Genomic DNA, 72,089 nt, shown 5'->3' with positions numbered 1-72,089 from the left:
AGAAACAAAGCTTTGTTAGAGTAAGTTCGCAGACTAGTAAATATTTCTCACAACAGAAACAGATGCGAAATGGAATTATACGGCCTCTATGTACTACCCTTGAAAATAAAGTGAAACTGTAAAAAGAAAAGCAATTGTAACCAAAGTTTACAAATTGCATGGATCTCTGTTCACAGCCTCTGCAAAGAAGAGATGGTAGTCAAAGCTCTTATTTCAACATACTGAAGCAACAACTGTGAACCAGTTGAAGAACTTACTATCGAGTTCAGGGAAGACATGTTGTCACCCCTAACCTATTTATTTGCACTAGAAAGACCAGTTTTCAGCTTTATTTTTGAGCCAAGAATAATTTTTGCGCCATTTGAACAAATAATACCTATAAGACCAACTATTATCCAGAAAGAAAAAACACATGGGATGCAAACCTTTAGAGTTTCTGTATATAATGATAGTGTTAGGAAAGGAACTATTTTTCTCCCTAAATGGTGTGGAAAAGTCACCTACTTTGGCCTACTCATTAGCCTAGAGGAAATCCATCCTAGCAAAAATATTGGGAGCTGAACTGAGTCTGTAACTGAGATAAATAATTGTTGTTCCTAACAGAATGATACATGTGTAATAATAATAGTGAGCATTTACACAGTGCTTCTACTTATATTTTCCAAATAGCTTTATAAACATTAGCTGTTAAATTTACAAAATAACTATTCAAAGGAAGTGATTATTAGGTAATTGCCTAAAGAACACAACCCAGAGATATTTAACCCTGTCTCATGCTTTGACTTCCACATACTTCTAACATAAATCTCTGCTGGAAAATCATTTGGATAATTACTGTGAATTATAGTTTGGGAAGTCCTGACTTTTTTTTTTTAGTTCAGTCGCAAAAGTGAGAGAAACCATTTAACAGATAGCCTGTCTTGCCCTATTTGAAATTATTCTACTATAAACTAAGGACTTCACATTCAAAAAGCATGAAAGGACAAGCACAGGGTAACCATGTGAAAGATGGCCATTTCTCATTTCTCAGCTTGGCTGCTATCCTAACTAGTCTGCATATTTCTGAGCACAGGCAGTTAGACCCAGTGCTCACCCTTACTAACAGTAAGCTGAGCTCCTTCAGTTCTATGCTTCTGTCTGCCTTCAGACTGCTAAATACTTTCATATGATTTTATTTGGGGAAGTAAAGGTGAACAAAAGCAAATAACTGGCTTGATTAACCTTTAATAAGAGCTTGGTTTGGGGGGGGTTCCTTCCTTGAAATTAATTGTGCTACATTCTGTTGCTTTTACAGAGGCTTGCTTTAATGCACAATAACTACGCATTGAGCTCTGTCCTTTGTGCTTGCACACTCAATAGCTGTCCTTGCTCATGCCCTTACTTTTCTCAGCTCTCTTCCTTCCCTCTAGTTAGCACCAATCCTTCAGGTTCCTGAGCAATGAGACACCACAGACAATCCATTAGAAGAATAATAAAGCACCCTCTCAGATTGCACTGTTTATTAACAGACTTCCATACCTAGAGAGAGGCCAGTAAGTTCAGAGAGGAAGCACTGGGGTGTGTTTCCCAGAGGCTAACTTCAGCCAAGAGCCAGCCTCCTGACGGTCCTTCCACAATTCATGCCAAGAGACAGGATTCCTGTGAAATTATCAGAGCATCTAATCTAAGGCTTCTGTTCTGAACTGCCCTCTGAAGGAACCTCTTAAAGTTAAACACTGTGAGCATATTTCTCTGTATTTCCCTCTCAAAAAATAGTTCACTGTATCTCAGGACAAATAAGCTGCTCTGAGAGAACTGCAATTTAGAGAGCAACTGGACTGCTACAACCACTCCAGATGCCATGCTGCATTTGACAGCACATTAGATTAAAAGAAGAATAGGTCAGGGCCCTGGGGAAGCAGGCTCCTTGTTGCTGAATCATACTTGAGACTATCTAGGCAGGTATCAAAGTTTTTGCCTCTTAAAAACCTTAGCCAGATTCTCCTCGGAAACATGAGAATTAGAGGAAAATGCATGTGGCATTCAACCTGGAGAGCCTACTAGCAAATCATGTCAGACAGGCAGGTGCCTAGTTATAGGCACCTCATGCCATCTGAGATGTCCCAGGTTATCTGAGATAGCCATATGGGGCTGGCAAACATGATCAAAAACCATGAGAGCGCTGTGCAAGCAAATGAATCCCACTCCAAATGCTGGAAGCGGAACCCAGAATTTCTTGTTCACCAGCCATCATAAAAAGACTCATTTGAAGGGATACCTCTGATGGCAACACCTTTGCATCTGAGCTAGGATTCCAGGTGGACAAATTCAAGCAATAGGCACATTGTCCTGCCTTTTTGCAAGGTATCTCAGAGCTCATCGCATCACTGTGGCTGACTGCAGTTATCCAGCTTCCTTTCTCCTCTGTGATCTGCAATAATCCAACACACTTTTAAGTTATTAAGTAGTCTTCTTCTTAGATTCCAAGTTTAAGACCTCACTAGATTTTGCTACCATCTCTAGTTTCCCCAATCCATCTCTGTTTTCCTCTGGAGTTACAGGCTGTCCATGCGGGACGTCCACACCATAAACCTAAGATTTTTTATGTTACTTTTTTACTTTATGTAATCCTGTCTGCCCCTTTCTATTCAAACAACTGCTTTATTAATTTCTACTTGTTCTCAGCCTCACCTAACAGCAAATCACTGACCTAAATTTCCTTTAAAATATTCAGAAGATAGCCACTTGTTAGAACCTATTAGAACAACCTATTTTTAAAAAAGATGTCTTCTCTAACAACAAAGAGAAAGACTTCCTTCTTAGACTGATGGTGTGTACACTCAGCATACCCAGAAAAACAAAGTATCAAAACTAAAACATTGCATCACCAAAAATGCAGGATTTTCTTCCAAGCTGTAGGATTCTATACCTCAATTTATATCTTTCTGTAATTATCTGAATGACTGTCTTCAAGTAACTGCCAATAATTTTACTTTATTTCAGGCTCATATGTGAACAACCTGCTCTTCAGCAGTTACACAGTCTTGTTAGCTTCCACTGGACTAATTAGACTGACCAAGGGCTCACAGTGCTACATCAGCTTCCCTGCTAAATCAGACCTCAGACCCAAATGCCTTAAATAAATACCATTACTGACCTGAAAATACTTTTATGCTCCTGAATGAAAGCTTAACTAAAAGCTTAACTAAACTTAGCTTAACTAACTTTAGCTTAACTAAAAAGTAACCACTAGCCCTTGATAAATGTTTCTAAAGACATTATTTCTCGGCTTGGATGTTTTCCATCGACTCCCACAACATCTATTGCAAATTGTCAGCATTCTTGAATTGGAGTATATATTTTGTTACACTGTATAATGTCTTATTCTTATACCATTTAGTTTATTGTTTTCTAAAAAAGAAACTATATTGACCTTTAAGAATTTAGCATGAGACATAAATGTATACAAACTCTTGCCTTCCTGAAGCAAATGCTAGCTTTTCCCCTCGCCACTTATGCTGTCTTCCGTTTTGTCTTATGTCAGTGTAATTCTTGAACATTTTATCCCAAGAGAGTAACATTCAGTTATGCAATCAAGGTGGTTTTGACACAGACTCTGTTTTTCAAATACCAGACAGCTTAGAAGATCAAATTAAAAAACAAGCTTGATTATGCTAAAGAGGGAATAAGCATATGTTCTATCTTTTTCTTTGATGCTATATTTGCCAGATAAAAGATACATTTATCCATTTCTAATCCATAGTTCTAACTGTTTGGGGATTTTTTTAAGTTTTTGTTTGCTTTTCATCCACCATACCTCATATCTCTTATAGAAAAATGTCTATGCATTTTACACATGATGATAACCTCTCTCTGAAAATTTTAAACCTACCCACATTATTCAATAGTTCTTTTTTAAATTATGTGGTTTCTAAATTTCTGAAAGGCACTCTTAAAATCTCTACTAAAGGCTACAGATATGTTCCATGAAAAATTTGGATTACTATCCCACTCAGAAAAATTACATGGGATTTAGAAAAAAACAGCACATTTTTATAAGACTCCAAAAACCAGTAGGGAATAGTATTTGTCTATAGGTTTTGACAATCTGTTGCTGCTTCAATTTACATTTAAAGATAAAAAAGCCCTATAGGAATTCTTATCATTTTCTATTAATACTCCTGGAAAATATAAACAGATAAAGTCATATTACTGTCTCAGATACAATCTATCAACTCATTGAACAATGAAAAAATGCCCCTTCAGGTATCTGGTTGATTGACACAAAGATAATTCTAAAAGAAATTCATTAACTGAAGCCCCAGTCACCTTCTAACACTTAGTGAGTCCTGCGTCTCCTTTACTCTAACCTATGTTTCCCCCCCAGGGTGGCTGTTTCAAAGACTTCTTCTCCAAGAGCCAGCCTGTCCCACCCTCTCTCTCTCTGGCCTTCCACATCTCTAACACAAAAAAATCATTTCAAAGATCCAGAAGTTAGGATTCTGATCTTAAAAGGCAACACAGTCCACTGAAAATCCTCAGCTTAGAGAAGGAAGGCTAAAAAAATGAGTGCCTTATTTGCCTTCTGGTTTCTCATTGCATGTAAGTCATTTTTGAAATGTCCTTCTGCAAACAAGGCTAACAGATTTTTTTTATTATTTTTAACAAAGGGAGACTTAAAATCCTGTAATGACAACATTGCATGTGTATAAAGATCTTTTACTACCCAGTGAGTCAGTATCGGTAATAATAATGAAGTTTCCCTCACGGAAAAAAACAGCTTTCACTATATACCCCTGTGGACACAGGCCCACAGTGTTAGGTGGGCCTATAAACTGGCTATTTTCACTCAGAGGAAAGATCACAGTATCAATGCGGACGCTCTCTGAAAGCATTCGATCAATGCTCAGTAGCAGCCGACATTCATATAGGATGTTATGAATTGTTAGGAAGAATATAAAAAACAAACATCATTACGCCACTGTATGCATCTATAATGCAACCACATCCATTCCAAAAAAAAAAGATCCAGTTAAGTAGATTTACAGAGGAAGGCAGCAATACAGAAATGAGAGATATGCAGTAGTTCACATACGAGAAGGTTTAAAAATACTACAATCCCTCTGTTTGCAAATGAGATGACTAAGAAACACATCTATTAAATTGTAACTGATTTGGAGAAAGTGAATAGAGACTGGTTATTGTCAGACTCTTAAAAATAAAAATATGAGTGAAAGTCCAAATAAATTATCAGGCCACAGATTTAAAACAGACAAGATGAAGTACTTTTTGGCACAGGGTATTATTTTCTTGTGGACCTCACAGCCAGAGGATGTAGATGCCAAAGTATAAATAAAATCACATTTGTTAGGTCTCAGCATGGCTATTAAACATAGTAGCCTAAATCTGATCTCTTCAGTAAGCCTCCAGAACACCAACTAGAAAAAAGTGGGATGGCATAGGAAGGAAAAAAACCTGATTTATATTAGTCCTGTTCTTTATATTTCTGTCATAGAAAACCACAGCTGATCACAGTCATGTAGAGGTTAGAGTTTTATCCATCTGTGTACTGGAAAACTGTGATACACCCAGAACTCTATCTTTACGGAGTCAGCACTGAGCTATATATTAATATATGTGGGACACCAGTAAGCTTGACATATAACTTGTCAGTAAAGTTTTCTGTGACTGGGCCTACTTCTGTAAATAAATTCTTTCTCTCTTCCCATTCTCAGTGTTACCAAATGTAGGGAATCAAACAATTCCATAGCTTTAATTTACCAACATCAGAGCTAACCTATTTTCTTTTAATTAAATCTTTTGACATTTCTTCTCTCAAAATGGCATTTCCAAGTGGAAAGTGTCAGTGTCAAAAACTGAAAAAAAGTTTCATTTTTTTTTCACTTCTGAACATGTTATCTGAATCTGAATGACTTTTTATTCAAATTAAGATTTTTTTCTTGAAATTCTAGTCAGTGTTTTGCAAATGAAGATGTTTTTTGATTTTCTACAACTAAAACCAGTTTCTTTAATGAAGCTTCTCTATGCCTTCTCTGTGCCTTTTCTTGATAAATGTTTCCAATTGTAAAACAAAGCTTTCAGAACAAGACTGTATACTTCCTAGGCAGTAACTCTTTCATGAGAAAGATGTCCTAGTTCTTGCTATTCACATTACCAACTGAAGCATATTTTCATTTTTCCCTGTTGACTGCTTCATCATTATAGAGATACTCAGAGATGTTTTTGATTCACAGTTAAGTTTGATTAGTTAATCAGATTTTTTTGAAGATACCTACAGGTATGGAAAATTAGCATGTCAAACACGCACTCATGTTTGATGAATAATGAAGTACAAAGGATCCTGAAAAATAAAGCAAAATATATTTAGAATGACTAATCTTTTGTGTTCTGGTATTAACAGTTCAGGAACATATGATCACTAAACCCATTAATTTGTACAGAATAGCTGCTTCTATACATCATGAGAGGCACTTTTAAAACCATGTCTGTGGCATGCAGCATTCAGGACGACATTCTAGCTGTACATGTGTTGTTTCTCCTGCATGTTCTCTCATGCCTTTGGAGGGAAGATGACACATTATCTTCTACCACAAATAATGTATATATTTTACAGAGCTAGGTATGGTGTTAAAAAATATAATGCCTATAAAAATATCAGGAACAAGATTCAACCACCCCAAAGAAGTACATAATTAAGCTATTTTTAATTTGTACAACTTATTAAAAAGCTGTCCTTTACTTCAGAAGTCTGAGTCTACTCTGAAGATTTTCTGAACTAATAAGAGCTTTCTACTCTGAAAATATAGATGTTCCTAATAGTTACAATATATAAAATTTACCTTAAACTAAGTAAGGCATTATTAATAGCATATTTGCTGGCTAAGTAAGCTGGGTTTTCATGGTATATTATAAGACAAAAATGTATCTGAGGTGTAGGAAATCTGTTCATGTTTTATTGTAAGATGTATTCTCTCATACTAAAATCAATTATTATTTCCCAAAAGAGAAATCATCTTTGGCATAGTTTCTTTAATTCTTCTTTAGTATTTAATAAAATTGCTACACCAATGTTTTCTCTTTTTCTGTTCTCCATTACTACATATAGAATTTTCAGAAATCCTTCAAAATTCTTCTTTTTCTTTGTAGTTTTCCTTTTGCAAATATTCCTTTCCTCTGACTGGGAATTAGCTATCCATAATGTATCAACTATATTTATTCTAAAATTGGATTGATTTAAACAATAAGGAGGATTTAACTAAAAAAAATAATCTTACCAAGCATATCTACAGTGTGGGATCCAAGAGCCCTTCCTAGCACCTGCGTTCAGGACATGACCCAAGCATGCGTCCCACATCTTCCTGTGCTCTTGGTTTCCATATGAAGGAGAGATTGGATTGTGGGTTAGAAAGAAGCTGCAGAGTTCAGATATACCCACAGCAATTCAAATTAACACAATTTTATCACAGTGTATTTATCTGGAAATAATTAGCCTACATCCAAGGGCCATACTGAATCAGCACAATTTCCACTTAAGTTCCTGTGCCAAATGTAATTTTTTCATTGGCTCCAGTTCTGCCTCATTCATTGCTATACTGGATCCTTCTGAATTGTTCTTCAGAAGTATCTAGTTTTGGGTTTTTTTTAACTACACACAAGCACTTAAGTAGAATGTAGAAAGTCTAAATTCCTGACTGCACCACAAGACTTCTGTAAAGAGAAATACTCTCCTCTCCATAAATAGAGAACCGCAACTAACTCAATAACCAGACTCAACTCCCTTCAGTTCCTGATGAGTGTCTTGGTTGTGAGGTCATTTTTCCACTAAGTAGAATAGCAACTGAGAACAAAAGAAATCTCAGTTATCTTGTCCATAGCTTCATCAAATATTTTGTTAATTGGAGTGCAGTATTAAAATTATGGAGAGAATTTGCTCCAGGATCTCTTTAAGGAGATATCGTAGCATACCAACAGAGACCACCTAACGTTAAGGCACTGAAAGAGAGATATTGCCTCAGCTGCTTTAGATCCTTCTGCCCAGACTCTGAGATAATCATGCACAGGTCGGCACATATAGGATGAAGAGGTACTTAGACAGGATTCAGTTTTACCTTATTCTCACCTCTCGCTAATTACAGATCAAGAATAAGCCTAATAACAATTTATTTTTCTGGAGGGAAGACCACGGGGCCAACAGACTGAGAAAATTTGTCTGTGTGGCTCTAACAGCTCAAAGCAAGATTCACAGTAAGGAGGTATCATGGACAGCTGTGACCTCTGGAAGGCATCCTCTCTTTTCTAGAGACCAAAGCTGAACTCTTAGGAGGAGTTAGGAACCTTAGGAAGGGCTACAGGGAAAGCTCCATTAAGCTTTCTTCCATCTTATCCACATCTCCTCCAGCATCCTTTTCCCCACTGGAAGAAGTAGATCTGAAAGTCTAAATAAGGAGGGCAGCAATAAAAATAAAACAAAAAACAATAAGCTCTGAGATCATGCAAAAAAAAATTTTTTTTTAAATCCAGCGAAACAACTTAAAATGAAGAGGCAATTAATGGCAATTAAAACAGAGTGTTACCAGGTCTCAGATAGCTTTCTATAACATAATAGAAGAAAATACTGCACAATTTATCAAGAAGTTTGGCAGCACTGGTGCTTTCAAAGTTGTTTTGCACCATTGCCAATAACTTAGAGAGTAAAGCCTTAACATAACTGGACTTGTAAGTGCTCAAAAAGCTGCACATCAGAGGAGTAAGCTGTTTTTACACACAATAATCAAGGTATGGAAAACATGTTATTCAAACTAGTTACACGAGCCACGAGCTCTTAGGGAACATTAACTGCGTTATTTTTTTGGAAATAGCAGGTGGCATAATTATAGGCAGCTTTTGTGGATTACGATGTACTATCAGCACATAACATTATAACTAAAGGTCCTTAAAACCTTTTTGAAAGTAGGGCTTCAAACCCCAATATAAGTAAGTTTAAAGAAATCTAAATATTTAGCTCTCGACAGCAAATGCACTAATTCAGGCACCTATGATCCTCCTTAGCAGAAGGGGTAGAAAAAGATGCCATAGCTGGGGTCTCACTTGCCAACTTGTAACATCAGCAAACCAACAAGTTCTGTCTCAAAAAAATAAAAATAAAAAGCAATACTGAAGGCAAGAGAAAAATACATGTGAACACAAGCAACTACATTTTTAACAAATGTATAGCTGCTGGTGTGCTGAGGAAATTGGATTCATTTCTCATTAAAGAAGCCACAAAAGCAGAAGCTTTTGGAGTAGAATCAGCAGGAGACTCCTATCACTATTGCTCAGTGAGGTAGCACGAGTTCTGCTGAAGGAGTGATTCCATACAGAATTTGTCCCTATTACACTACGGCTTCAAAATGAATTACACAGCCCAAAATTTGCAGCTTCAGGAATTGGGTTAGGCTAGGTACTATGATATAGCCTAAATACTCTGCTTTCCAGTGAGGTCATATCAGAGTAGCTTTTTCCCCCTCCTTCCTTGAAGTAGAGTATTAATAGCTCAATAAATATATATGAGCTGAATACATACACTAGTACGTATCTGTTACACCATCCTCAATCACCATACTTGCGCTCTACCCGTATTTGTGTGGAAGACCTTAGAAGTCAACCTGCACTTGCCTTCCTTGGTTCCCATGCCAGACGGTATGTGCTGGCCACAGCCACTGCTTTTAGAGCCCCTTTGTATGGCTGAGTAGGAACAAGGAGGAGAACAGTGACTGAGACTCTCTGACCTACTCTCACACAAGTCAGTATGAGTTTTCCTGCCAAAGATCAGCTGCAGTAAATTGATCTGTGCTGAGTTCCATTCTGCCATGGATATGGTGAACCCGATGTCAAACCTAGCTAATTTAAAACTACCTTGGTAATCTCAATGTTATACTGCAATCTTTTTTTTTTTTTTTTTTTGCATCAGACTTCAGGCAGGCCACTATCAGGTGCTAAGCACAGGGTCCCTGCAATACAAAAAAAAAGCAAGGGCAACAGATCAGCATTACAAGAAAGGTGCTGAAAAGCACCCATTCTGAGTATGATGTTCTTATTCTTATTCTGAAATTACTTAACCAATATGTCCTCTTATTATCTCCTCCTCCCTTGGGCAGCTGTCATAGGCAACAGCTCTGACTTTCAGGTTAATTAATCCAAAAAAGCTAATGCTGGTATAACTATAAGACACAGACCTATATAACAATATATGATTATACCATAAAAAAGTGGCGGAGTATGTATAGCAAAAAGCATTATTTCAGTTCTCTAGGATGGGAGAAGATTCCTGGATTAGCTGATTCATTGCATCAGCGGAGAGTCTTGGAAAAAAAAAAAGCTGTGGGATGCAGAACACTTTGACAAGAAAGAGCTTTGCCTAGAGGTGACAACATGCATGGATTAGCATATCAATATGAATTTGTCATTCATATAAACCTGGCATACCTGGTTGCACTTCAGTTTAAGGAAAGAACAGTTTGCTCTTCTCAAATAAGAGGTGAAAGAAGGGAAAAACACAGCTGATCACTGCAGACTGATGGCAGTTGGGCTAAGGGGGACACAACTACATAAATAAAATCTAGAAACAAAGAAATATACTACTTTCTGTCCATAGTCTCAGACTGCTATATTCTGACCTCAAGGCTTCTGGCTGCCAGTAAACAAGTGGCAGGAACTAGAGAGCATACAAAAAAGCCAACCTCCAGTGTACAGATAGGAAACATTTCAACATTTATTTTGGTCCTGAATCAGGACAAAAACTTCAACATAGAACTTGGCATGAAATTTTTTCCTAAGTGGAAATTCTCAGAAGTTTAGATTTTAAAAAAATACCTAATAAAATGCTTTGGTAGGTGTGACAAAAGAAATTATTCCAACAGTGCAAAGGTCAACTGCTTTCATTTCATTAGATTGAAGCTTTGAGACATGAAAAACATCTAGACACTGTGGCAACGGAGGTTATCTAAAATCCTACCAGTGAAAGGCAGGGAGTTAAACAAAGCTGTTCTGTGTCACCAGATACAGCTGCAGTATTTTTAGGTCTCACAACAGAAGCCCAACAAAATGTATCATTATATAAGCATTAATATAATCACAGACAAACAGTACATTTTTCAATCCTTCCTCCCTACCCTCAACACAACTTGCTTCAACTTCCAATCGTCTTCAGTGCTATCTTTCCAGTCTCCTGTCTCCCTGATTCCTCCTGATTTCTCCTCATCCCTTTTCTCCTTCCTTTGGATTTCTTTCCTCTCCAGATTTCTGTCTTTTTGTTCTGAATGGAGGCTGGTTTGAACAGCTAACAGTTGTCACTGTCCACTGTCCCAGCTGCAAATACCAATAACCCTTTGCCTTGCCTTTTTGGACATCATGTATACTACCTCCGTAAGAAACGAGGCAAAAAACACTGCTTAACTGCAAGGGAACGCTAACTCATCTCTCTGAGATAGCAGTGATTAGGGCATTGCTAGAATTCACCTGAAGTACGCATGCCAGGCCAGGATTTCCTTATCACTATTATCCATAAAGAAAATGTGTGCTCTATAGTGAGAGAGATGAAGGGCCATTTCTCCACCAGATTAATTAAAAATAAATCCATTAGATAATACCCTGAACACATGAAGTCAGATACAAGGAATTAGTTTCTTCAGCCTATGAATGCCACCTCTACACATATTCCTACCACCACAAATCCTACTTGACAAAACTAAATTATCTGAACAATTTAGTGAGACAACAAACATTTTATCAACACACCCCATCTGGATCAGTTTTAAAAGAGCAAAAGATTTAGAAGACAGCTTTAATCCCAAGTGCTTGCTACATGTATGAGAAGAAATTACAGACTCACTTTTCAGACAATAGCCTGAAGGGGATATAGGAGATTTAATCAAAAGATCCATTATTTTTTTCCTGCCTGCCTCAGGTAAACTAAGGAAGGCTCACATTTTAATTTAAAAAAATCCCAGATCTCTGAATCCTCCTTCTATTGTCCTTTCTGTGGCTACTCTCTTATAAAGCCCATTGTATGGGGAAGAATAGTTGCCTCTGTTTTTTTACTGTAAGATTTAGTTTGTAAGTTCCCAATACTGTAGAACTCATTTCCATTTGTCACTAATTGGAGTGATGATTCAACTACTAGGTACAAAAATTGATTTCAGGAGTTTCACATTTAAATCTGTTCATGTGTTTTCCCACCATTTTTAATGATCCACAGTTGTTTTTGTGAAAATATCTAGGCTGTGAGCCATTTCCTTTGATGTTTCCACAAAACGGGAAAGGGGTTTCACCTTTGTTAAGGAAAAATCCAGTAAGCTAAAAGGCACTTTTAATATAAGACCACTATCTGGAGCCAACCCTAATTGAATAGTATTCTTTAAAGAGAACAGTATTATTGACAGATTAAGACAGTTAGGGAAATTACCAGAAGATCAACTATCATCATTCTGGATGCAAACCAAATTATGAATGTAGGTAAGTACAGTGTTCATTCACCTACCTTGGCTCTTTGACCAGGAAAGGAGAAGGGCTATCTACTAACTTGTTTATCGTTTCCACATGAAAGTGATTTTGTGGTTCCAACAACAGGGATCAGAAATGTTTTATTAGCTACAAATTATGAAGCTGTTCATAGCCCCTTCATCATTAAACTTGCCACTGCATTTCAGCTATACTTTTGACTCTCCTCTCTCCTACCATCAGGAAAAACAAACTATCAGACAATTTGTCAGATTGGTCATAAGACCAATTTGTATAAATATTTTAAGGCAACTTACACCACTCTGTTCTGTTTCAAGAGCAGCACAAAGTTAACAATCAGAGGGACTCTAGCTTATAATCCGAGAGAGTCCCTCCTTGAATTCTTGCTGGTACTCTAAAGCAGGTGAAAGCATCTCAAGTAAGAGACTCTGGGTCTTGACCTGATACATTAAGAAACTGAAAGGAGCTTCTTTGTTGAGTTCATCTATGAGCTATGAACGTAACTATACAAGTTCCTTGAAGATTTAAAGATGAGATATCTTTTCTGAAGGGAGAGTAGATCAGAGTCCACCTATGAAACCTGTGAGCCCAGTCACTGAAATATACAATACAAACAATAAAGCAATTACATATTTCAAAAATGTAGCTGAATTATTAAGCAACAGAAAGACTGTTAGTATAAGACATCGGTCAAAACATTAGTTTCAGACTGTTTTTGACAGAAATAGAAATCCTAAGCAAGCAACTCTTTTTTGTGGGAAGTGTACATTGAAATTTTCAACTTTTTGCTAAAAAAGTTTCCATTTTCATTTTTTTAGAAAATGAAAATAAAGAAAACTAAAGAAAAGTTCTATAAAGGAAAGGTTTCCACAGGAAAATAAAATTCTTAATATCACTATAAAAAAAAATTGTCTGATCAAATCATGCTCACCCCCATGAAAATAATACAATAAAACATTTGTAATTCATGACTACAAGCCCAGTCACTGAGTATCAGTCAGGAAGCTGGACAGGGGAATGCAGAAATTAACCAGTGATTAAACAGCACCGTATATACCATTTTCTTTCATAAATAAATATGCTTGTCCCTTTAGGACAAGTATACAAGGAAAACAATTTTGGCATCAATCCTTATCATTATTAGCTATAGTAAAATATAGTATAGCTAAAGAGCACGCAGATTCTGTCTCCACATAATATGAACTATGAGACTGAGTCTAAACCAGAAAAAATGTGCCACATTTTTACTTGGAAATTGATAATAAAATCTAAGATAAAGCGCGTGCTGATAAAAATGTAAAATAAAATACTCTTAGTAGTATCTTCCATAAAGTTACAAAACAATTGGTAACCAAGTGTACATGCTTGTAGCTTGCCTAAATAGGTAACATGTAGTCTCTACAAATTTTATTTCATCGTTACTTTTTGCTTTTATGTCTCATCCTTAACCTTTGCTACTGCTTGTTTGAAACTAATCTGGTGATATATGTTGGATCCACAAAAAACAGATTAATCACCTCAGAAAATTAATCGCCTAGCTCTCTGTTGTCTTCACAATGCCTCTAGAACACAATGAATTATTGAGGAAGGTCAGCTCATTTGCAACAAGACTCCTTCTCTGCCAAATGAGCCCATCTGATACTTGGAATAGGAGAGAGGTTTTGTGATTTAGTATATAAAAAGGCAATCTGATTTTTTGCAAGCAGTGGCATATACAGAGAAGCTTGGGAAAAATTACAGCTACTTGGCTTCCAACCTTAATAGCAACACTTAGTTGTTGTCATTGGTAATCTCAGAGCACTTCACAAAGAAGGTCAGGATCATTAACCCCATTTTACAGATGGGAAGTCTGAGGTTGAGAGAGAAGAACTGACTTACTGAAGCTGGTTTATGGTACAGCCAAACTAGAAATCAGGTCTCCAGAGACGCAGTCCAATGCCCTCACCACTCAGCAACCAATCTTCCTTTACCTGTCACCGTGATAGGAAAAAGCATCAGATCAAGTAAGAATACGCATTTCTGTATTTATTTTTTCAAGTAAATTTAGCACATTCTACATTTTCAAAAACAAAAACTATTTTTAAGCAGCGTCAAGAGCTATTGAACAGGGTCAATGTTAATGCATCTAACAGCCAGGTGATTTAATGAGTCAGTTCAATTAAAAGAAGATGTAACAGGAACAATATCCAATGCTAAGACAAAGCTAATGCAAGTTGGCTCTTTTTTCTATAACTTACAGAATGTATCACCTGAAGAATCCCTGGCGCTTGACTAGATGTCTGATACAGGAACTGCAGAGCAGCCACAGACTAAGCCTGCCGAGGTAGCACTATCAACAGGCTTGAAACACTGTCTGCAAAAAAAAAAAAAAAAAAAGCAAAAGGTGAGAAATACCTCCCTTAACCCTTACCCTTACCTTCATTCTCTTCCCTTCCGCGCCACAACTAAGGCTCATACAGAGTGTAAAATTTAAATATTTTGACCAAAATCCTCAACCAAAAAAATTTATTATTTTCTGTGTTTCCAATATGGCAACTAACAAGCAGAAGACAAACTATAAGCAACTTCTAATTAGAAATTATTTTTAAAACTAAGAAAACTCTTGGTTGAACTCCTGACAGTTCTCTGTTAAAATTTTTAAACAGAGAATAACCTAGTCCAGAAAGTATTTTTCTCTAGCGTGTAGAAAAAGAAATCACTAAGAGTAAGAGTTTAATGGATCAGACTCCAAAAATGGAGCTTGTAAATTCTATTACAGATGATGATCAAAGTAAGGAAAATATATTCAACACTATGAATTATTCTTAGAATAAGGGTAAGCATAGAAATCATGTGGCCTGATTTATATCTAAATTATATCTGCTCTGCTTGGATTATCTCCACTACAACTGACTGGGGGATGGGGGGCTTTTAAGCATTTAAAATGATGGCTAAGATCAAAAGAGAAACTGAAAACCTTACTTTTGGAAGCATAGTTAAAATTATGTTCTAGTTAGAGGCAGAAATTGAGAATAACTCCACAGAAATCAGAGTAATTCTGGATTGACATCAGTGTAAATGAGACTGGAAACTGTCCTATGTACCTACACTAACATCGGCACATCCTTTCATTCTTCCTTACAATGGCATTTGTTAAGAGTTTAAATTTTACCCTTACTTTAAGTAAGTATATTTTCTGTAATAATCCACTATGCTGTAGTACTGTATGGTTTTATCATTACTACTGCTCGCAATGTTCCTGATTCCTTAATCTGCTCTGGTTAATCTGTTCATTTCACAGAGGTTATGGATATTAAATGTGCTGACTTAACTTTGTCTAAAAGCCTCAGAATGCAATTATTCTGTTTTCCCTTAACCTCCCCCCTTTTTTTTTTAAACTAGTCATGGCTTTTGGGGGGTCATGGTGACCCAAAAATCTTCAAGTTGGTGTGTAATCAATAGCATTTTCTCACTTTTTGGACTGTAAGACAGCTTGCCGAATATTAACAACGCATGAGCTGATCAGTCATGAATAAATAATTGGCCAGTCAACTTCACTGTATCATGCCAATGGCTGATTGGAGGGATGAGTCCTCTCAGATGGAAAAATTCTGAATGATGAAAGGCAAATGCCAAGTACTCTTGGTTCTGAATAAATAATTTTCTTTCCACATGAATATAGGAAATTAGGTGAATAAGAACTTTTTAAAAAATGTGTATGGAAACAGAAATAAGATGTCCTGTTTGCAAAAAAGGTGCAAAAAACTGAATCCCTAAAGCTACAAATTGAATTTCATTGATATAGTCATGACTGCACCCTTTTTCTTTCATTCCAATTCCAAAGGAAAGAGAAAGATCATGTAACAGAGAAAGAGAAACAGAGCATTACGGATAGAGACAAAAAAAGGAAAGATTAAGTTTAGCAACACTGATTAACTTTCATTAAAAAACAATAGCCCTTAATGACATGATTATTTCAATGATGGGTTCCATAACACTACATAGGCAGATCAACTAACAGACAAAATGATGATTTAGTATTTAAGTGAAAGTTACTAAATTATTATTTCTACTGAAAAGCAACTAACTAGCGACTTTTTTGCTTAAGGCATTCTGTAATTTAGAAATAGTGTATGCGTAATGAAATATCGTAAGAATATCATACTCCTTATACATCAGTTTTGACAGTTTCTTCTTCTCCACTGACAGACACATAGGCAGATGCACAACACACACTCAACAGCATGTAGGTCAGGGCACTGATTTCAGATGTGGAAAACCACGTTCAGATCCCTCCTCCATCTGCATCTAAATTGTCTCAGATGAAAAAAAGGCAGAGCACGAACCATAGATTCCAAATCACAGGACAAAACACATTTTCTGAGGTTTGAGAGAGTAGCTGAGTGTTTTATTTTCACCCTTTAATTCCATTGCAAAAAGATACATTTCAAGCCCTAAAATTCCCTACATTGCTAAAATGTTCCCTTCTGTATTTGCTACAGAATACATGCTTTTCTACTAACTTGTCACATGCTTTCTGCAAAAGCTATTACAAAATCCACTTGACACTGATTCTGCTCTAGCCCTTAGAATTTATGTAATTTTTAGACAAAAGTCATAAGAATGAAGTAATATCATATGGAAATTTATACTTTTTTACTGATGTTTTTTCTTGTACAATGTAGACAATAGTAACAAACTGTAGCTACACTGCCAAAACTCTATACATTAAGCTATACGGCATCATACAAGCATTCTGACTAGGCAACCTTATCTAACTGCATGATATGATACTATTTTTTACAAATACTCTGTAGATAATTCTTTCTTTTTTTTTTTCTTTTACAATTCTGTGAATTGCCTGTAACATGTTATACAGAAGAATCCATAAAAATTCTTTTTCAGTGAAGGGAACAGACCTGAATATTCTCTGGATATGACACTGGTATTAAGATACTAAGGAAACTGCTTGTCAGACCAAGTCTGAAATTTCCATTCATTCTTTAAAATGAAGACGAATAATACCTATCAAAGGCAAACTGATTCAATCAGAGGACACTTTAACATGAATATTATATAACCAATTATCTGTATTTAAGTCTCGTAAAATTTCTTTTTATCTCTTGCTCTTTTCAATGTATCACTTCACATTGTCATTGACTTACGTAATACCGAACGCAAGAATGAAAGGGCAACTGTTTTTAGAGACACCTCTACATCCCTGTTACAACTGTAATCATAGTGCTATGGCTGGACAATTGAAATCCAAATAACACCTGAAGCCAAATACTCAACAATTTGGCAGATTCATATGATTTCACTGCTAACATAAGCAAATAATCCTTACACTTTCTAATTCCACAATGACTTTTAAGTATATTCATCTGTTGGTGTGCATACCTCTATGGACCTGTGATAATAGCTCTGGAGCACCTCCTGGTAGTAACAAGCAAAGTCAGGATGACTCCCTGTTTCAGATTTCAAGTAACAGTGAGCCACAGCTGTGTCAATGATGGCCTGTGAATAAACAGATAAAATCACCTGAAGATCTTATGTCCTGCTTCCACTGAGTACCGAGTTACTACGGTTCCATCCATGCCTCTCCAGCTTGCTCAAGACCTTAAAATATGTATTTTATTATGTATGAATATGTATATACATTTTATTATATATGATATGCATTCAGTGAGCCCAGGAGACAGAGAAGTCACCATAAAATCCCCTTAATTTCAATATTTGGAAGGAAACAGATCACTGGAAAGAACACTGTAGCAGACAGAGAACATTCTGTGTTGCCAATTGTCTTTTTTATCAACTTTAGTGGGCTTAGAATCAGGCCTTCAGGAATTTAAGACGGCAACAGCAGACTACTCATTGGTTTCTTAATTGAAGGATCAGAACCTGCAAGGTCTAATAAAACGCTTTCTTTTCATCTCTGATTTTTGTGACTCTATAATTCCACTTTTAAATGTAACATCTAAAAAAGAATTATTAAAGCAATTTAAAAGAAAAGAAGATGGAGCAAATATATATGTGGGGGGGTGTATACGCACACGTAAGTCCTAGTTCATTTCATTTATTACATTAGACAGACACTTGAGCATTTGGAGAAAGCGTAAAAGGCAGAGATACCTGGAATTATAGTTACAAATAATTTCTCTCCCACTGGAGAAAATAAAGAACATACAGAAGTTAGGAGAAAAACATTTTAATTCAGGTACTGCTTGAGACTAATTTGTGTCAGGCACTGCACCAAAGAATGTAAAGAGGAAAAGAATAATAGCAGGGAAGAAAACCAATCACAATAATCCAAGAAAATGTACTGTTCATTGCATGAGGTGCCATTTCACTCTGCCTTTCCCTCCTCTCCAGATGTTCTGCTGTCAGCTAGGAGGACTGCTCAAAACCAATCCACTATATTTAAAATACTCTTTATTCACCTGAATAAAAATTTTTAAGCACTCATTTTTCTTTGTTTGCAGCAGAATATGAAGCATGAAGTTGCAGTAGAAATGCAGATAAGTAGTATTTATTTATCACAAATGGAAGCACAACAACTTAAACTACGAAGTACGGAAGAACATCCTGTTGTGTGATCAGTAAAAAACATTTGGAGGAACTGTAGCAGCAATTGCCTTCTAGACATCAGGAAAAAAATTGCTAGTATCATACTTTGAATAGTGTATTTTTCTCTCGCAACTCTAGCTGACCAGAAAAGCAAATGAGTAAAAATTACTTTTCACAGAACAGCCGTACCCTACAAATTACATTTTGACACAGGCCCTTCACTATAGCAGCTACTCAGCTCCTTCAGGCATGTCCTATGTACAGTAGCTAAAAAAAGGGGGCAGATGTTTTTTACACTGAGCTGAACTAACTGGTGACAATGGGAAGTAAGTGCATTTAGCCTTTCAGGAAGATCACAAGATCAAACTCTCAATGGCTGAAGAAACCCTACCTGTTCTTTCTGTGTCAAAGAAGAATGAAAGGTTTCCCCTAAAAAATAATTTGTGAATATATCTATAATCCAGAATGATCTTCATTCCTATTTACGTGCTAGCCATCTCCCAGAAACAACCTATCAGCCCTGTACCTGTTGAGTATTACTCTATTCTGAAAGTAGTTTCAGTGAAGTTGTACCTCAATATATCATATTCCAGAAGAATATTTGGCCCTAATCAACTCTCTAGCTCTGGCATGCTGGGCCTGGGTTCATGGCCAGACCCAGGCATGCCCACGTCTGGGCAACTGCTGGGCATGACTCAGCCGCTCCTGCTGCTCAGGGCTTAGTGCAAAGGACAGGTGGGTGCAGGAGCTAGAAGAAAGCAACCGCATGCTTCAGCTTGGTCTCTCATCCAGACAACTGGGGGACCAAGGCCCCGTGACATACCATGATGTGGCGTCCAGATCTTGCCGATAACAGTAATCCCAGAGTAAATGTTTGGTGCTGTACTTACGCTCAGTGCATTTTAGAGCACATTAAATTGTATGGTCCTGATGCAGAGATCCTGAAATTCACTGATAATCTTTTCCTAGTAAAGCTGGTAAAAAAAACAGGGTGGGAGTGGAGGGAAGATTTTTACCCAAAATGAAAATTCAATTCAAATCAGACGTGAGTTTTTTTCTTATAAAAATCTCTTTCGAAGGCTCTTTCAATGGAAACTATTTGGGATAAATTACAAAACAGATGAGGAAAGGCTGTCAGAAACAAAAAAGAAGTGTTGCAAAGAAAGGTGTTTGAGTAACCTTCCACACTAGCATTTCACTTATGTAACACTCAGCTTATACATTCCTAAGTGACAGGAAAACTATGAGTAATGTTTAGTATAGAACACAATGAAATTAGAAGTCTGACACTTTAAACTGATAAGAGGATTTTTTTCATACAATGGATAATTAGACTGTGGAATTCACTGAGGCCAATGAATTGCATCCAAAAACACACATTGCTTGAAGGAACTGCACTGGTGCATCCTTACATGTTATAATGAACAAAGCATCAAGAAGACAGACTAAATCTCACTCTCTAGGACTTCAGCCAATTTTTAAATATTAAACATCCAAATGAGATCTATGTTTTCCTGCTCTTTCCTGCTGCAGGTCTTCCTAAACAGAAGTATCTGAAAACAAGATACTGACTATTTGAATCTCTGGTTCAACCCACTGTGATAGTACCTGTGAACCCAGATGGGAGGCATAATAATATCTTTAGCAACAATATGAAAGGGCTTTTCTCACTTTGACATTTTTTCTAATGTATTTATTATAGTGTAGACTTGAAAGGTTAAGAAAAAGTATTACCACATGAATCTGTAAGTAATATTACATTCATTTAAAGTACCGTTATAATTTATGTTCATGAGGCCTAATGCAATGATCTGATAATGTTCTGTAGCATTGTGGCTCAAGTTACTATGGTATCAATGAGTTCAGTGTTTCCACAAAGTACCTATGAAAACACAGAGCTTACTGCCCTTGAATGCCTTTGAATTCGCATTCTTTCTTCTATTACTATCTTACTCATATAGTTAATTCCAGGCAAAACATCCAATATTCTAACACTAACAGGACACATACGGCAGAGAACTGTAACAAGACCTCAGCCCTTGAAAACTGGTCACTTCTATTTAGGTTTCAATTCAAGGAGCTATGAGGTCAAATAAGAAACTCTTACTGAATTCCAAGGATCATCACCTTTTCTTAAGAAAATATCTAGACCCTTATGCCTACTCTCAGACTTCGTAAATCAAACCTATGTAACACACCGCTGCAAGCATATGTGATTCTAAATAAGCATCAACTCATAAGTGACTGTGAACTGTGTTCAGCCCAGTTTCACACTAATGGCTAATAATGATTTATTAATATTATGGTGGAGTCCTGGCTTTCTTCTGAGTCCAATAAGCCTGCTGGAACATCATCCATACTTCAGGGAATTGGAGCACAGTAACACCTCTTGCAGGAAAGACACTCCCCTAGGATTCACGCACACTATCTGCTAGGATGTAAGGTCATGATTTAGGATTTGAAAGGATGTACAGTTTAAAGTAGCAATTGACTCCACTTGTGGAGTCTCTCTCACTCACAGGAGAACCACAGAATCTCTAGGCTCCCAGGCAGTTAATAAAGGCAGAACCACTACAGATAGTAAATTATTTCTTTGCAAGATATTAAAGAAACTAATTCTACCAAAGGCAACAAGGCAGATACCTCCCAGGGAAGTAACAGTGGGAGAACAATTTCATATCCTTATCTTTTATGTAGCTTCAAAAGGTGTCTTTTGAAGTGATGAAAAAGCCTTTGAAATAACCAGCTAGCTATGCAGCAAGAAGTTTAACAGTTGCAGATATGCCAGAAATGGGATCAAGTATTAAGTATGATATCATGCCCTCAGCAGCCTTACATTGCCAAAACCAGAGGAATGCCTCAGGTCTTCCCCAGCATCTAATCAATTACCCTTCCCAAGAACTGATCAAGTTAAATTGTTATTTCACACTGAGAAAAAGATGCAAAAATTGCTGAAAGCTGATGGGCATTTGACAGAATTGCTCATATTATACATAATTTTAAAAAATATCCCATTTCTGAAGGCTACATTTTGGAAGTTTCCTGATCATTTTTGTTCATGCTTCAAAATACAAAAATACTGGTCAACTAAATACACTGGGACAATCTCTGTGCTCAGTTACGCCCAATGTTAGTATGTTTGTGTCTTACACTAGATTACACAGTCCTATGAGACTATTTCTACTCTCACTTCACAATTTTGTGTAACAAAGGTATGTCACATCAAAACAGTATGCCATAAAAACTGCCTCTAGCAAGTGTCTAGAGTTATAGACAGGAAAGTGCTTTCAGTCAACACTACTTCTGACAAGACCCTTGAAAAGGAAAATAAAAGTGCTTCAAGGAAGAGATTCTTCTGAGCAGCCCCCTACAACAACAAATGCTGCTAGAAAGTGTTTTTCTAGAGTCCTGCTGCAGGCAAATGACTTCTGTGCAGTGAAGAAACCTGTTACCTTGCAACTCTCTTGCAAATACAGTAAAAAGATTAATTTAAATAAAAGAGGCTGGCAGAAGTGGTAGCTTTTTAAAACTACAGGCTGAGCCTCAAGAAGCCAGTAACAGATGATGCAAGCCTACTGCACTACCCCAGTCATGCCTACCAAAAGCTTTTATGAGTCTTGGTACAGCTATTCTCTCAGTACTTCTTCATACACAAATCCTAAAGAATCCTTTACCACAGGAGTCGTCTGTAGTGATATGCCTTTTCATTTGTTTCAGGAATAGCTAGATTGTAATTCATTTCAAACATATGAAAAACAGAAAAATGTAATTTATTAATCAAATACAGTCACCCAGCATACTTGTGGAATTTTTTATTTTTTAATCAGAAAGCATTTATTAGAAAATTTGACAGGTATTATTTGTTCTATTGCTTTGTTTTTACTTGTATGTATTGTATTTGTTTTTAATTTAAGAGGTTGAAAGAGACTGAAAATACCAGGATAATCATCACTCCAAATTATACCTGGCACAAATACATCAAAGTAGGAACAAGGCAGAAAAAGAAAAGTTAGAGAAGAAAAGCAGAAGAAGGAAGAAAAAACAAATAAAAGAAAACATAGGGCAATTCTAAATATGCAGTTCAGAGCACCAATTAGACCCACCCACAATGCATGTAAAGAATTTTGCATTTTCTCAGTCGCAGGGGCAAGAAATGTAAATTGGTAAAGTAAATAAAGTCCCTACTTTTTGTGACCACTTCTTTTTTATAGCTTGGCAAAAATGCAAATCAACAGGAAGATTTTCACCAACTCCAACACAGAGGGCATGGGGGGAGATGGGCACAGATAGTTAATTTTTCAACAAAATAATGTTCCAAAAATATGTTTAAAAGTTTATTTCTGACCATAGAAGTATTTACACTAGAAATTCCCCTACCTCAATATTTTTGGCTATAATTACTAACTGTATTTGGCTACTAATTTGCTACTGGTTTTAGCTGGCCCAAAACTTAATTTGTAATGGATTTATTCACCCTGCTCTAATTCCCAGTCTGTGGTGAAAGTTCTCAACTGTAAAAACTTACTTGTATGAGAGCCCTTCAAGTCAAAAGGAAAGGAAGGGTATGGTTCCAGTCAATGTATCAGAATATGATTTTAATTACTGAGCAAATATAAGTCTGCATGATAATTGGTTGAGTCTTTAATTCTTTAATAGAGAGCATACGCTAAACACTTCCTCTGCAGGGCATTTCACTAGAAAACTAATGATTTTTTTCTGCAAAAACAAAGCAGAAAATATGGGGAATTCATGCAGAGAACACATACCCCTGGGAGACAGAGGTGGGAGGCCGGGGATTAGGCAGACCTAGAACTAAATGATCTGGATTTTCCCCATCCTTCTGGCCACCTCTTGCTATGACGAAGAGCCACATACAATATTCCTGGTTTTGGCCAATCCCTTTGCTGCAACATCCATACACTCAGGTGCTTGTGAAGTTGTCTGATAACCTACTGAATCATTTTGAATTGGTGCTAGGAAGATGACTTTTGCATTAATAAGCAATAACCATGAATCAGGGTCAGGCTGAGTTTTCCAGCTGTGTTTTAAGCTACATAAATAAACGCAATCGAACTGTTTGTTCAAAATCCAGGGAGGCTGACATTCTCATGACAACAGCACAATGAGAACAAGCAGCCGTAACAAATAGGACAGTGCTGAGCATCCTTAAATGGCAAGAATCCTCCTGCCATAACTAAAGCTTTGCATGACTAACTGATGAACAGTAGATATCAAAGCAGCTATGTACCATTCTGCTGATAAAGGATCTTTTCTTGTGGCACTAGCTAAGGGCTGGAGGAAGGAGGCAGAAAATGAGGCTGTAAGGCGAAGTCTTCATTGCAAGCAAATCTAAAAACAAAAGCAAATCTCGCAACACCCTCAGTGCTATACACAAAAGAAAGGAACCAGAGGCCAGCTCTGAAACAGAACTGATGTAATTAACAGTGATGTAGGTTAGCATTCATGCTATACAGGTATGCTGTACTGGCTGCCCTTTTGCTATAAATCGCTATTTGTGCACTACCATTGATACTCTCTGGCTCGCTCTGCCATAGTGCATAGATGAGTTTAGCAGAAGAACGACTTCAGACAGAAACCTGAAGTACACCAGGGGAGACCTGTAGAAGATGAAGTCATACTCTCATAAATAGCAAAGAACCTGAATAATTTCTAAATCTACCTTGGAAACAGCGTGAAGATGGTAAGTCAAGAGCTTAGGTTCTGCTCTGGGCTCAGTAGGAAAGGTTCTGTTGGAACTGTAAAAATAGCTTCCAGGTGTGTAATACAAAGGAAGAACTACAGACAATCAAAGTTACTTTCCTGATCACACTTGCAGTGTTCCTTCCGTATTCCTAAGCATCTCTGTGAAGCTGAGAATGGGGAACTACTAATAGATGCAAGTGTAACCACAACTGACTGTACAAGTGCAAAGTAGCTCATCAGTGGAAGGGCTAAAGAGAGCAGCAAGTAGAAGATCAAAAAGTAGTGACTCTAAAACTGAGTACAGTCTTACCTGGAAAAATTCCCACTGTGAATATGCATAAGCTGTAATGGGCAAAAGTTAACATAATAAATCAGGTACTTACAACAGTTTTAGGAGAACGTGTTCCCAGAATGGTTACCCTCTACAACTGCCTTATTTCATTTACGTGCATCTTTTTACAAGAGACTATGAAACACAGATCCTGCTCTTTTGTACTGCTCCTTTACATAAGCTACCCCACAGTCAGGCAGGTTTTGCTACACAGACGTTATTAAGAAAAATGCTTTTACCAAAGACGTTGTAGAACTTTTTTGAGAAATTGAACTCTGATAAGATTCACCAAACTGAATTTTGATCAGTACACGTATAATCAATATAAATTGTGACAGGGAAGCACAGCTGATCCCTCTAGGCAAGAGCCAATCACCAGCTGCCTAACCTCTTTCCTAAATTAATTAAATTAAATGCTAGAAAGATAAGTGCTAAGGGACAGGTCAACCTCTCTGCTTCAGACTTTTGAAGGCAGGACTGTCTGTTTCTGCTCCAGTTCATTGTACCAGAATGCTCCTCTAGAGTCGCATCACTGAGAATGAAAGCCAGAACACAGAAGAACTTACTCTAGCAAATTTTTACAGTCCTTTCCAAAAGGACTCATAAATGTTCCCCACAAGGAGCCTGAACCAGTTGCCCAGCATTCGCTCTGTGTTGCTGAGTGTTCTGCTTCCCAGCACTAACCAGCTCCCAAACACTTAGTTTGCACGCTTGGCAGTACTGCACGCAAGAAATCAGGCCCCATGTCTCTGTTTAAGTTGAGGACAAGGACTAATAGTGGTGAGGTTGGGACAGCTGGATGGAAGCAGCAGAAACACATGAGAGATGAAGACATGGGTTCCTGGTGTGGAAATGTGGGAAACATTATCAGCAGGGTGAAAGGACACAGGCTGGAGTTCCTAGTTTGGGGATGAAGGTGGAAAGGTGCAGGGCACTGAGCTGGGTTTCTGCTTTCTGGCTCACAGCCACATGAAAATCTTGAATTAAGCTTCTAGAATTAAGAGCTGGGTCTTCAAGTCACCTCTATAACTAGCCAGTCCTGTATTCCTCATGCACTAGAATCAATATTTGAATTCTTCATTAGACTCAGACTCACAGGGATTTTATTCACTCCAGTTAATTCTTGGATTTTGCCTGTCTAGGATCTTTTCTTACAAGCCAGACTCTCTTGCCCAGGTATGGGATTCTCTCAATCCAATCCATTAGGTCTATTTTGGAGAACATGCTACAACAAGGAGCCCTAGCTACTAACCCTCTGGCCAGCAACTCATTAATTTTACCAGGAGAGAGCACCTGAATTACTCAACTGCTTATTCTTCACTGCCTTCCCAACCTCCCCCCGCCCCCGCAATTCATGCCCAAAAGGCAGAGAAGGGTATCCTACAATTCCCTTGGGAACAGACTTAAAGAGTGACTCAACCTCTATTACAGCACAAAGAGCCTCTGCTGACACTGTGCTTCTTACTAGGGGATCTCTGGAGAGCATGGCACAAGGCCTATCTGGGAAATGGCCTGTGAACTACTCTTCTTCAGAGGTACCTCCAGGGAGAGGAAGAAAGATGACGCAGATGGAAGATGAAGGACTCAAAACGGGGAACTGTGGGATTAATTCTAGTGGTTTTCCCATGACGAGAACCTGCAGCATGTGAATAGGTTCTAGATATGCTGTAGCAAAGGTTGGATTTCAGCAGAGCTTCTATGTCTGGAGGTGGGGGGCTGCTCCTTGGCATCATGTTAGCTGAAAAGACCTAAGAAGCATATAGAAATGGCCAGAGTTAGAGTCATCCAAATTAAAACTGCAGTGAAGACCCAACTATTAAAGTGCAGGCACCACTTCCACAGGGTAAATACAGCAGGGAGAAAATGACACACAGGAATACTTCATTTTTGTACAAAACTTTTGTTTAAAAAAATGTAAAATGTGTCATTTCTAATAGAGCTATTGAAATAGCTCCCACTACTGTGATACAGTCAAAAGGAAATCTCTGCTGATGACAAGTAGTAGCTCTAAATAGCTGAAGCATGGAGCAGATCAGCGCTAAAACACATTTTCTCCCTGAAGACTGCAGCCTATCAAATAACACAGGTTTGTTGGTTGAAGCCCCTTGCAATCAAACCTTGCACAGAGCATTGCAATCTCTATGCCAGCTGCTGTTAACATATTAACAAGAAAACTGATTTCTTGGATGTGAAAAAATCAAGTATTACTTTTACCCATTTACCTTTTTTCTACCAATATAGAAATCACTGGATATAAAAATATTGTTTACTCAAAACAATAATAGTACTTAGTGTGAAATAAATGCAAAAAAGTAAAAAGAATTCAAAATATACATGTTTTTTGAAAAGACACAAAGAAAATAAACCTCTGCTATTTTATCCATATTTTAAAAAATCTATATACAGGGCTGCACGGTGTTCACACGAAAATCATGTCTGCTGGATATGCAAACAGATTTTCAGGCACCAAAGTTAGTGCTGTAAGAAAAAGGTAATTACATTTTAATTTTATAGATGTTTCTTGGTGTTAGCAGTATATTACAAAATGAAAAGAAAAACCAGAGAGCGTCATTTCTTTATCTGAAAGAGGTCACTATTTCAAATCTGTAGTTAACAATGGATAAAAGGAAAACATGTTCTAAATGAAAAGATAGTAGCAGAAAAGAGGATCTGAAAACAGCTTTAATAAAAAGCAGTCTCAGCCTTGAATATTCAGCTAAGCCATTTAATTAGTCCTGCAAAGATGGGGCAAAAGGGCTATTTAAAAATGAAGCCCAAGAATGAAACTTAAAGAAAGGCAAAATAAAAAAATCTCCCAACAAGAAAAGAGACGAGAATTCCTTTTCCTGGTGGCTCTCTGCACAGCTCCTGAAAGCGCCTGCTGCTGACAACGAATGGAACAAAAGGGAGGCGGGAGAGGGGAGAGGAAGAGGTGTTATCTTACCAGCCGATGGAGCTCATCACTCCACTCCCTTTATGACGCTGGCAACTCACAAGCCTATAAATTGTGCCTTGGCTCATGATCCCCTTCAGCAAAACCAAAAGCAAGAGCAGGCTGTACAGAGGAGCAATGGGACCTTCTTCTGCCCACAAGCAGTAGCTCTCTTCATCCAGCCAGTACAATATTTTTCAGAGTTTGAACAGCATAGCCAAAGCTTTTTTACACAGCTCCCTCCTTCCCAGCATGCTGCTCTTACTGTGCTAACTTGCTTTTTTCTTTTTTTGTTTTCCTTATCTGTTGGGGGGGATTTTGGAGGGTTAGAAGAAGGAGGCGGGAGAGACTTTTTATCCCTGGAAGAGAGGAAAGAAACATCCAAGATGACTTCTGTCCCCACAGCCAGTGGAAACGTGAACGCAAGCAGCAGGTGGGATGTAAGCCTTGCTGAGTCGGGCAATCTCTGGGAAGAGGCACAGGGAGCTGGAAATGCTTCTCCCCCTGTAGCATCCTTAGCAGCCAACTTCTCCAATCAGTTTGTACAACCCTCTTGGCGCATTGCCCTGTGGTCTCTGGCATATGGCGGGGTGGTGGCAGTGGCCGTCTTCGGAAATCTCATCGTCATCTGGATCATCCTAGCTCACAAGCGCATGAGGACAGTGACCAATTACTTCCTGGTGAACCTGGCCTTCTCAGATGCCTCCATGGCTGCTTTTAATACACTCATCAACTTCATCTATGCACTGCATAGCGAGTGGTACTTTGGAGAGGCTTACTGCCGCTTCCACAACTTCTTCCCCATCACAGCTGTCTTTGCCAGCATCTACTCCATGACGGTGATTGCAGTGGACAGGTGAGAAAGCAGAGGAAAAGGTTTGGGGTGAGAGGTTGAGATCAGATTCTCTGCTAAAATAAAAATCAGATAACACGCAGTAAGCGATGAGAAGCAGAGTCCTCAGTAGTTCATCGGTTGTATTCTTGTCTACTTCTTCAAAACCTCTCCCTAAAATGTTTGTTTTTTTTTTTCTTCCTGTCTTTGGTCTGTCTCTCTCCTTCAGCCTTTCATTGGTTTTACTCTTGCTTTCTTTTACACCCCTCTCTGTTTGACTTCAGCTGCTCTCTGTGCCCCCATCTTTTAATACTAATTCTGTGACAGCAGCCATTGCTCAGTGTTGCTTTCCCCACCTGCCAAAACAATCTCTGTTCCTCAGTCAATGTCATCTAATTCATACTGATGAGGAGTTACAGAGATTGCAGGTTTAGCAAGAGGATTTCAAACTTCCCTCCTCTTTATATCTCTGCAGCTGGCAGAAGCATTTGCCTCCTCCTCAGAAACCACTTCAGACTCTGTTTTTAACAGCTCCTCTCACAGGCAGCTGTGAGCCACTTTGTTTCTCCTGGGTTTAACTAAAGACACTATTTACATTACCATACCGAGAGGTGCATACCCAGAGGTGTGGCAAGAACAGGTATTACAGGGTTTCAAAGTGTTTGATTTTTTTTTTGATTACTGGCAGCAAAGCAGTCTTTGTGACTGAAAGAAAACAGGACAGGGACAAATATTACCTTTATGCTAATGACAATAATGGAATAGGACAGCTCTAGTCTCTGTAGAGCAAAGGGTAGACAAAGTTGTCAGATTTCCAACAGAGATGCTTTGATGGACCATCTTTGTCAGAAGCTGCTGTGGCTCTCTCCTAAGAAATTTTCCCTTCTTTATGATTATTTTCACGTGCTGTACTAGAAAGATAACTTCCCACATGCTTCAGAAATCCAAGCAATTCCTGAATTTTCATTCAGAGTAAGATTGCTTTATACTCCAGGTCTCTTTTCTTTTTAGAAATGCATTGAAATTACTCACAAAACTCCTTTCTAGATGTTAAAATCATGTTATATATCTTGCCTGAATTGACTTGGCAGAGCTGCAGCACTTTTAGGTGATGGTAGTTAGGACTTTTATGAGGTTCAATCCATTTTCCGAAACTTCATAAATATCTTGTTTCCAGGTGCAAAGATTGGGAAATATGCTGTTGTGCCTTTCTCTGTGCTATGGACAAGGTCATAATAACGCTCTTATTTAGCTCTACTAGTTGCTAATTTTAGTTGGAAATTTCAGGTGCCATTCTTGGCCATATGAATTTCTCTTCTGTAAAGCTAGAAATGAAAGAGGAAATGAGATTCTTAACAGCTCTTCTACTTTTCTGCTCCTGGAATAGGGGAGGACAGGATGAGAACAGAGCACTCTCCTCCTGCTGGTGATGCATTTTGTTCCCAATTGTTCCTTTACATAAATAAATGAGGAGGCAGTGTAAAGCCATATCTTAAACCAGGCAAAGATTTCTTCAGTTGCTAACTCAGCTTTAGCTTAAGATTCTTGCCTAGTCTGACATTTTCAGAAAGATAAAAGGTTTTTAGCGGATGCTGAGGATGTAGCTGTTATTGTTGCAGAGGTCCTTGCCACCCAGCTGCCAGGATGTTCTGAGTAAGGCTTTTTGATTTTTCTGGCAAAACCACCCACAAAGGTGTAGTATGTACTACATGGAAAGTTTCTAAACATCCTAGGAAACTGGAAACAAAGGCAAAGTTGTTTTATATTATACCGTTTCCTGGGAAGGAGAAGGGTGCATTTCTGGAGTGAGGAAAGAGCAGCTCTGTTCCACACCAACTGCTTGAAGTGCAATGGTCAGATATAAATATACTGGAAATATTTTCATTGGTTTGACAGTATGAAACACTGGTGTTCAGTAGTGAATCAATTACTGCTGTTATTCCCTCTGATGACACTTCTCATCTCAAAATCTCCCAAAGGAATCACAGTTTCCACCCCACCACACCTTCTAAGCTCACCTGCCCCCAGACAAAGACAACTCCAAATCTTTCCTCAGGGGAGCAGAGTGAACATCGCCAAAGCCGGGTTTCATGTGGGCTCTCTGCAGTACTAACAAGCATCATTTAAAATAAACAGAAGAACATTCTGTCAATCTTTCCTGATTGAGACTGCCATTCCTTTTCTTTTTATATCAAATCACACCTGATGTGTTCCATACCTTTAACCACTTCCTGGCTACTTCTGCAGAACATTTCTGCAGAGTCAAAAGGTAAACAAAGAGTTAAGCTGGGAAGCTCTCTGAATGTACAGTCTACCCTATTCCAGAGCACAGATCTGCAGGGTGGACATTTTTTAAATCAGTTGCCATTTACCTTGCATAAAAATTCTGCCAATGCATGAGAAAGTATACCGTGCTTTAGGTTTGACCCAGTAAACTCATCCTTACATGTTCATAAATGACTAAAAAAAGCCCAATACTACAAACTAGGACCAAGCTACTGAGGGAAATGAAAAGATGGGATCAAATAAGATGGTTTTGCAATACAAACTTATATCTCAAATACTGAAAAGTCATGGGTTGCAACTCACTAAAAATATGTCACAATATACTCTGTTGGTCATTTTTAGACCATACTAACGTTCCCAGAGTATGAATGAGTCACTGTGATCCCAGACCTCCCTAAGCAGAGTCATGGGCAGTGCAAGTTTCCCTTCACATCTGATTCTGTGCATGGGTTTCTAGAGGCCATGTTGTATACACTGTGTGCACTGTGAAATTACCGGGCTGACACACACTTTTGTGGAGTAGACAATTTCTGGCAGTTGGAGATGCTAGGTCTAGAGCTGAGGATGAAAGTATCCAAGATTACTGTACTACTCAATGTCTGACAACTTGGTCATTGAACATAGTCTCAAATTTATGTGGGTTTATTCACATTTCTGACCACCCCTTCTTGGTGGTCTTTTTCTCTTGTCTTCTGCTTCCTTTCCAACAGGCTGTTTGGAAGATGCAAGCTGTCTACACTGCAGTGTACTGCCAAGATGGCACGCTAGCTCTAACCAAGCCAACTCAAGTGCTAGAAGCAGCACAAGTTTTGCACTGTCCTGCTTCATAGGCATTCATTCACCTTCTGCTGCTCCTGTCCAGAGCTGCACAGTACCAGAGTTACATTGCTTCCAGTGCTCAGTATGCTTCATTTAGCTGCCTTACAGAGACACACTCTTACAAAACTCTCAGATATACCAAACGGGATAGTTTTGGAGCCAAAATCTCTGTGCCACTGGCAACTGCATGATCCTAATGGGTCACATGTTTTAACTCCACCTAGGAACCTCTTTATTGGCTGTGCATACAGTTACTTGGACACACTAGGCACAGTGACTTAGGCAGAATTTAGGCCATCTGGATCTGGCCATTGGTGGCCCATTGTCCCTTTCCACTAGTTCCTAGCATGCAGAAAGTGGTGGCACATGTGTTCTCACAATTCATTTCCAGTCCCAGGATTGCCTTGTTATATGAGCTGCTCTGTGTGCAGGCCTGGAAATTCACCACAGAAATCTGAGGGTGAAAACAGTAAGTTTGGAGACAGTAATACAGCATGGAATAACATGCCTTTAGCAGAGCACTTAGTTTATTTTTATGCATTTCTTCCCTGTTATTACCACATCTGCAGTATGGCTTTCTCAGTTATTGTTCTCTCAGCAATTCCATAATGAGTTTCATATTTCATCAAGTTTAACTCTATGCAAAAACAACTGCTCTGAAATTAAACCAGGTATTCTCATGGTGACAGTCAGAAGTTGCTGATCTTATTCACACCTTCAAGTTCTTTTTGCCTTTTTTGCCTAGCGTGCAAGCAAATTTTTGGTCTTTGAAACTACCACATTGGTATTACAGCTCTTTATATGAGAAAGTAACAGAAAAGTCTCATGGTATTAGCGAATAATTTTGTGCCTTATTTACTCTTCATGGATTATACAGCTTTCCAGGACCAGGCATGCATGTAGTTTGCAAGATTCCTGGAAGAATAGTTTACATGTGCTATGCGAGTGTCTCTCTCTTAAGACTGACATATATACACAAATACATCACATAAGTATAAATAAAATCACATTTAGGATAGACCAAAATTCTGCATCACTGCAAGACAGCCTACAAGGGCTCCAAAGCCTACTGCTGTTCAGCACAGCTCAACACAATAGCATCAAAGTGGGGTGCTGGTATCAAAGGAAAGTCTTAAGTAAAATTTCTTTTAAAATTATCAAGAAAAAACTACAAAATTGGCTTAACCATTTCTAAAGATCAGATTCTGCCAGATGTTACCCATCTATCCTAGCCCTCTACTCTACAAAAATCCCAGCCTATTTTTCAGTTCAGCTATTTGCAGAGTCAAAACTACTGAAATATAAGAATGACAAAATAAAGCCAGTGTTAAAGGGAATTCCAATGTCATGCACCTTTTTTTTTTTTTTTTAAATCAGGGAACTTTCCTCACATATCTTAAAAACATGATTGTGTTGATGTAAATTCTGGAGGTGTTACAATTTGTTGCCTCAGTGAGCCATAAATAATAAGAAGTCACATAATTCAAATCAGAAGACTATCAAAGTCAGTCACCATTTTTCTAAATTAAGATTTGATCATGTCCCAAAGTCCCATTATGATTTCAATAATAATTTCATCTTTTTTCTTTTTTTCTGGTCCTCCTGATAAAATGAAATGCCTTTTTTCCTGCCCCATAGAAAGGTACAGAATTATTTAATTCTCTAGTCCAACAGAGCTATTATGAAACTTTCTATGTTGTGTTTATTCCACAGAATTTTATCTGCAACTGTGTTTTCAGGAGGAATAAGACTATTAAAATTAGAGCTAAGAGAGAGGTATATTAGCACTCGCACTTCTGTTACCCCAATCAGCTTGTTTAAGTATGATGGCACAGCATTATGCTGGTGACAAACCTTAGAAACATCCAAACCTGATGGATTTTTTTGAAAATTTGCAACCACAAAGTGACAGAATCAAACAAAGAATCAAAGAACCAAACAATCTACAGCAGAATCAGAAAGAGAACCCGAGATCCATGGGCCCTACCTTCTCTTTCCCAGCACCCTTATACTCATTTTGTTGAACACCAATCAAACTCAGAATCAAATTAATCTTCACTAACAAAATATTAAACAAATATAGAATCTCCATGTTTTAGAATAAGATTGAGTCATGATAGTATAGTTTCTGCTTCTTTTTGGCTGCTCTTCTCATTTCTTTTTAACAAACTTCCTTATCTAGTTCCCCTTTTTTAAATTAGATACTACCGTAGCAGGGTTTTTTTTCTTTTTTTAATCTTCTGAAGTCAGAACAGATCTAGTTTCCTAGATCTTAAGTCAGACCCTGAACACTGTTTGGGATCAACTCAAGAACTGCTTCTCTGCTTGCAGGCTACTCCTTGTAGTAACGGCTCCATAAAGCAGTTAATGTTGTCTGAAAATGCATTTTATGTATGATGTCATTGATGTCTTCTATTAGTACTGCATTATCTGCCCTCGAAGCCTCTCATTTCCCTGGCATGTCACCATTATTGTTGCCAATTAGCTGAATGTATAGTTTAACTTTCTCTAGTCATGACTGAAATTTCAAACCATAAAATTCTGTATTGTTTATCAATACATTTGTTTTATCTGACTTGATTTTAAACTATATTTAAAATTCAGTTTTATTCCTCCTCTGACATGATCTACTCTCTCTTTTATAGAACCTTAATATTACAATGTCCCATGGGTTACATTCTTTCTACGTAGTTTCAGGTATGCCAGATATCCACATTCAAATATCCATATTCAAAACTTGTAATTTTAGTTTCCTGACCTTATTTTTTTAGACTTCTAGTATGTATACAGAAGTTCACATATATATGGGTTAGTTTTCTATTTTTCAGGACCATTATTCATTTACTGATGGTTGTTAATGACCCTTCTATACAGCCAGTCCTTATACTTCCTAAGTATAAGTCCTAAGTAGTAAGATACAAGCCTGTAACAGCACATAGTCACAGGCATAAACACATGATCCAATTTATGAAATGAAACCTAAATTTGTCGTGTGTACATGTTCAGATACTCAAACTATCATTTAGGCTCTTCAAACTCTTTAAGCATATGCTGTCAGAATGGTTATTATCACAGTGTAGCACTACAAGCCCTTAAAAGGAATCTGCTATTGAAATTCTGAAGAAAGCAGCTTGCACACAGAAAAATGTGTTATCTTACCAGCAGGATACATTTTGGCATCTGTCCCTGCATGAGTTTCTATTCCTGGGACAAATGGCTCAAGGCCTTCATGTGCCATAAACATTTCAAAATCAACAATCCTGTCAAACTGTACTCCAGCATCTTTGTGTAGAATAACATTATCTGAACTGGGAGTTAATAGCCTGAGTGTTACCTATCCTGTGTGCTCAGAATACACTGAAGTATATGGAAATGTGTATGTGAACTAATTACCTCAAATATGTTTAGTAGGCTAGAATATGGGGTGCCCAGGGCATGACCCCATGTTGTGGTCATACAGTAGTGATGTCAGGAAAAAAGGCACACCATGAACATGTAAATTGATACTTTTACTCCTGTACATGTGCTTAGTACCACGTTTTCTGTGCTTGGCTCACCACTGCACAAAGGAAGTTGAAGAAATGGCAGGGAGGAAACCTGCATCATGCAGCCAGCTGCCATCACATGCGCAGAGCTCAGCTCAAACAGGGCTTCAGCCTTTGGCCTCACTCACCCCCCTTCCCTCAAACTCCAGTGACTCAAAGAAAATGCTTTCCTTGTGAAGAGAAGAGAGGACAGAATTTACACTGAAGACAGGGGAGAGAGAGAGAGGAACATACAGATGGGAAAAACAAAAGCCAGAGAGATTTTTGCAGACTCCTAGTGCTTTACTAGATACATTCCCCAGAGAGATCTCCCCCTCATATCCGAGAATCTTTTCATCCAGAGAAATGGATAAAGGGAGTTCCAGTAACCTCAATATGTCTTTTTTCATAAGATGCTGTTTTATTGTTAGTTTTACTTGCCTCTGGTGTCACATAACTGTACACAAAACTATCTGCCATACCCCCAAACTAAAGTTCAACAGATCTCTTTTTCCCTCTAATGGATGATTTAATAATATTGTATCAGCCTTGGTCATCACATATCAGGAAAAGAAAAACATAGTCAAAGATATACTTTTAAAAATACTACTATTTTGCCAGCCAACATAGAATTCAAATGAGAAATGGCTTCCTCATTCTCTGTGTTCTATGTTTGTATTTTAACATGAGTCACATGATATTTCTGGATGCAAGTATACAGGCTGCCCTCTAAAAAACCTTAGTCTTCACAATTTGGAGATAAAAACTTGAACAGGAGAGCCTTAAGGGCTCAAAAATGAAAAGGTAAAATGTGAAGAATTCTGTTTTGAAATGTCATTTGTAAGTCAACTACATGATCTGGGGGCCTGACATGATTTTCATGGGTTGGCAATTCTCTCTTTCTTTCATTCTGAGAAAAAAAGTGAAATAGCTTCTGCAGAGCACCTTGATCCAATGGCTAAAGGGTTCAGTCTGCCAGAGACATAGGAGAAATAATCCATATCTTGCTGCAGTGTAAACTCAGAATGAGCAGGCAGAGACAGAATCATGTCTATGTCAAAATTCATGTCATAGTTACATTGTTGATAACACAGAGTCAGTTTGGGAATAAATGGCATAACAGAAAACTCTTTCCTTTTGTTTTGCACTAAACATATCTTCTATTTAACAAGCTGCTTACAAAAGATGTGGTGAAGAAAATGAGGTTGATAGGCCAATCTCTCCAGGAGTATAAGCAACATTTACAACAGTGCCTAGCCCCAAGTCATTCTGTCTAAGGCAGGAAACAACATCTGACAAGTTCAAGCTACATGTTCAGAAGTGAAGTTCATTTTAGACAGTGTCTTAGCTAGCCTTAAATACATTTTCTCAGTACCTTTATTTATAGCTTAATGAAAACTACTAAAAGACTTACTAGTGGTTTACTATGTAATGTAGCCTGCAGCATTTTATCAAAGATACACAGTTAAGAACTTGGTTTTGTTTTCTTTTTTTCTTGAATATTATTGTCTATATGCATGTATATCTGCCTGATCTACCAGCCAACAGCCGAATTTGTATCATCCACAATATTTGTGTTTACCTGAAATAAAAGTAATTTCCAAACAACTGCAGCCCACCATTCTGTGGCAGGACAAGGACCTAAGTACACCTCACATTTGGCTTATCCAGCCTGGATGTTTTGTATTACACTCATCTTAGCTGTTTTAACATGGATTGATCCAAAAGCTTTAAAATGAGCTATCAAAAATTTGGTCCCTAAATCAGTTTTAGACACCAAAACAGAAACTTCCCAATGATAAGTCCACATAAAACGCCCCTGATTTTGACGGTATTTGTGAATGGTTTTAATTTGTCTTTGCCCCAGCATGAAAAAAGTCATTAATGTAAAGCAAAACAGTTGTCATCACAAATGATGCGCACACCTATAAAGATAAGTAACAAGTGTAATGGGTCTGTGTTCCACTGTCATGGAGTAGTCTGTCTACAGATGGAGCCAGCTTGCAGAATGTGCACAGATATCGGCCCTCAAGAGCCCAAACAGATCAAATTCAAAGAGCAGGAGAAACAGAAGCCCTTCTGTCAAGGGAAGTCAGATAGGCATGATGAGCTCATAAATCATCCCTTTTCTATGAATATTCACAGTTATAGCATACATTGCTTCAAATCAGTTACATGTTTATAAAAATCTAGCCCATTACCAGCAGGTTCCTCAATAGACAGCACTGCACTTTTATGAGAACTCAGCCATACTGAGGAATTCCTGTTTTCCTGTTTAAAGGTTTCTAATAATGGGTACCCAAAAGCAAGGCCCTGGACACATGGATAGGCTAGTCCTGATCTTAAAAAAAAAAAAAATGCTGAGGTACAGTGTTACCCCCTGCTCAAGGCGGATCCGCCAATCCCCAAGAGCAGCACATGTGCCCCTAAGTGAATCAAGACTGATTAATCCCTTTAGGATACAGCACACTGGTTTCTCAAAAGTACAATGTGCTTGTTTGCATTCACCTATTGCACTCTTATATGCTCCTCATTTATGCTGTTGGCTTTAAAGTGACCATTGCATAACCACAACTTCGCTCACTGCAGATCCTTCTAGCCACAAAATCCAGGCTTGTTCAACCATCAGAGATAATCCTACAAATATGCCCATAACCACACTTCCTGCAGACAGACAGTGTCAGGGAATTAGTACAGATCAAAAATTAAAGATTCATTTTTCTCAATTAAAAAATGCCTCTAAAATCACACAGTTCATTCCATCTCGTTTAGTCTATTGTATCCACATTACAGAGACACTGAATAAGATTTTCCACAACAAAGTTTTAAATAGGGTGCAGAGAATCAAAGCATTTTCTCCACCCAAATTTCTTAATTACCAGCTGATTCCAAATGCAATAGTAGGAGACAATGTACCAAAACCAGCTTCTGTTTTGAGGGAATAACAGCATCTGTGTATTCATGAATGAAGTACACTCTTCCGTCTGCTGTTGACGAGCCACTTACATGCAACCACTACGATTTTCCCTCAGTCTCTTCCTCTGTCAAGCCCCAATTTCCTGTTACAATTTGGGGATGAATTGATGCTTTTTTCCCCATTTGAATTTATAAACACACTGTAAGCAGGTGAAACAAAACACTTGGGATGATTAAAGGGTTCCAACTGTGTCTCCAGATGGGCATTTGTACAACTCAGTTTTGAGCATGGCATTGTTTTAAAAATATCCTATGCATTTTTGCTACAATTTTCTAAATAATGTGTTAAAGACGGATGATTCTCACGCCTCTATTAGCCTAGTTATGATGTTTTACAAAAAGATAAATTAGGATTTATCTTTACTTTTTTTCTTTCCAGTCTCTGAATACGCTCTTAGCTTTAAATGGACCAAGCTGAACTTCTCACAGAATGTGATCTAGCCTGTTTTAGACACATTTCCGATTTCATGATATTTTTAGGTACATAGACAGGCAACTGGTATTCACTAGTTATTTCACAGTTTTAGAATATGTCGTAGGAAGACTTAACCCTATATATTTGAAACCTGAAAGATAATTTTTTCTTCCTTTTTCTTTCCTGTTTTACTACAGGTGAGATAATGTATTAATAATCTATTATCTCAACATCATAAACATATACTTAGAAGTGAGATTCATAGGTTGGTCCTATGTCTCCAAACATATTGTTCAGGACCATAACACACAGACTTAGGAAGCTTTTACACTGCTTACCAGCTATTCGTCTCTTATGTTATTTGCAAGCTGTAACAAGCAAACAGAGTGCTATATACCAATACAAACAGACAGGATGTGATTATGCCATTGTTAAAACCAGCAGCTTAAAGTGTTTATCAATGGTATCCAAATCAGGACTGTATCCTATTATGGTTTTGGGAAAACAGATAGATGTTTTTTGATTTGGTGAACCTAACAAACAAGTACGAAACAGTAAATTGTGGATTCTGGCCAAACTGAGCAGATCTCAAGGAAACTAGATCTGTTCTGACCTCAGTAGATTAAAAAAAAAAAAAAGCCTTGAAGGAACAGAGCACTGCAGCAAGCACATCATGCTGCACCAGCCATTATATCTTACAGTCTAACGGATCGCTCAGTAACTGCAATGGAAAGACTCTCACTGACTTCAGTAGCAGTTAGCTAGGGACAAAGTTTAACATAAGTCAAAGCTAGAAGAAGAGATGTCAATCGGATACAACATGATCACAGCAAACAAAATTATGTGTTAATGATTCTGGTGATGAAACTAAAATGCTACCTAAAAATTCTTTAGAGTAAAACACACACATTCAGAACATGGTGCAAACATTGAATAATTCACATTCTTGCAGGTGTTGGCTTAACTTGAATCTCTACCTGCACATATTTACATCCCTAAATTTCTAAATATGCATATTCCATCTTATAATTATCTTCCAAGTGCTAGTGTCAATATTGGATGGGGTAATAACAGTTTTTGCTTGTTGTGATATATAAGCATAATGAGTTAATTCTTTCAAGTTGATACACACTTTAGATTCAGAATCCTCACTTTACTGTGTGGAACAAGCTATCTGTGGCATTATTAGCAGCTCCCACTGGAGTGAGAAAGCATTAGAAGTCCAATCCTGAAATCAAGCCACCTTAGTGAGAGTTTGGAGCCCTTCATTCAGCAGGGGGTCCCATTTCTCCAGCCTGGTGACTGACTGAATAGTAAATGTCTTACGACAGCAAAGCACATTGGCATAGCACCCCACTGAACAACATTTGTGTGGCTACAGAACTCTTAATTGTTCATTTCATCAGCTTAACAATCCTTCAATTTCCTGTAGCCAGCATAAATCCTCCTTCAGCTCAAACGCCCACCATCTCGTAGTGTCTTTAGAATCAGAGGAGTAGTGAGGCACAAAGACTATGTATAAATACCGCAAAACGTGATGGGCCTCAGTACTTGACACTTTCATTAACTTCAGACCGACTGCAGTAAGTTCAGGGCACTTGAAAGAATAGTGGAGAAGCAGAGCAATCATAAGGACAGATGTCATAGGAGCATCAGAAGAGAAGTCCATCTGCTCCCCTTGCACACAGTTTACAGCAGGCTGATCACAAAGGGAACAACACTTGGAGTCCTCTCCCAAACATCCACCGAGGCAGAAGGGCTTGCCATGACACAGCCCTACTGCCAAAGCATTATGCTTTGCAACTGCTTCTGCTTACTTTGGTACCTCTCATCCACTAGAACTGAATTTTCCTCATATGTCTTTTGCCTTTACATTGTCCCAGTTTCATTTTTTGTTCTCTCTCTTCTCCCAACTCAGTTTTTTCCTGTTATTTTACAATTCTCCTTTCCTTGCTTCTCCACTTTGTAATCTCTCCTCATTCTTATTTCTCTTCTATTCCTACATCTTTGCATTCAGCCTCCTGTTCCCCAACCACACTTTCCCTTTTGCTCCAAATCCTGCATCTCATCATCTTCCCTTTCTTTCCTGGCCCATTCACACAATCCTCTTATTTCTACTAGATTGCAAACACCATTCAACGCACAATTCAAACAGTACGTCTGCTGCCCCCCTTTTAACTGGCATTCTGCCATACCAAATATACATAAGGATATTAAACAGAGTGGGGAAATGAGCCCTAATCACAGAGTTACGCCATGGAAGAAGAGAGTCAGCCATGGATAGTTGGAATGTACTGGTGCAATATCCTGCACTACGAATACGTATTATCCCACATGCAGCCTCCTCACCTTCACTAATTTTGTGAGCAACACCTAATGATGGCACCTCTGGCCTATGCTAGCAGGAGCTATCATTCCTGGTAGAAATACCCAGGCAAAAATGGACAGGGAGCAAAGGCAGAGGCCAATTTAAATATTAGCTATTGCTCCTTCAGGTTGTGGGTAAATTGATAGACAAACAACCTATTTCCCTTAGGTACCAGCAATGGCAAGATAATATTTTCAGCAAACAGAATTATAGGCAGGAATGGCTAAGTCTCCTTTGCAAATGACAGCTAACTGCAGAAAAGATTCAATTCTCTTTTGGGCATCTTTTGGCTACAGAGATTAACATCCAGAGAAGACTCAGCTACTGAAGTGTTTTTAACCTGCAGCTCAGAGTAATTCCACACTTTCCACTATCTTTGATTACGGTAATGATGGCTTCTCTAGAAAAATGTCACCAATTTTACATGACAATATTCAAGCAAGTGTAACAAAGCCAAATATATTAGAAAAAGCAATAACTCACTATCTTAATTAAGCAATTTTGTTTTTAAGAAAAGCCACTTAGGAAATAGGTAAGATATATTACCTTAATTGCAAGCATACTGGCAAATTAGAATGAATAAATTTGTTGCCAAAGGTTCAGCAGCAGAGGGTTGTCAATACCATAAATGGTGAACTGAATCCTTCCTGCACAAAGGCATCATTCAGGGAATGGTCAAGGCTCCTCCATCTTATTCCCATTTTGTTTGTTAGAATGAACCGCCTGCTACAGTTTTGTAATCTGTTTCGTGCAAAAGTTAGAACATTGGCTCATCACTCAAATTTCAACATGAAAGACAAGCAGCTTGCTTTTCACTGATCCATGTCCTTTGACTTACCTAACTCAGATAGCTAATAGTTAACATTTCCATCAGCACAGCTCTAAGTCATTAGAAAACACAAACAATCCACTCCATTAAAAGGCAGTCACCAGACAGGGAGAAATAACAACAGAATTTTATCTTAGCCAGAGAGAATTACTGCAGGAATCTAATGGGAATAAGAATAATATTACTGGGTATAAGAATAATATGAAAGTAACAGAAATCTGACAATAGCACATAAAATAATGTTAATGTACAGCTTAAAGAAAATCAGCAACTGAAAGGAAAGATTCCAAGCTAGGAGGAGATGCCTTAAGAGTCCCACAAGCATATGAAAAATGATGACTTGTTTATGGGTTATTGCCTACTACAGGTACAGATCATCAAGCATTTTGGACAATATTTGGCAACCCACACTCAAGCTAGCTCAGTTCTAGCTCAGTTTGAAAGACAGGACTCACGACTACATGGTTATCTTCATTACCACGTTGTACTTTATCTTTGGAGGAGGAGGGAAGTGTGAGTAAAGGATAACAATCCAACTCATTTATATTTTCTGAGATCTGCTATTCTATCAGGACAAAATACCCGAAACTACAAAAACAGAGCTATTTCACAGTTTATATGTAATACTGAAAGCACCAGCTTTAGCTGAAACACAAACAGCAGGTAAAGGAGAGGGGAACTAACCACCTGGTGAGTAAAGTATACAAATGCAGTAAAAACAATGGAAAATGAACAGCCCTGAAATTCTAAATATGGAAATTGATGATTCAGAACTGAAGCTGTTTTAATTCACTGTCTGTTTCTAACAGCATTTAAATCATTTAAGGTATTATCAGAGCTTTCGTGTTTACCAAAGGCCAAATACCACAGAGATGGCATATTTTGGATATATCATAATTTGATGGTTAACCAGAAAGTGAGTTATTTTTTCTAAAACAAATATCTATTGTACAATTACCTACTGCCCAAGTGTGAAATTTTCAACAAGTAGGAATATCTTGAATGAAATTTATTTGCCCTAGCAGTTAAGTACTGATGCAAAAGACTATTTGCACATATTTTTCTTAGGATGATTATTTTTATTATTATTGGGCTGTACCTAATGTCTGTGCCTAAAAGTCTTGGACAAGTCTGCCAGAGCCTAGGTGCGTACAGTAACAATTCGGACAAGCCACACCTTCTGTTTTTTTTAAATCAGTACAACTCTTCTAACTGCAGCAGTACAGTACTTATTCATCCAAAAAAAGGATTAATTCAAACCAATGGCAGCTTTTCTATTGATTTCAAAGGATTTGAATTCAAATCCTGGTTAAAAATCTAGCAAAGCATACAGATTTGGAAGCTTAGACCCAATCAATCATCTAAAAATGTAAGAAGGGTATTCATGATCTAAAAGCAAGAGAGAAGATGAGAATGCAAAAAGTAAACATCATGAATGGCTTTGAATATTTTATGATATACAAATGCCCCAAGGACATGGACAAGAAAAATAACAATAACCATATATAAGCATCACTTTGAAAGAGAATCTAGTAATTCATACTTATTTACACACAAAATAACTCATTCTTTGTGAGTGTAAAGTAAATTCATTTAATAACTTCTAAGCCTCACAGCAATACTAGAAGCCCTAATAAAAGTACAAAATGTATATATGCTTATGAGACAAAGTGATTTTTTTTCATACTATATGATACCTTCAGGATACAGTCTTGCCATATAATGCCTATAACTGCCTGTGTAATCTTCCAAGTGGAAAATTATCTCTGAACCTATCCCCATCTATCTTTTTATGAGGAAAAAATGTACACAAAGAGCAGATGAAGAGCCATATTACATTTTTTACTTAGAGCAATTCCTTTAGAAGGTATAAATGATACAAGGAGGTAAGCAGTAGTGGAAACTTATGCAAATACTTTCTAAATACATGTTGGCTAGAATAGTGTGGTTTGATGTTCTATCTGCATTTAACACCCGAAATGGTCAGGGAAAATGACAGTTGTCAGGCATGAAGACTGAAAACCTACAATGGAAGCAAAGACAAAGTCATAAATAAAAGGACCTTTAGGAAATCACTGAGTTGCCCCAATGATCTTCTCAAAGATGATTAGATAACTAGGCATGTGTACTGTGAAAGACAGTGGATGTATATAGGCAGTAATTATTCTTTGAAAATGACCTTGCTTCTTCACAAATTAGTATTAATCCCTGTGACTGATGCCAAACTGTTGAAACTGATACAGACATTCTCTTAGTTGTAAAAACTCTCAGAAGTAAAACATTCAAGTTGGTTTTCATATTTGTCAGTGTTGCCTGTCTGCTTCAGATGTTTTCATACAATGTGAAAATAAACAACACAAAGAAACACAGAACAGAATAATCTAATTTTGTTACCTTCCTTCTGACTTGTCCTGGTTATTCCTGAGGAGCTTCTTACAACACTGCTATTCTAATAATGATTTCAGAAATGTGATGGCTTGGCAAACCCAGGGTAGAATGTCAGTGCTACCAATGCCTGCAGAAGGGCAGATCTTCAATGTCCTAAGTAAGCACAGACCCACTGAGTACTTCCACAGAAATTTGTTGATTTAAATTGCTGATCCCTTAACTCCTACATTACCTCACAAAGCGTGTTTTATTTCAGTCATTTGTAAAAGGATTTTTTTAATATGCTTTGTGAACCCTCTGAATTTGAAGCAAAATATCAATATAAATAAACCCCTTGTGTAGTTCTGGAAAACATTAGGATGTCAAATTAAAGAACATGTAGTTGATAATTCAGTATGCTACACTGGTAGCACAATATAGATATATCCAGCATCTCCCTGGCTTTACAAAAGTACAAAAATTTCTTTAAATGTAATTATGGCAGATACTTTGCAGCATTCTAATTAACAGTGGAAGACAATTGTGAATTCTGTTCCGATTTAGTTAATACTACTAATGACTTTGCAAGTCACGATTTGATCCTTAATATATGAAACAAAATGGAGTGACCTGCGAAGTTAGTGGAAAAGGCGTTAATTCAGTGTTTTGAATCTACACATAGATCAAAAGACAGAAAGCAGGACTTGTTTTTCTCTTATTGCTTGTCTTGGTGTCTTCCTGTTGCTCTTTTTACTGTGCTTTTTAAATTGTAATGACTCAGAGTAACCTTTTTACTGATTTTTCACATGTCCAAAAGCTATCAGCATACATGGTTTGCCAATACAATTATAGTGAATCAAAACAATGCTATCCTACTTCACAATACAGGAACTGAGAGAGCAAATGAAACGTTTTCAAGCTTTATGCACATGTTTCTCTCAGTGCTCTTATCCCTCCTACATTGCCTGAAGCAAAGCTCATATGGCTCCTTTCTCTATCTGTGTATAAACCAGCTGTAGTCTGGGGCTCTTTAGCCAACTACCTGAAGTCAGCCTACGTCTATTTAACAAAATGCATGAGTACTTATCAGGTTCCTGTAGCTACTGCAGAGATGACTAATAATCCTGACAGCATGGCTGTTAATTTTTTTAATTAGAGACAAACCCTGTATTATGTAGCAGAGCAAATGAGAATCCAGCTATCTTGTTGCTTTTGAATCAGGTTCTTCTATGACAGGATTAACTAACTTCTTGAGAAATAGCTGCTGCAGTGATATACCATAGTTAACCAGGTGTCCCATAACTTTTAATTAATACTCAGTGAACCTTTCTTTTCTTCCAGCACTTCCTTCATGGGAGCTGAACCAAACAAAGAGCACAACTCCATTAGAGCTACAGGATGACAATTATCTGTTTATATCCCTCACCCAACCCTAAGCTTTGGTTACTTCTACATATATGCTTATCACTGAAGGTTTATCATGCAAAGGTTTTTGTTTTCTTTTACAGGTACATGGCCATTATTGATCCCCTGAAACCCAGGCTCTCTGCAACTGCTACCAAGGTGGTCATTGGAAGCATATGGATTTTGGCTGTCCTGCTGGCCTTTCCCCAGTGCCTCTACTCCATAACCAAGGTGATGCCTGGGAGAACTCTTTGCTATGTAGCATGGCCAGGTGGTCCAAAACAGCATTTTACGTAAGCTTTTGTTCTTTTAAACTTGTGCATGGTGATGTCCACATTTGCAATGTACTTGGCAAAAGCTGCAGAGTATCATGCAAATACTCCACATGTAGATTAACTACCTCAGCACTGACCACTCAGAGATGTAAAGCAGACTTTCTAAACTAGGAAGACAGTGCATTTAAATGATAAATGGAACACAACTGTTTATTCTCTTCAATTTCTATAAGCATTTTCTGTCCCATGCTGCACGTTTACCATCATTGCTTCACTTAAGACAGCTCTTTGTGTACAAGACAAAGATGTTCAGAAATGGGGACAGAACATGGAGTTTAAAGCAAACTTCCAGCTCATCCTAACTATGAAAACAAGCATTTCCCGCCTCTCCTTGAGCTAATCAGAAATTTTCCACTGTATCTCTTTGTGAGAGGGTTGGATTTTCCCACTTCATTCTGTTACACTACCAGGATTATCTTAGATATCTGACTGAATAAAAGACCTGCCAAACCTGTAATCAGTTCCAGTTTCTGAAAGTGCAGAATAACCATCAATTAAATTCAATATATCCTGGTTGTCCCTCCGGCAGAATTAAGAACAACTGGTTACTTAGCCATAGAATTACTTGCCCTTTCATGTCTTTGTTGGAATTAAGGATGAACTCTGTGTTCAAGGCTGAAAAACTGTGTAACCACCTAGCATCACATGTGACCTTTTTCTCTCTTTCAGGCAGATGAAAGAGGCTCTGATGATACATGATTTTTATCAGTTTAGGAGCCATCCACAGATATTTCTTTTTAGGGCAGTAAGGTCACTTTTAGTGATGGTTGGGGATTCTTCACTGATTGTTCACTGGGATTTCATCTGAAGATGGCATTTAACCAGCAACTAACAGAAAGAAAAAGCAGTACCTTTTTTTCCCCCCCATACTTCAGCAGAGATGACTGAATGCACATAGGCAACTAATCTGCCATATGAGAAGGCATATTTTACATTAAGTAACACAGGATGCTTATCAGCATCTTTGTATAAATACACTGTTAAAGTATTGTTTTTCCTCTTTCATTTATGGTCCAGACTAGAGTTCAAAACCCCCAGCTTGCCCTTCGCATACTTGGCTGTGTAATACTCCAATGGATTCAGCTAGTTATGGACAAAGATATGCAGTTATTAACTATGATTTTGATGGAGTCATTCTTAATTTATGCCAGTACAAGTTCAGAATCAAAACTAGAGAGCCCATAAAGCACTTGCATTTAAATGTAAATAAATTTGCAGTTCCCTGTGAGACTTTTTCAAGAAGGCAGTGAAAGCAGCAAGTCAGCTGAACAGCTTGTCAAGCTGGGCACAGTTCCAGGCAAAGGTTACCCCAATTCTCCATCCATGGACTAACAAATAAATATAAAAGATGCTTTGTGTTATAGTAGCACTACTGACTTCTAATAGCACATTCCTTCTGAGTAGCTCCTACAAAAGCACTTATCAGCTTAATGCTTTTTCATTGCAGGTATCATGTCATTGTGATTGTGCTGGTCTACTGCTTTCCACTGCTTGTCATGGGCATCACTTACAGCATAGTGGGAATTACCCTCTGGGGAGGAGAAATCCCAGGTGACACATCTGACAAATATCATGAGCAGCTCAAAGCTAAGAGAAAGGTACTGTTCCATTAAACCTCACTAAGTGAATCCTGCTAACATCATGTGTAATTAGGTTGCAAAATATGGCAGTATTTCCTTTCAGAAACACAATGTCATTTGAAACAATAGCAATAAGAGATCTACTTCAATAAAAAATTTGATTAAGTTTGACAAGTTGTCTTCTATGTTCACTAGCTGTTCTTCTTCTAACTTCATTGTTCTTTATTTAAATAAAGGCAATGTTTGAATTTTAACTTTTTAATCCACCTATAGGTGCATGTAGTATATCTGATATTGGAAACTAAGTCCACATATTTAGCCTTCACAGAAACAAAAGAATGGGTTTGGAACAATGGGCTATCAAAGCATTAGCGCCTCTTGAGCCAGCTTCTCATCCTACTGAAAAAAAAGTGAATCCTACTGTAATTTTCAGTAGATTAAGGATGAGGCATCTTTGAGATGAGGGCTGATCAGCCTGTTAATAATGAATGACTTAGGTTTGAAATCAAAACCATTTTTGGTGTGAAAAACAATAAATTATTTTTTCCAGTAATTTTCTTCCATTGTAAGTATTGCCTAATCTAATAAGACTGCTCATTGCTTATGAAATGATTGTTTGACAACAGTTTTCATGATGTTTCAGTGTCAGGAAGAATCCTTTTTTATAACTTTCTCTTTCTTAACTGCACAGGAGAAATATCTTTAAAACATCAAAATGCAGAGTAAATAATAAGCAAGCTCACTGGATTATAATTTCTGATAATTTTTCATACATACAAATGTGTTCAACTTTTTGTATTTGTAACCATGGTATCCAAAGATGGAATCCTAACTTGCACTGATGAGCACATTTTCAATTGCTCGGTTTCTCTTCCTGACACCGTGAGTACGTTTGACTGGACATCTCCATATGCAACACTGATCTTGCTACCACCCCATACCTGAGTCAATAGGAGATCTTCTATAAAAAATGGGGAACCCTGATGCTCCCATTTCTTTCAGGTCACTGCCAGCAATACGAAAGTGGTTTTGCCCAGACACTACGCAGAAAGAGTTGTTATGGCAGAGGATATACGAAAGGAAAGATTAGTATCATTTTCTCATTCATATATCTTCAGATGCATTAGAGACAAATGCAAAACCCTCAATGCCAAGTTTCAATTGTCAGAATGGTAGACATATTCAGGCAGGATTACAGTGTGATGTGCAATTTCTCCCACGGCACCAGACAGGTTATTTGTTTCGGTGTTTACACAGCTCTTTCAAGAGGGAAAAGCGCCATCTTCTCTTAAGAAAGCAAAATACATTTTGACTGGTATTGTCACTGTTATTGCCTTGCAATATTTCAAAGATTATTTGGAATGTGAATTGCGAGATAATGACAAAAAAATCATCCTGGAAAACTAACCAGTTTGCTTTACATACTAGTCCTGAGGTTGAACTACCGGATTCATTTCCATAAATGCTGAAAGCATTTCAAAAGATCATGTTTTAAGTCTTCAGTGTTATCCATAAAAGTCCAACATTACCATTAAAGTATCTGCCATGCACATTACCACTTATCAAAAAATATATTTCCAAAGGTATGAAATGATCTTTCCTACAGAAGGCAAGCAAGTGAAAAATTTTCACTGGTCAGTTAACTGTGCCACTTCCAATATTGCCTTTTGAACCACAAAAAAAAAAAAAAAAAAAAAAAAAAACACCTCTGTGGAGGGTGTCTGGGGCCTAACTGTGAAAACAAACTGAGAAATCACTGTGTAACAAATACAGTTTGCAAAAGTAAGTGTGGAAAGAAAATTATTAACAGCAATAACTTGGAGAACTAGGAGATCCCAGAATTGCAGCACCTTTCATCATAAAGACTAAGTAAAATGAACAGCTTATGTCTAAAGAGACTAAATGTCTCTGAAGAAAAAAGCTGGTATTCACTGTATGCTATGAAGAGTCCAATTAAAGCCCTTGAAAACAACAAATCTTTCGAACTCTAAATACATGCAAGAGACAAGGAATAGCATCCTTCATTGAATGATTTTAAATGTGAGAGTAGTGGAATACATGCCTTCAATATGTGCAACATGGGGATTAAATTATGTGCAGATATATTGTAACTGCATCAGTGACTTTATCAGCAGAGTCCCATGACAACTATTCAGTTCCACTGCTGTGCTCTCAGACAGGATTCATGAAATAACTGGTATTTGGGAAGATGAATCATAACTGGTCATTCACGGAGATAAATTAATAGACTAGAATCCAAACTAAGCTATCACTCATCCTGCCCCTGATAACAGAGTGACCATTTTTCCTTTATTAAAACGAAGAAATGATCTGTTCTTCTTGCTATTTAGCATAGAGATATCTAAGCATATGGAAAGTCTGTACTGACCGCACTTATAATGAAGGGGAAATACCAAATAGGAGACTGTATGTTACATATTATGCAACGATGCAGTGCAAAGGATGTTTGATTAGGATTGTTTGAAATGGTGTTTAACGCTGCCAGTTAGTGAATGGTTCATTTAAGACCTTTTAAAGAAATCATGTTTTCCAAGAAAAGATTTGAAGCTTGAGGAAACTAACAGTTTGATAGACGTTCTCATCATGTCTTATATGCAGCTGTGCAAGGCACCCCAAATTATTCTGAAAGCAACCTCAAATAATAACGAATTCAAAGAATTCCACACTACACACTACAAGCTGGGCAACACAACGTTTTGCTTAGTATCTTTAAGGGTCAGAGATTTGAAATTTTTAGAAATTCAGAAGTGCATGAAAATACTACTACTACTATGAGAAACCATTTTGGGAGATGCTATTGCATGACAGGAACAGACAATTACCTATCATTCATAAAATGTACCATGCCAGGGCTAGACTAAGCATTAGACCAGCAGCTTCAGATCTCAGTCCATTTTCAGTGATGCTCTGTCCTGATTCGTGCTCCAACACTTAAACCACATTTTTCTTTTCTTGACAGATCAAGTTTCTCAGGGACTGATCCCTTTAAGTTTGCCTGACATCTGTCTTTCAAACAACTATGATGTGTGGGGACTTTGCAGCCACTACTCCTTTTTGTTAAAGCTCCTGTCACGAGACTGATGTTCAGCTGCTTTATTCTCCTGCAACTCCCATTTTCACAAGATGGAATTATAGTTTCAGTACTGTGAGACACAAATTAAGTTTACATAGGTGGCTTACAGTGTTACTATCAATTTTACTAGGCCGAAGTGTTCTTCACACTCAAATGCAAATACCCAGATTTGCTCTCAGCTTTTGTCTCTAAACCCTGTTTATTTTATTCAGCCTTCCCTTCCAATCCCTCTTCCAACTTTACTTAACCTGCAAAAGGGGATAATCATGTCCAGCAAAGATTAAATCAATCAGTTACTGCTGACTTTGTCAAAATAGATGCAGTTCTGATACTACATTCCTCTGACAAAATAATGTTTTTCACAGCAGAAGATACTATTACCTTGTCCGAATAGAAAGAATAGGAATACTCTCCTTAACTTTTATATCCTATCTTTACAATTCTCCTTACCTCTAGCTGTTAACTTCATGATAATGATCCTTCAATGTGCATCTTTTTTGGCAATTTTCATGATTCCTCCACAGCCGTGCCTCTTCCTGTAGTCTCTGCTTCTCTTGACACAGTCAGCTTATAGTCTTATCTCAACTCCTTATTGCAAGAGAGGTTGAATAAAAGCCATATTTTTCCCACATCAAAACCTTTTTGCAAATCTGTAAATACAAGCTCAGAAAAACAAATGTGTATTTGCTAGTGACTCATAGTATTGCAGGAGACACTAGAGAGATGGTCAGGTTTACTAGCCTAATTACATAAGAAAATTTGCAAAGCTTTATATACATATTGATAGCAAAAGTAAATATCCCATATTCATTTACACTCAAATGCATCTATTTAATCAATTAACACAGTACATGCAACACAGTGGAGGAGAAAATAAAAAGGGGAAAACTTTTAACACTGCTATCTGAAAAGAAAAGATGCTTAAAACAATATGGGACTGCTCAGGAATGACGATGTCAAGAGGGACACCACTGAATATGAATTTCAAATATTACATAGTGTGAAAAGCCAAATTTAGTAAGAAAACAGCACAATCTGCTTTCCAAGTCAGGGTCAGAATGGTTAGGTGAAAATTCAAAAATCACCCAAAATTAATGTGTGGGAAGCTTTTATTAGATAAACAGAAGTAGCCAGGTGAAGTCTTGAAGGACTACAAACCAATGTTAAAAAAGGCATCTCAACTCAATGATTTTAAATAATATACCCAGGAAAGATTGTGCTATGTTCCTTTTTCACATAGAAATACAGCTATAGAAATAAAACTCAGAGTATTATGTTTGAGGGAATACTCCTGGCTTCTCACTGAGGTTCAGTGTCACTAAAAAGGCAGATTTTCCATTTTATTCCAGCATATGAATACATGACGTGAAATCATTTTAATATACAGTTAATACTACATTGCATGAAATAAGAAAAATACTAGTTAGAAATAATAATACTTTTGCTGACAGTAAACAGTAGCAGATAAGGGCTAATTGAAAGAAGCTGAGCTGTGCCATTATGGAACAGTTTATTATGGGGCAGATTTTATTAAATTAAAATGAAAAAGCAAGAGAGATTCAAAGCTCAGAACACTACAGTGTAATATCAAAACTCATGAGATATTGAATAAACTATGTGCACCCACAAAAGCTGACATAGATTTGGAAAAACAAGATCATACCCAGAGTCTAAAGCCTATTCACCAAAAACAGGTAATGAAAACAGTACATGAAATCACATATCATATGGTAAATAATTCTGACCCTTACTGTAAACAAGTAATCACTAAGTCTAGATAGACACACTAGTTGGATACTGACCTCTCCATAAAACTTCATTTGGAAGTTTGCATTCAACAAGAAAAACAAAGTTTTGACAGTCTAGGTCCAAGGATTTGTCTTGCATGTGACTTCCTATTTCCTGCCAACGCAATTTTGAAAGCCCACTTTTATCTTAGATGTTTGTTCAGACTTCCTCAAGGTTGGAAAATAACTGCTATCCAAGGGGACTATATAAACACACAGTAAGTTTAACATTTTCCCAGTTATTTAAGCAACCCATATTGTCCCAGCTTTACTCAGCATAAGGATCAGCACTCCAGTCTCCAAGAACTTGTGTATGTTATATTCCATTTTCAAAAAAAGCATAAGGGAGTTAAAGAGTTTAATCCCATAGAAAGTCAACAGAACTTGATTATCCTAATGTCCTTTGAAAGCACCAGCTGCAATCAACTGTTCTACACAGCTTTCTGTTTCTACTACAGACGTCAAGGGATAGCCCAAATCTGCATGGAACACCCCTCAGTCTATACTGAATCATCACTTATGAATGTTTTTTTAAAAGTCAGACAGTAATAACCAAAGAATTTTTTGGCCTTTATTCAGGTTATGTTTTACCAAGACTGCATCTATTTCTAAATATTCCCTTTTTGACATTATCTGCCCAAAGAGTATTGCATTATCTATGCAAATCCTGTAGTGCACAGATATAGGAGGAAGGCATCTGGGTTACAACTCATATAAACTGGCCATGTAACAGCAGACTGTGGAAAAGACTTATATGGTCATCTTGTCTTTCCTATCATTTATTTATTCAGGGGGCATGAATCTTTGCACCTTGTAGATTCATTTGTGCTTGTGTTCAGTGGATGGAAATGACTGCCATGGTGGTGTAGTAGCACTTTGCATATATACTTACAAGAAGCCAGTTCCAGAATTGTGCAAACATACGAAAAGTGGTATGCGTGCTTCTCCCTGGGACACAGCCTCTTCACTTTGGTTGATTTTGTATTTCTCAGTCAACCTACCCATTGTATCATTGGATAATGAGGTGCAAAAACTTATTTTGTTATGAATACCACTACATGCCTCATGCCAAAAATAACCTCCAGTAAAATTTTTTGGTCCACCAGAAATCCTCTTCTGTAAAATAAGCCTACTCTTTGATCTTGCACAGATTGACAATGAAAATAAAATGGAGAAAAAAGAGAGGGGTATGTTAGAACAAAAACAACCAAGAAGAGGGAGCTGGGGAATTAAACCCTATTTTGACAACAGATGGTCTCACTGATCAAAAAGACATAGTACTATGGTTTCTGTTATAGGGATGGCCGTATTGCTCGAGTACCCGAAATTTCATACAGTTACAGATAAATTGTGGATCCTCTCCTTCAGCCTCAAGCCTGAGCATTGATTCATTATTAGCACCATGTAGGCCAAAGCTTTATCATGGTGGAATATGTACCTCAGTGTAGACATTCATAAATTTAGCAAGCATTGTTCAGCACATTCACAAAGAAAAAAGACTAAGTAATACCAGGCTGAAGGACAACTTACTCCAGCTAGCAGCAGTTCTGTACACTCCACAGCATTGTTGTCAGTCAGTAACCAAAAAAATAAGAGATGCTTTTTAATGATTTCTGTCCTTACACCTAAATATATACACCTAAAAACAAATGCTTGTTTATTCTTTAAGCAGCTCAAGGTGCTACAAAAATACCACCAAAATAACCTGTCATGCTCATCCACTGCCTTTCTTCTACGTGCAGTACTAGCGACTGAATTAAAAGTTTCTGAAGTGATCAGCTCTGAATCTCTCTTTTTTCCTTTTTATAAAACTATTCTTATTTTATGATTTCATATTTTTAAAGTCAGTCTCCTCTGATGTTAGACTCACCTTAGTCATACAGCTTATGCTTTGTGAAACTACTTTAGAAATGAAAACAATTTGAACATTTAGTATTAGTGAGACAAAGCAAGTCTCAAACATCAGTTTTATTGTGGTTGTCTTTGACACTGGCACATTTTGATTAAAGAAAAAAAAAACAATCCAGGAAGAAGGAATTTTCAGGAGCATTTTCAGATCTAAAGAACAAATCCAAATCAAGAGTCCTGAACCTGAAATCTGGTAAAGGTTGCCTAGTTTCAAGTTCAGTTATGATACTCCCATTTAACAGCTCTATAAGCAATAGATACACAAGCCTGTGCATGTATTTCATGTCTTAGATTTCTTCATTTAGAAAGAAGTGATCTGGTCCTTCCTACAATCTGTATGAACTCCAGTTATCATCTGTTTCTCCTCCTTTGCACTAGTTTAGACTTTTTATCTGTTACTGAACTCTCACACCTTATTTCAAGATTAGAAGTAAATGTAATCAGTGGTACCTTAAAATATTTTCCATTGTGCTTCCTTTATTTTTTTATTACAGGGGGCCTTTTCTCTCCACCCACCTACTGTGTCTGTTTTCAGAATTGCTGTATGGTCTGAATTAAATGGCAGGTTTTCTCTGAGAGATTTAGACCACAGCCATTTAACAGCTATTTAGCTTGTGCAAATACACTAAGATTGGTAATCTGTTCCCCTGGGAAATAAACCACAGAAGTATATGCGTGATGCTAGCATATCACTACAGTCTCCTAACCACGTGACTGTCACATACATTAAATTATGGTTATTCTCCTTATTGACTCAGATGTCATTTGAGGATCACTACCTCCTAAAATACTATTTCCAAAATTAATGTTTCATTTCCTCATTAGAATTCACCATAAAAAAACCTCTTCCCTGCATCAGAGAAAGATAACAGGTTGTTGTTAGATTACACTGTACTATTTCTAATGGAGTGTGAAAAGAAGAAAGTCAAAGGGTTAATGCTGTGGTTAGTGAGACATTATTATTCCTCTAGTGGTACAAAATTTATTCTCAGCGCTTTGCACCTTCTAAGTCAAAATCTGAAGCAGTAACTTTGCACTGTCAATATATACTATTTTGTAAAGCCACATCAATGGATATATTAAAGCATGTTCAAGAACAAAAAACATTTGCAGCAAAACTAGAAATTACTGAGGTAGGCCAATTTTACTAATAACATGAACCAGACAAGAGCACTTGTTCAGATGTGCTAACATGGACCATATCTCAACGCACAAGGCCTTTATGACAGGTCATGCAAGCATACGTTGCCACCATCAAAATCAACACTGAGATTAATTAGACCATTAAGCCCCAATAGCCTCTTTTCTCTATATGGGAAAAAAAGGACAAATGGACCATTCCAGATGGTTCTGTACTCAATGAAAATTAATTTTGGTTTTATGAAATGTGAAATTAGTACCAAGCATGAGGAAGCAAAGTCATTGGGTAAGTCAACAATTCCATTCCTCTAAAATAGTGTTTTCAAAGCTTCATCTGCACTTCAGCTATCATAAAGCAGTCATAAAGTGGGTGAGATAGCACTGCTGATGACAGAAGTAAGACAGGATCTTCACACTGACCATGCTACATCATTTGCTCTAAATGCAGTACTGGTAACCACTGTCAAGTAAATGCATCAAAGAGGTATTTATAGTAACTGAATTCTCTGAGGTTGAACTGCTTTTTTCTTTTTCATGGTCTGCTTTGATAACTGTCAATCTTATTCATATAAAAAAATGTATCTGTAAATTTTTTTTAATTTTGACTGAGAAAAGAAGATATACAAACCCAGGAAAAGTGAAATATTTCAGTGAAATGAAACAGCGTCCTTTACAGTCATGTAATTAAAGCTTTCCAAAACCCTTCTGGAAAGTTCTACTGAATCAAATCCGAGGAGAGATGGGACTAGACAAGCAGCTGCTTTTATGGCCCTTCCAAAAGCAAACTCATCCCTAGTTTGCAAGGCACCAGATGTTGAACCCTGTCCAGAGCTCTCTCCTCTTATTCCTTGGATGTTATTTTGTATCTATCAATATTAAAAAGTTAAATAAATATAGGACTCGAAGTAGCCTCAGGGCCTAATGCCCATCATCACAGGCAACCCAGAATTCTTCTGCTATCAAAAGCTCCATCTTAAAATCAGTTTGCCTTCTGGCCCACTACTTCTAATTTAAAGTGTTCCAAAATCTCACTACCCCCAGCGTTCCAGTTTCCAGGCTAAATTACTTATGGACAGCTTTACTTACATCAATATTTTCTGTTAGTTTAATTAACTGTTATCCCTTGTTGGTGCTGCTGCTGCAACTGTTTGCATAAATAGTCATATCCTCTCTCGACCTTCATTTACATTCATCACATAAATGAAACAAGCAAGTCTTCTTTTATATAACAACATCTATATACAATGAGTGATCAAAACCACACAAGGAATGCCAGAGACGAAGTCTCACCATGGCCTTGCATAGTGGTATTAACACTTTCCTCTCTCCACTGAAAATGTCTCATCTGGAACATCCTAACATCTCATCACATTTCTTTGGTCATGCCATAAGGAATCAATATATTTATATTGCTCTATTCCTCATGTGTTCACAACAAGTAACTCCACACCTCACACCAGAAAATTTTATTAGTCCCCAAATCAGCAAATCCCAGAATTTTTTTGAGTATGATCCTAATTACAGAAGAGCAATGTCAAGCAATCCCTCAAACTAGCACAGTACCAGTTTCTATTTGTGAAATCTGTGATTACCATGTCCCAAGTCAGAGACACAACCACTACAGATACTACACTAAGTGCATGATTAGCACTTTGAACTTTGTAGTTGCATTTCTGCTCCTGAAGTTTTGAAAACATCCAAGTTCTTCCTCTGTTATACCTCTGTATCAGCAACGCTGCACAACGGTGTATTCTCACCAAATGTATTTAGCATGCTCTTATTCTTTTATCCCTAGCTCCTCAGTAAATATATTAAATGAGATTAGTCTCAAAACTGACACTTAAAGAACATTTCCTGGATGGGAGGGAAATTACTGTTAAATGCTTTCTAATAAAAATTTGATTCTCATCTCTATTACCTTTCTGGCAAAAAGTGTTTCCCAAATCTTGCTCATTAGTGAAATGCAACAGTTAAAAGTTACCTGTGAAAACTAGCAACAATGTCTCTGATTCTGCCTCAGGGGAACTCTTACTATGATATACCTAACTCTGGCAATTTATAGGAAATGTGAAATACATTTGTTAACATGTTACATGCAAACCAGGCCTGATAAAGCTAGAGCCTAATTTCACAAACTGTTACACATGCCTAAAACTAGTTTTGTAACACTGCAGAAGTTACACAAGGGGATGTAGCATGTTTTCTGTGAAGAACTGATGGTAATTGTCTGGTGTTCTTCTCCATGGCTCTGTTTGGGTGCTCCAGCACTGTTTATGTAGTAAAGAGTATCAGATCAGACTGCAAATAAGTGCTCTACTAACATGTTCTGAACAATTGCCCCATAGCCATTAAGACAGACACCCCTCAGACTTGCTGGATTGCTATTAAAACAGGGGTAAAAATTGCTACTTGGGAGTAACTGCTATTACAGGTAAAAGCTTGTAGAATAGGGATGTTTTTCTTTATTTTGATGTATGCTTACAAAAAGCTCCTAAAGGGTTACAAGGGCCATAATATCACATGAATAATATCTGTCTCGTAAAAGTGCTAGCAGAAGAACAGATCTCTTACTATTCTGATCAATAATACGTTCCCTTAGCTATTAAAAATCTTAACAAGAACACAAATAGAGTACTGAGGGAAAAACTTGATGTGGGCTTTTTAATTTACCATTAATTAAATTCTGAAATTCTTGCACAATCCATATAATGACAAAATATTCTTTCTCCCCTCCCCCTCCACTTTTTTTCCACCAGTGCTAGGCAGCATGGCCAATATTCTGAGAAAAAAAAAACTTATTTAAAAGTTTGGGGAAAAAAAGCTATTAAATCTTTTCCATTATCCAATATATGAACTAAATACCCATTGGAAATGTAAGGAACAAGGGAACGAGCAAAGCAACTCTCAATGTTGTATATTGTAATTTTGGTTTTATAGCCTCACTCTTCACATACTCAGGAGTTGCCCAAGGAAGACTGGGACATAAGACACTGGGAAATTATTTCCATTACATGTTAAAAGAAACCAAAATTAACTATCCATAACCAAAATATTTTTTACAGAGCTACTTTATGGGCTTAAAACTTCAAAAAGATAGGATTCATCCTTTCTCCTTTACAGAAACTCAGACAATTAACCAGGCTTTCTTTTGTTCCTGGGGTTTTACAGGCCTTTCGGCAATTCATTTAAGAATTCACCCATAATTATTACCTTGTTGTGGTAAAAATAAAATCAAATCTCCTGATCCTTTTCCAAATTGCATTAAAACACTTAAATATAATGAAATACACTGATTGATGATTCTGAAAGCTGCTGTACTCCACTCTCTAACGACCAAAGAGCTACAACACACTCAGCAGCAGCACAAGCTTTTACTCATTGTCTTTCAACCTTTCCAAAAAATTCAGCTATGAATGGGCAATGCATCACTCCACACTTGTCCTCTATGCCTGAAGTAGCAACCACAACAGTGTAAAAGAGCACCAAACTGTAAAACTGGCTGCATACCGTACATAAATCTTGCAGAGTGTAAGTACCTACTGACAGACTGATACAAGGTTTCTGATTACAACTGTATGAGCTCGGGCAATTGCATTTCTTTTTTGAAGGAGGAATATCCTAAGGCTATCACCTCCTTTCCTATAACACAGCTGGCAATGACTCTGGATCAGTAGCAGAGGTAACAGATTGATCCTGCATGGTCAGTGAGTAAGCTCTGGAGTATGCACTTAAAATATCCCTGATGTTTCTCCTCTATATTTCTGTATCTCACATCACCTGTGGTAGAAACCTCATGCAAAATATTAAGTCTGGTAGCAGTCCTAGGCCAACTAGGTCAGTTTAACAGCACCTCATATTTTTAAGAACAGAAATACATTGGATTAAATGGAGAAAAAATCATGAGTTTAGGAAGTAGGGGAGAAAAATCGAGATTAACCGGTATACTCGTCCAAACGAGGATCCTACATCAATTACAGTAATGCAAAAAGGTCTGAATTCAACAAACGACTCTACTTTTAGGCAGTGATGTGAATTTAGTGTGCTTTTAAATGCATTGCTGAATTGAACTGTTTCTTAATAATAAAATTAAGATACCTCCTGGAAAGCCAAATGAAAATCAAATCTCTCTCTCCTTCAAAATTTGTTTAAATTTTAAACACATGGAGATTGTGATAGGTTTGTTGTTTCAGACAGTTCTCTTTCCTCTACCAGTTCCTTCCTGGTTCAAGTATGGCATCTGACCCTCCAGACAGATGACCTTAATATTGCACCTGCAGGACAAAATATGTTCTTTAAGTTCGAAATAATTTCTTTCACCAGCATACAAGCAAATCTTGAAAATCTCAGTTCATCTCTGAATGTGGCTCACATAATCTGCAGTCAAGTTGTCCTGTTAAATGTGATAAATTGTTTCCCCCTGTATAGCCCTATACGTAAGACAGATTACAGGAAGCCCTTTCCTCTTTAAGTCCATGTAGGGAAATCACGAATGAATTAAGTTTTGCATGAGCTTTGAGGTTGTTGATCTTTCTGTCATGGTGCCCAACCTGGATGGTGAAGAATACAAAAAAAGTGATACAGATCAGTCATTCTGGAGGACTGCAGTGCTGACAGCTGTACAGGAGAGCAGAGTCGCAGTACCAGCATTGCATTTATACACTTTTACGTTCAGTACATGCTGCTATTCACTTAAAAACAAAACATTATTTCAACGTGTCTCTTTTTGAGTTCATGTAGAAGGCTACATGACTACTTCCTTTACACCTAGAGTAAGAGACCTCACTAAACCTCTGCTACAGCATAAAGTTACAAAGTGAAAACTGGGCAAACCAGCCCACAGTCATCACAAATGGCAACCGGTGGCAGAAGCTGAACTGCAGAGAAGTGTTGATATTCCAAACGTGCCTTGTAGGAGCAGGAGTAAATTATAATCTTTACACAACGGTGTCTATGTCTTCTGTCTATTGATACCTTCACCTAACAAATGTAATCCTATAACTTCTATCCTATAAAGCTTCCTATAAAGCTTCATGCTTTAGAAGTCTTTGGACTGCAGTCTTGTAAACAACCTATCCAAAACACTCTTATATCATTACTCACTTTCTGGGATGAATGGAAAGAGTTTATTGGATTTCAACAGGTTTTGGAGCACCTTTTTTTTGGAAATAGATTCAGCCACCCTGGCACGGGTTGGCTTGTACCTTATGCCACAAGAGTATCAAACAGGTGCAGTAATGATCAGCAAGCTGACCATTATGGTCAAGGACTGAGATACTCTTAACACTGGAGGCAATACTAAAACGCCTGTATGGAAGCAGAAACAGCAGATGCTGACAGGACAATGACCCTCCTGATACGTTTTAGCAAACGTAACTGACCAGAGCATATACCTCATTTTTACTGAGGCAACACTTCCAAGTGTCCTACATGTGAGACACACGTCTACTTTTCCTAATAAATTAATAACTTCATATAGTCATTTATGGAATAACAAAAATAAACCAAGTGCATCAAATGCCAAATATAAACCTCAGACATCACTAGCATAATTATTTACTTTTAACTCAATTTAAATTAAAATAGGACTGGGTGGACATTATTGCTTTTTGTTTCTTCTCTTGGATGGTAATAAATGCTTTTGCTTCAACATTTGGAAGGGAAGATACTACTACCTTTCCAAATGCATATTTATGATGACAATAAAAGAACACTGTTAACTGTTTTTATTTTGTTTTTTATGAACAGTATTATGCCATGCATTTTTAACAAGTACTGTCCAGGAATGACTCATTTCATCTTCAGGCAACACAGTTTTATTCCTATCAACAGGAAGAAGAAAAAAGAGGTTTTTCAAACTGTATTAAACAATCTGCATTCCTTCCAACGATGCCAAAATTATAAAGTATGGCAAACATTAAAAAGGTTTCTAATTATATAAATCACTTATTTAATTCCCCCAATTGAATAAACTAGAAAGAAATCAATCCAAAAGACTACAGGCTTTCCAGCCTGTACGCCTACTCTGCAGATCACCACGGGTCCCCATCTCATTTTAGGCCCACATAAAACAGCCAACATGTATGAGTATTTTTGCATAATTCATTTGCATAATTCAGCATAGCCTTATTTGCTTATTAATTCACTGTTCAATATCAGTTCTATTTCTCAAGAAACAAAATTCATTTTTATGTGCTGATTCATTTGAAATCTTATACAGAAAACTCAAGTGAGTGTTAAAACATTGGCAAGGTTTTGGGAGAGTCTCCAATGAGGATTAAAGGTCCCTGAACATTTTCAAAAACGTGGCAGAAAGTGGACTTAAGAACTAACTATTGCTAATGGGGAAACAAAGGGAAATGCGAATATGGTGTTTCTCCCACACTAAATCTCGCCTCTGCTTGGAAGCACGCAGAAGCAGTAAAGTGTGCACCATTAATTGTTCTAGGGCATAGCTACACAAGGAGGCTATTGTAAATAAGTGATGGCGTGACTTTTAAGTGCAAAAGCACTAGCTCAGCTTTTTCACTTTTTTCAGCACTAGTTCTCAGCTGGGTACTCATATTCAGTAATGTCTTCTCACAACAGCCACTCTGGGTCATCTTCTCAAAAATGTGAACTCCTTGTGCTCCCCGATGCTGAAGAGTAAGACAATAATCCAAGGCCACCAACCTTTACTTGTAGTCCAGATTACAGCAATCATCTGAACAGCAGATGTTAGCGTATTGTCTTATATCTAACAGTCCCTTATGAGAAATCAAGACACTTCTGCTGTATAAAGTAATGTAAAACTTGTGGCCACTTTTTTTTTTTTTTTAAATGAGATCCTTGTAAAATCATCTCTACTCAGAACAAAAAGCACAACAAAAAGACTAGAAGACTTACTCCTAGGGATAATTCTGAATTTGTTGAGAGAATCTTATTGTCAAGGTCACTGTCACAGTCATGCTCCACTTACGAATTTAACTCAAAAAAACAAAAACAGACAGAAAGGACTTGCACCAGGCCTTATGTATCACTCTCCCTGCTCTGTAGTCTCTGTATGCTGAACCTATAGGCCTCCAATATCGTGCCTCAGAGAACCAATCTTCAGCAAACTCATTCAGCAAAATTCTGAAGAGTCATTTCCAGGAGAAGTACAGACAGCCATGCAACATCAGAAAAGTATAATTTAAAAATGGCAGTAGCCAAGTCTGTTCAAGAAAAATGTCAGAACTGCTTTGATTTTGAGGGGGGGAAAAAAACAACATTTCAGCATTTGTAAGACAGCAATCTGATGCTAAACTACTTAATACAAGACCAGACAATCTTTTTTTCAACTTTACTACTTAAATAACAAAGTAAGTGATTGTGGACTCTGTCTGTATGAAGGGGCCATGCAAACTGAATGGAAAAGTAGTTGCTTTTTTCTACACAACTCAGAAAAAAAAAATGGATGAAAAGTGGAAATCAGAGGAATAATCTGTGGAGTACTGAAATTGGCATGTGTCCTACTTGATTGAAAGACTTCCTGCACTTTAAAGCTCTCTGATTCTTTCTCCTTCAAAACCTGCATCTATTTCACCTGTTAGGAATGTATCCTTGCTACAGGCTAAAGGAGCACAGAAAATCCCTGAGCTTGTAAAAATTATGAGAGAAACTACAGCAGCTGATATCTCAGAAAACAGTCCAATCTCTGTACTAATGCCAGTAGAGTTACCTTGAAATCCTAATGTTCTTGCAAAAGACAGACCATCGTTTATTCCACGCAAGTGTTGTGGGGCAAAAAAGAGACATAATGTTGTTCCGTTCTCTCTGGTGCTTAGTGTGCAAGTGTGTACATATTTGTCCCCAGGGCTGAGAAGTAGATCTACTGATTGCACGCTAGCATGCTGGGGGAAATACTTTGTGCAATGTTATTTTGGTAGTTTGATTCTTCTCAAAGAGCACAAAGTAGAAAGAGAAACACATTACAGCTCCCAGAGGTTATTTCTGAATGGCATTTAATAACCGTGTTTGAGTTGTGTTCATGGATAAATAATATCCATGAACGGGTAAATGAAGACATTCTTACAGAGCATGGGTTTTCAAAGTATTTGCTCTGATTCTCACTTACATCTCCATAACCCAGGAGTAAAATTTATTGAAATTAATGAAGTTGTGGAGTGTGAAACTGGTGCATATGAAGACAGAAGCAAAGTCCCTGACCTTGCAGAAGCAGCAATATCAAAGATGCCTTAGAAAGACAATGAAGAGCTGCCAAGCAGTTTGAAAATGAAATGATTCTCTGGCCTAAGTCTTAGATATTGATGGCAAATCAATGTCTTGCAATGAGAATATTTCTAAACATTGCTATAGCCCCCTGGCATCAATTAATTCTCTCTGGAAAGTGTGTCTCTTACTCCTAATCTTGCAAGAGCTGTTCTCAATGCTGTATCTAAATCCAACTAATTTTTTTTAGCTATTTTTCATGCAGAATAAGAACAGGAGGAAAAAAACCCATACTTCCTGCTCTCTACAAACAGAATCTTTTAGCTCCTTTCCCTTTTACAGCATCAAATGTTTCACAGCACAAGCAAACCCAAGAACTCCAATTCCAATAAATCTATGTCTGCTTTGTTCTTTTAAATGCATTTTGTTCTCATTATGTACTGTTCATTAATGAAAGAATGCTGCTTATTCAGGAGGGAAAGGACTTAAAGGGACAGCCAAGACTGCAAAGCACATGAAGTAACTTTTTTTTTTTTTTTTTTTTAACAGACATATCTTTTGTTAGGCATAGGCAGAACTCTGCAGGATCAATGTCAACAGGAAATGCTGCTGAAAATCAAAATATAAAATGCTTTGATTTTCCATCATATTCCAAATCTAGTCTCAAGACTTCCCTAAAGGTTGCACAACTGCCAACGGGCTCAGTACAACTCATTTTAACAAAAAATAGAAGTCCCAGAACAGAAGAACACCCCTTTCCTCCAGCCATGCTGCTCACAGTACGCAAGGGGAGATTGAGCAGAACACTAGCAGAATTTGGTGCCACCCAGGTGCAGGTTGCTGATGCCCACTGCAATCACAGATTTTGGAAAGCTCTCCATGGCAAAATGGTGGCAGGAACAGAGCTAAAGATTAAGCATAACTGAATTCAGTAATTTTCTGGTTTGCTTGCTTTAGAAAGGTTTCTGAATGCACAAGAGCAAACTTATTAATGAATTCTATGCAACATGGAACAGAGGAAAAAGCAATTGAAAAATGGTAATATCTCAAAAAATAAGCAGAATAGGCATATTAGAAAGAAAGAAAATAAAAGGACTTTGTTATCATCAGTGCCACAGGTCTAAATACACCAAACAAAAAAGACTATTAAGGCTTTCTTTTATCCTCTGCAGTGGAACATGCACAGTGCCACTGGAGATTTTTTAGTGAAACATCAGTGTAGAGGGAAGAGACAATCAGGTTTTGGGGGCAAATTCATACTAAGCCTGTTTCACTTATTTTCCCCATGTCCTAATTGAGCTTAACCCTCTACTGGCACTTATGTTCATTCATCAGAATTTACACCAGGTCAAATTAAAGTGCCCTGGGTTTATAGACCTTGAAGGCAGTTCCGGTTCACAGCTATCGATCACCATTTGGAAAGAGCAAGGGGATGGACAAGAACCACAGCATGAGCTATAAGGTGCTGTCTTGTACTGTGTGCATGCCTGTCTCTACTTGAGGAAATTGTCAACAATTTTGTTAGCCTTGCTAAGGAGAATGTATTTTTTATGGTATTGTTTCAGATGTATAAGTTAGTCCAGAAATGTCTATTCACATACAGTCACAACCTCTTCCTCCCTCAAAAAAAAAAATCACATTGATGTCTGTACCCTCACATATAGTCCAATATGCATCTATACACACCTAGATAGAGACATACAAATATACACTCACAGAAGGCGAAAGTGATGCTACATTTTGATGTGCTGCCTTCCCTTATAATAATACCGATCTTCCTTCTCAAATGCTTTACAGTCAACTGATGCAAAGTGCTTTGGAAGAATCAATTATTGATGTTGTTGTATGTTTAGACAAATGTACCTTTTGTATATTAAGTGATCATCAGTGATAATAAGCATTCTCATCTTCTAAAATTTTGTACAGTACTCTCCAGCCAGCAGGAAGGCTTCTAAATCAGTGCCAGATACTAAATGAAAAATTGCTTTATGTTTGCAACAATAAGATGTGATATGAGTTAAAGACTGTATCATATGTATACATATCATACATATACATATGTATACATATGTATATGTAAACTGAATGAATTAGGTTAACTAATGTTTTCAAAAAATAGCAACCTAAGACATGTAGATATTCATAGTACAAGTGAACAAGAGATCCTCCCAGTACAGATCTATCATGTTTGGTTTCATTTAACCTACACAGATTAAAACTTTTTGTGTTAATTTGTGACGTATTGTGTTGAAAATGGTAGCTGGGCTAGTAGCTGATATATCTGAAGAGGGAAAGACAGTAGTGAAAATCTTCCATGATTTTCACAACTTTTTTTTTCTCCCTCACATTTCAAATGCAAAACAAAGCTCCTCTTCATTTGTGTTTTACTGGAAACTAAGGAAGGTAACAAATGCTACAATGCCTACAGTAAACAACCAATAATGATCACCTGCCAGTGAAATTGGTGACCTCTGAAATTAAAGAGGATTATGCAGATGCTCATTCCCTACTACCTACTGTTAACTCAAATCACATCTAATAATTGGGGGTAAGGAATATATTTTTGGATTGCAAAGAAAAGGACAGCAGGGTCAATAAAGGCCACAATGAGGTGTCCAAATGAAACACCCTATAATCTTATTCCATGTGTAGATATATAGAAAAATAGCAGTATTTTAGAAAGCCAAATTTAAGTATGCAAAAAGTAGGCAAAGTATGCATATATCAAGATGGATAATGTTAGAGAAGCTTTTTATGCTATTTTGTTTAGGAAAAGGAGGATGTCCAGCAAAAAGTTTTTTTTTTTTTAAATTTAAAAGACAAACAGAAATGCAGAAAAGTCAGACTAAAAGGAAAACGATATAAAGGCATGCTCATCTTTGCTTTGACTAACTTCAATAATGAAACCATGCAACAAAATGATGAAATGGTGCTAGGAATAAAAAAGGATAATGTATATTATAAAATGGCATTATTACTTCCATCTTTCAGGTGGTAAAAATGATGATTGTGGTTGTGCTGACATTTGCCATCTGCTGGCTACCGTACCACATTTACTTCATAGTTACCGGGATCTATCAACAATTAAATCGGTGGAAATACATTCAGCAAATCTATTTGGCCAGCTTTTGGCTTGCCATGAGCTCTACAATGTACAATCCCATTATCTACTGCTGTCTTAATAAGAGGTAAGAGATAGTTATGAAACAGTTGGTATGTATGACTTTAACAAGAATATAAATGGTTTAAGTGTGATAAAAGATGATGAATCTCTGCTTTAATAGACTTCAAGTCAGTGGGAAGGCAGAAAAATCTTCCTTTAGGTTTGTACTTGAAACTAGTCCCAAAGAACCAAATGCACGCTTTCAGTAAATACTTCGGTCTACTTACAACTTCAGAGCAAAATTCAGCATTCAGAAACCAGCCCTTCCTGGTTCTACATGCAAAATTTAAAAGCCCATAAGCAGTTTCCTACTCTTGGACTTCCAAAATGGATTATTAATTGTTAAACATATGCCAAAAATAAAGACTGTTATTAGTGCCATACACTGCAATCTATATGTTTGCTAACTAATTGTAGTCACGAACATATTTTGCAGTGCTGGAAGGTTACAATATAAAATGTGATTTACTGTGTATTTCATACCCCACCATTAGATTTCTAGTAAACTCTGAGGTCTGTAACAGGCTAATAAAACGGGTGTTTAAATTCTCATTACTCAGTACTAAATTACAGGACTGTTTGATGGTTAGGCCTGAAAAGTCAGACATAAATCATTGTGCTGTGAATTTCAAAGGCACTGCACTTGTTCAGTGGGATCTTACAGATATTTGGCAGTTTGAAATTACTTCAGGATCGCAGAAGGAACTCAATATTAATTTCAGCTTGTAGGACCAGGATCTTTGCCAGTATTACCGAATAAAGACCATTGAGAGCAATGAACTGATCACCGATGCAGTCAGTACAAATCAGTACTGAATAAGCAATCAAATATTATTTGAAATCTCTTCAGAAAGAGTAGCCAGGGGCAAGCCTAATGGCTGCCAAGCTTCATGCAAATATTTTTCAATACTTACAAAATCCCAATAATGATCATCCAATACCTGTCAAAAAGAGTCTACCTGAAAACAGTGACCAAATCCTGCCCAGCCTTTACTGGTGTATCAACACTGGAGTCTTCCTCCTTTTTGGGATATTTTACAAAGCCTACCATCAATGGCCTTTTAAAATGTCAAGGTAATGCCTTATTTCACATAACCTTTTGCCACTTCTGATCATTTACGTCTGTTTAAAGAGAAGGTAAAGTATTAGTATGCCAGAATGAAATCCTAATGCATATGGCAAATTTCCCATTAATTTTAATGGAACTGGGATTTCACTGGGTGTCTTGTGTTGGCAAAATCCATGGCAAGGAAGAATCAGGCCTCATATTTTCTCAATTATTATTGCAACACCTCTAAAACATTGCCATTTTCTTCAAAAACATTTTTATGGAAGAGTTACAAAAGATGTTTTTCATAAAAAATTATCATCTCTGTTATGGCTTAAACACATTGACATTTGTACTCTGCAAAATTAAATGTCTGGATTAAAGAATATAATTCAGTGAAAATCTTCATAGTTTTGAGATACATTACAGGTCATCTTGTTCAGAACTCAGTGCAAGAATGAAATATTGGTGAGAGTTTTCTTATCATTAAGTTTGAAATTTAACTCAAGAAAAACACTGAATGTCTGCTTCCTTTTCATGCAGTGGGAAATTACAGTTTGTTGGTGGGAATTTGTTCAGGTCAGTTCATGCAGTATTGTTACCTGTGTTGGATCTAGCACCAGAAAAGATTGCAATACCCACCTGAGCCTCATCTCCACACTAATTAGGATATATTATTTAAGTATCTAGAAAGAGCACTATTTCAAGAGGAAAAAAAACCAAGCCCAAAATGAGAAAGAGCACAGAAGGTGATATGAAAAATAATAAAGCCTAAAGATATTTCTTTACAACTTCCTTCATTAAAGCTCTATTTGTGTTAGATATTCTTTATATATTTTATATATTTATATATTTTTCTGGGATTTTTTCCATTATTACAAATGATTTGCCAAGTAATTCATGGGAATAACTATTAGTTATTATATCATTTTGCATAATTTTCAATTTAAGTGTCTCTGTTACAGAGGAAAACATAGTAGGGATAGTGGAATCTGGAAGCTGGGATGCTATGTCAGAGAAAAGGGTGCTGTGAAGTTTCAGCTGAGAGAAGATAAAAATACGGATGCAGATTTCATCATTGGCCAAATCAAAACAATTTCTGTTGAGGCAATGCTATGAAAGCTGGTCTTCAATTTATAAGCATGGGCAAAGGAAGGGAAACTGAGTAACTGGAAAATATCAATGTTACAATGCAGAGAAAGCATATGCAAAATTAGAAACAGAAATGAGCTGTTATCCAGTATTCACTTTTTGCCTGCTCAGACTTACTCAAGCTTTACTCCCACTGATTTCACTACAAAGAGGATTAGGGGCCAGGCGATCAGTTGAGTACCTGTGTCCTGTCAACACAGTACTACATATTCCCCCAAAAGTCATGTTTTCAAATGAAGGTCTGCGGCCAGCTCTACTGAGCGTAGGCTCTCACCAAGCACCTTTCTTCTCAGGTTCCGAGCTGGCTTCAAGCGAGCCTTCCGCTGGTGCCCCTTCATTGAGGTGTCCAGCTACGATGAGCTGGAGCTCCAAGCAGCCAGGTTTCATCCCACCCGGCAAAGCAGCCTATATGCTGTGTCCAGAATGGAGTCCAGCCTGACAGTAGTGTTCGACACTAATGATGGAGTTAATTCCCAGGCCAACCGTAAGAAAAAAGTAGCTCCAAGGGATGCGAGCTTTAATGGCTGTTCATGCAGAAATTCCAAGACCATCTCTACAACCTCAAGTTTCATCAGTTCACCATACATATCAGTAGATGATTATTCCTAAGCATTTCTTGGTGATGGCTGCTAGAAGGGCAGCACTACGCATGAAAAACAATCCTATTCTCCTTGGAACTAAATATCCATGCAACAGGAAAGCAAACATAATTCCACTGATGAATCTTAGCTATAAATATCGTGAGCCTTCTTGGCATCACTTACATTTGTGCTTTGGAGAAAAAGAGAAACTTGAAGACATCTGTATGCATCTCTCTGAAAGCAAAGTTGTATCTTGTACATAGCAATGTTTGTAGGGATTATTTAAAACAAGTCAACAGCATAAAAAACATTGTCTCAGCTGACCTGTATCTGACCTGTGGCATTTATGTTTCACTTACTGAACTGTGACAGGATGTTTTACTTAAAGTTCAAATACATTAGGTTTTCTATTACGTGTTTATTAATTTTACAATAATAAAGTTACATAAGATTTTGGTTAAAAAATGAAGACCTGGTAAGTCCCAAATCTATTCAGTTGTTCTGCAATTTGACCCTATCCCCAGGCAAAAAGACAAGCTGAAGTCTGTGACCCTAAGAGGAGCTTAGTGATTGACTAGAAAGGTCAGAAATTCCCTAAAAGCTTTTAAACTGGATATGTGCCTATAAGAAGTAGTAGTAATGAGCCCTTTTTTCTGCAGAAAATATAGTCACATGTTTCAGCATGAAACACCTCCACCAGGAAAAAGTATTCGGGCAATTCTTCCAAATTTCTCCCTAGCTAGACGCACTCAGAAATACTGCTCTGTCTGCATCTGAAGATTTGTCGGGCATTACTACACAGGCAGTTTCCTAGATCAGTTCAGTCAAACCATCTAGTCTGACATATGTGGTGTTAGCAGCTGGAAAAGGTAAAGGTTCAGCCAGAACACTTTAACAGCATCAGATCAAGGAGCTATTATGCATATGTTATTTAGGAAGACTGTGGAAGACAGTAATGACCACTCTAGGGCTACAGGAAAACCAATAGCCTCTTCACCTTGCTCTGATGAAACCAAAACTGCATGTCCAGCCACAGACAAGTTTCTGCTACCGGGACAAAAAGTTGTTGTTCTAATTAGAGAAAGTGGCCAAACTACCAGTAAGACTTGAGAATCAAAATTTCATCTCAATTATATCACTGAAAGCCAGGATAACCTCACTGACAGCTGTGGAGTTGAGATTAAAACTCATGTGACTGTGGCAAGACCCTGATTCAAAGGCTATCTTGTAGCAAAGCATGCACCACACTCATTTCAGAGGTATGATTTAGCAAAGAGTTAAATTAACCCAAAAGATTTTAAAATTGGAATTAGTTCCATTAATTCCAGTCATTTCTAAAGTTGACATAAATAGCAATATTTATTTCGGCAAAATCCTCCTCCAAATGCTACTAATACTGACAAAATACCAATGGCATTCCTGTCCCTCTGTGAAAAGGTCTTTTGACAACCTAAATAACATATCTTAAAAATGCTCCTGCTCCTCACAGGGTTTTCCAGGCACACTCCAACACCTACTTTCTGCAAGAATTTGGAGAGCCATTTTACGGGCAGAAAACCTGGACAAGGAAGGCAGAATTGGATTGTTTTATGGTGGTTCAATTAACACTGTTAGAATGGACAACCTACAGGGAAGTTACTTTCTGAAAAGGGCCAAAAGTAGTGCCTTTGACTCTATAAAATTTTCAGTAAATGAAAATGTCTCTAATTAGCAATGTTACAAAATATCTTGATATAATTTGTAGTCTATGATATATAGATATAATGAAATGGATACACTACAGCATTTGTGAATTCCCTGATCTATTTGAACTTCAAAAGTGAGACAGTTTTTGTGATAGCTGAATTGAGCTGAATAAAAGTGAATTGTGATCCTTCACCCTTGCCCTACACAAACTAGCACATCGAGAATCAGGGTAGTGTGAGTACAATACAGATGTTGGTACCATCTGACAGTGACTGCCAGGATTAATCTCCTCCTGATGAATGTGCGACATCATCGGCTAGGAGAGAGACAAACCTGAACATTCATGCTGCAAAATTAAGGTGTATAAATACGTGTCAAATACAGAAGCATTCTAAAATTTGTTTTGCTGGGTAATATTCATATTTTACAACTCACTGGGAGTCTTAATTTGGGACACTTTTTGTATTTTTAACAACTTGGTTCCAAATTTGGGTACTTACAGCAAGCATTGTTGTTTGTCTTTAAGAAATGTATCACAATACCAGACCCATATTTTCCCTATCCAGGGCTTGACCCAAAATCCACTGAAGCAAAGAGT

General features: G+C 37.4%; 1 protein-coding gene across 1 annotated transcript; it reads left to right on the top strand.

The window, feature by feature from the left end:
- Positions 1-28,323: 28,323 nt before the first annotated feature.
- On the top strand, positions 28,324-69,833 carry TACR3 (tachykinin receptor 3). The gene is made up of 5 exons (XM_013951857.2): positions 28,324-28,866; positions 45,935-46,123; positions 47,613-47,763; positions 66,853-67,049; positions 69,518-69,833. The coding sequence occupies exons 1-5, from the start codon at positions 28,397-28,399 to the stop codon at positions 69,831-69,833; spliced, it is 1,323 nt and encodes a 440-aa protein (XP_013807311.2). The 5' UTR covers positions 28,324-28,396.
- The last annotated feature ends 2,256 nt before the right edge of the window (positions 69,834-72,089 follow it).

Source organism: Apteryx mantelli, chromosome 5 (assembly GCF_036417845.1).
Source record: "Apteryx mantelli isolate bAptMan1 chromosome 5, bAptMan1.hap1, whole genome shotgun sequence".
NCBI classification, from domain to species: domain Eukaryota; kingdom Metazoa; phylum Chordata; class Aves; order Apterygiformes; family Apterygidae; genus Apteryx; species Apteryx mantelli.
This window is presented reverse-complemented; position numbering and strand designations above follow the sequence as displayed.

What these genes read in the sequence shown, in the direction of transcription:
- TACR3 (XM_013951857.2), top strand. Translation starts at nt 28,397, where the DNA reads ATGACTTCTGTCCCCACAGCCAGTGGAAACGTGAACGCAAGCAGCAGG. An exon ending in ACGGTGATTGCAGTGGACAG is followed by an intron (nt 28,867 to 45,934) that starts GTGAGAAAGCAG and finishes TTTCTTTTACAG; the next exon opens with GTACATGGCCATTATTGATC. An exon ending in AGCTCAAAGCTAAGAGAAAG is followed by an intron (nt 47,764 to 66,852) that starts GTACTGTTCCAT and finishes TCCATCTTTCAG; the next exon opens with GTGGTAAAAATGATGATTGT.